At 43.4% G+C, this 69,106-nt stretch overlaps 1 protein-coding gene across 1 annotated transcript; it reads left to right on the top strand.

Moving 5' to 3' along the window:
• Nucleotides 1-11,064: 11,064 nt before the first annotated feature.
• On the top strand, nt 11,065-54,827 carry foxo6b (forkhead box O6 b). Its single transcript, XM_084919117.1, has 2 exons — nt 11,065-12,373; nt 50,726-54,827. The coding sequence occupies exons 1-2, from the start codon at nt 11,876-11,878 to the stop codon at nt 52,421-52,423; spliced, it is 2,196 nt and encodes a 731-aa protein (XP_084775243.1). The 5' UTR covers nt 11,065-11,875; the 3' UTR covers nt 52,424-54,827.
• Nucleotides 54,828-69,106: the final 14,279 nt, after the last annotated feature.

Genomic DNA, 69,106 nt, shown 5'->3' with positions numbered 1-69,106 from the left:
ATTGATATGACTGTTATTAAAATGCATCTGTGCTTGATATTTGTATAATAAACTATAATCCATACCTCTCACTTGGCTGTGTGTGAAATGATGTGGAGGAGGATTAGCGTGTCCCTGGAGAAATCTCCCACTGAGCTTACTTTACTTTCATGTATTTGCTTTTGTCTGCATGCTGGTGCCATCTATGGTGAGGGTGCTAATTAAGTTTTTATTTATTTATTTTTTAGCTAACTGATTTTGATAGCATGTCTCGTGCGTCATGTTGATGAAACTATGCTCTGAAGATCGTGAGCACCTATCTGTTCTCTGATTCATGCTCTGACTGATGACAGCTCCTGTCTTTGAAATTGGCTCAGCTCTCGTTTCGGATGCTCTTTGGGTTTATTGCTGCTGCATTCTGTTATCTTAACAGCCATTAGTAACTGTCCCCACTGCATAATGAAGCATCCCTGCGCCAGACTGCAAAGCAAGGCTGCAGACAGCTTTCAGTGCAAGGTGTGTGCTCAGTGTTGCTGTTCTCCACTAGAGGGCAACATGTGTACTAGAATACAACACACCCACACCAACGCACTTCTTTAGATGCAAAACGCATCTTTTCTTTACTCTTTTCTTCAACACTCCCGTCCGTCTGTGGAAATATCATTTATTCTTACTGGGAAACCTTTCTGCTCTCACTGGAACGAGACATTAGGAGCAAGTAAAGAAGTGCTGGCTGAAGTGTAGGATTCCAATGAGGCTGTGAATAAAGCACACGTTACATCTTCCACCTATAGGGGTCTCTCAAGCTCTTTGCAGGCCTCGCCGTCTAGCCAGTACGGATAAATGGCACCTCGTTAATCAAATCTGCATGAGTGCACGCAGGTTGCCATGGCAATAATTATCAGAGCTGCCTAATTAACTTTCTCAATTGCTTAATGATATACGACCCTCTGAACTCCCTCCTTTTTTTCTTCTCTAATCCAAGTTGTTGTATTTTTGTTCCTCTATTTTCAGTCCCCAGGCTTCACCAGTGACTGCCAAAATAATCGAAATGATGGAGAAATTAAACTGAGCAGCACATCACTTCCTGTCAGCCCACGCCTGTTCCCAGTTCCAGAGCTGCTGTCGAACTTCACATGCGGCGTGAGCGCGCACTGCTGAATGCCGACGCATGTAGCCCGCATGCGTCTGACCTGTACAGTGTGTGACTCGCATGCTCTGTCTTCTTCCGTGACCTCTTGTGACAGCTGACTGAAGGGTAGGAGCAGCATTCCTGTCGTCCCTGATCAGCCAGGCGAAACTCTTGAGATGCACCGAGACAGGGGGAATCGTACCTGGTGACACCCACCCTCCCATCCCTGTCACAGCCGGCCTCCCGCACTGTCTACTCCTCTCCTTTACAGCCTTGTTGTCAGCCTCCGACCTCCTCGTTGACTGCAGTCACTACAAAGTTACTCTCTCTCAGTCATATTCCTTAAATCTGTATAATGCAGAGGTAGATATGCTTAATAATATTCTTTGAAAAGATAATTGTTCAAGTGGAAGTTCATTGATCCAATAATGCTGGACCCTGCACACAGCAACCGGAGACAGTCTTTCATTAGTTCGATAGCAGTACCACAGCCAGCACGCTGTTAGAAACGAAACCTTTAGAGCTTTTGTCAAGATAACCCAGATGACTTTGCTACTATATCATCAGCCCAAATTGTCCAGTAATGGAAATTATGCAATGTGTGTTTTCGGCCTCTCATCTGCCAGGTTTGCAATAAGCTTCAACATCAGCCTCGCCTGCTTTAGTTGGAGGACCTGCTGGTTTTGTTACTGCAGCTCACGAACCCTCAGTCAGGACAGTCGTGCTGAATGAGCTCCGTCCAGACTCGTGCCTCAGCTCTGGGATCAGCGCTGGGTCAACAAGACCGCAACGCCTGGAAGAGTTTGTATGATTAACTTTCCGCAGCCAGCATCAGGAAGCTTTGGTGCAAATTAAGCTTTGGTTTAAAAACCAAGGAAACGGTGTCTGCCACATGTCTGGCACCGGCTGCCTCACAGTATGATAACATTCCCCTTTGATTTGCTGCATAGCCTAATTTCACAAGGAGCCCCCACCCCCCGTTTCTCACCCAGAAGACCTGCCCATGGTTTAATTGTATCTGCTCTTGTTCCTTTAAAGCCAGTGGAGAAAAGTGGCAGGGGAAAGATTATCTTTGTAACACCTCTGCACTGCATCGCTGTGTATTTTTTACCTCTTGTGAGTGGATTTCATGGTTGAGAGTGCAATTTGAAATAGGATTAACAGTAGGTGTCAGGTAGTGTTAGCTAAACCTCTTTATGTCAGGTATGGCAGAGAGAAGTCTGTCATTGCATCTGCATGAACCCTTTTACCACCGAACACTGCTGAAGGGGATTCTTTAAATATTACTGAAACTGTGTTTGTGTTCATCAAAGGATTGTGAGCCAGACGCGCCACAACGCCGCGGTTTCTATCGTTAAAGCGAAGAAGAAAGACTCAACGCGTGCAGTATTAGACGACCTCGGCGTGTACTCCCAACATGGGAGCAAAATGCTGCCTTTTGTTGTCCTACGATAAATAAAAACGCACTCAAAGTTCCTCTTTTTTCCTCTTTGTGTTTCAGTGACACTGGGAGGCCACACGGTTGGCTGTGGTCCAGACCTACTGTGGGGCTGCATTCCTGGGATGGCCGTTGGCAGTAAGATGCCCAGCCCTCTGCACCCACAGTTTCCACACACAACAACAGTTTCAGTTGCTTTACATAACTGAGGTTTAGTTGTAGAGAAACAGGAGGGCTGGAGGGAAGGATTATGAACCAACGTTGAGCAAAAAAAAGGAAAACAAAAAGAAGAGGTTGTTTAAAGTTGAGCTGAGTAACACAAATTTTATAGCCTCACCCAGAGATTCAAAACTAGTGCCACAGACGCTGCACAGTATCCTTCCTCCCTGTGGGTGAATAGTCCCTCATACTTGTTTTAACATTTGAGCTGCTATGAACTTTAAAATAAAAAGTAACATGTGTTTATCAGGTCTCAGTGTTGCATGCAGCTAAAATTCTGTCTTCAGATGCAAAGTATATGATAGTGGGAATGATGATATCCTACAGCCCAGGTGTTTTAGCTCAGTTTGAGATTTGGGGGTTTTACAGTTGCACTGTGACTGTCTTCAAGTCAGTTTTCGGGGAGCTGTTTTTACTAAAGAGGGCAACAGATAACAAATTTTAGAGAAAACAAATTTCACACATGAACTTTGAGCGGTGTTGGGAGAATCAAATTGTCATCTCTAGTTGCTCTTTCAGGCAGGAAGCTCCACATCCACAATCGTGCTCCAGACTCCAGATCGATCCAACATTTAGTTTCCACAGGAGGACTCAGGTTAGCTTTAGTCGACTCCTTTGAACGTCTCTTAGTTTGCTTATTGAAGTTAGTTCTTTAGTAAGAGCTTTACTTTGTTTTACTGATGTTCCACTTCTGGTGAGATATACCACGAGTTTAGGATCAAAATACTGCATAAATCCTAAAAGTAAAATAAGTAAATGTGTTGGCACAAATAAAAAATGTAGGCGTTTTAAGAATCTGGAACATTCATTTTTTATTTTGTTGTTTTGTTGCAAATGTTTTTAATGTCCGATTTACTGAGTTGGATATTAGTGTTCTCACAACAACAACAACAAGTCTGGTAACACAGAAATGTTCCAGGCTACGATGGCTGCTGATGTGTTCGGCCGCCACACACTGTTGCTTGAACAACTTCCCCTCCAAGTGTTCTTATTATAAAATGTCCTGTTGAGGATACAAAGGATGCAATGAGCGGGCCTCACCTGACTCCACTAACTGCCGTTCCTGTCTTTGTGATTCTGTTTAAACCAACCTGATGACTGATGTAGGTCAATGACACTGAAGAGGAGTTATCCTTCTGGGAGGGTAAAGAGAAGAAAGAAATGAGAAGAAGAGGGGGGGGTGACTGGAGCCTATCCGAGCTGTCTCAGGGTGAGAGGCGGGGGACACTGTGGACAGGTTGCCAGTCTGTCGCAGGGCTAACACGCTGAGACAGACGGATAGCTAACAGATGATAATGATTCAATATAATGCACTGACTTCATGCTGCCAGTGTAACATAACCAGTATCGGGCTTTTTCTTTTGTTTCCCAAAGCTTAGTTAGCTTAGTTAGCTTAGCGAGCAGAGCAGCGCGGTGTGTCCGTCTGTGCGACCACGATGGCGGATAGTAGTCAAAGTTGGCACACGGTCCATTTGTAAGCATAAGCCAGCAGGGGGACAGTCAGTCAGAGTGTTAGCACCTTAGAAAGAGTTTGATGTTTTACTTTGATGTTGGCATTGTTAGTGAAAAAAACACAGTCTGTGTCATTTCTGTTGAACTGATTATTTTGTTAATAATTTGGAGAGTGATATTACTTTTTTGTACTTGACCTATTTATGAGTTATGACACTTAACAGCAAAGAAATGCCGATGTGTATTCTACATTTGTCTCTCGCCCTTGTTCTCTGTGTGTTTTGGTTTTTGCCCCGTGGCCTTGGGCGAACCCGTCCCATGCCCCACGCTTGTTTGTGCTCCCCTCGTGAGGTCCCACCTGTAGCCGATCACCTGGCTGATGACGCTGCTATTTTAGGCCGTGGTGGAGATTCTGTCTTTGCTGGATCGCTGAACGTCTAAACGTCAGTGATGCCCCGCCCATTGTTTCTTCGTGCTTGCGTTTTGAGATCTCGCTGGTCGTTGTGGATTGCCTGACCTCCCCGTCTCCCTGTGCTCAGGCTCTGGACCCTGGTGAGCCTGACCCCGACCCTTTGCACCACCAATCCCTGCACGTTCCCACACTGCTGTACGTTATTGTGTCACTGTAAATAAATGAGCTGTCTTTCTGAGTCTGCGCTGAGTGCTGCACATTAACACTGCTAAACATTGTGCAGTGAACACTTTCTGCTAGTGGAATATTCAGAAGGATTTAGACTCATATAATGTAAAGGCTTCTGAATTTAATGTTATTACCATGTTACTGTTGTAATGCTGCTTTATTATCTTTTCTCAGAATCATTACTGGGTTTCTGGCACCAGCAGCACTAAAGGAGGAGGACAGGTGCTCCCTGTAAATGCTGCTAATGCTAAATATAAAGTCAGAATTCAATTGTGAGTCAGCTTCAGGGTCTCGGCATGTTTATCTTCTCTGTGAGGTTGGCATGAAGCCCAGGCTCAGGCTCTGCTTTATGTTCAAGTAAAACAGGTGAATCCAAAAAGGAAGCACAAACTCAGGTAGCAACCACTTCTTTTCCTTGTGTTTGTCCTTATCATGAGCACAGAGGGAAACATCCCAGCTTTCCTGATTGGAGCATCAGCAGCAGCCGCCGGTGTTACTCAACAGTTGAAAGCCTCGGGGTTTCCCAAGGCAGGGAGTGGCATCCCCTCTCCAGTGGTGAACACATCAATAATCCCTCAGGTTGACTGACTGGCATGAAAATAAAGCAGGAAGACCTGTGGAGAAGAGGCAATTAGTGTTCACTCTAAGGTGGATGGGTTTAAAAGGTGGGTGAATCATGAGGCCCGGTTGGCTGCAAGTTCGTGTTGCTCTCCAACGCATCCATGGGGATAAGAGCGAGTGTGAGTCTGACACAGATGAAGTGCTTTGAGTGTTGAGTTGAAACACTCTATAAGAATCAGTTCATTTACTGTTTATCTTTATGAACTAATTTGTCATTTTAATGCACTGGTTTCCAGTACACACATGGAACAATGCCAGCTGTCTTAAAGATAAGTATAAATGTAATGTAATTGGCCCATGGCATGAATTCCCCCTTAGAAGCATTTAATGCCCAACAGTTCAAAGTCAGAGGAGTCGTCCCGGCACCTCACTGACTTTCTTTGCCTCCCTCAGGAGCAGCACCTGATCAGATTTTATTAGCACACAGCTGGTTTCATATGTGCTACTGTTATCAAAATAAAACATGCCAGTCGAACATAAGCAGCCATCAGTTTGTAAAAAGAGAAGCTAGTTTGGTTTAAAATGTTCAAGAGAACAAAAAGAATTACACGATCATTTCATTTTATTTATACGGCGCCAAATCACAACAACAGTCGCCTCAGGGCGCTTTATAGTGTAAGGTCGACTCTACATATATATACATATAGAGTGAGTATAGTGTAACATGAGTATGGTTTTACTGTCAGCTAGTGAAGGTAAAAGTGCCAGTGCCAGTGCACGTTTTAGGTTTGCTTAACTTTAAAACTTAAACCTAAGTCATAAAAAAATGAGCAACAAGCTTTTTACAAACTGAGCTGATTAAATGTCACGATGAAAAATCCTGAATTCTGATCTTTGTTCACTCAACCTTTCCAACTCCAAAGAGCATTTTATAAAAAGTCACACCTGTTCATAGTCTGTCGTTACTTTGGCAACAAAAAGATGTTTCTTTTAAAACATCTGAAGAAACAAGTTTGGACATTTTCCTGCTGAAAAACACAAAACTGGTGTGTTTGAACTGGGATTTGGATACATGCTGGTGTCTGTGGTAGGTAAAGCATAAAGCTCCGTTCTGACTGGGCTCAGCGCCCACGTGGAGCACAACGTTTTAATGCACCAGATAATCTTCAGCGTCATTTTAAAGAAGCCAACATGAACTTTTATCCAAATGATGCTCGTTTCCTGAGTGTCATACATCACTCTTTCTGTACAGCCATCCAACAAATATGTGAAAATCAACAGGATCTCCGTCTCCTGGACTTCAACACCAGCACGGCCTTATCATGCACATTTTCACTGAGACAGCACAGCAGCACCTGACACCCTGGGAGAGAGCACACCTCATCGCTGACTGTGTTGGAGCGTTGCTTTAAATGAGAGCGACGTCTGCCATCCAAACGTTTGGTTTGGTAGGTCGTTTGCCTTTCATTCGTTTGGGGATCAGTGGACTTTGAGATCAATAAGAATGGGCAGTGTGAGGGAAGTGACACACACAGTCAATATGCATATCATGAATATTAGATGGTGAGAAAACAGAAGGATAATGGATAAAAATGAATCCACCGTGTACAATCGGTTAATCTGACAAATAACAGCTGAAACGAAACAATGACATAAAATGTGTTTGTTGGACGAGCTGAGTGTTTACCCTCTACTTATAGTCTCTTCGTGTTTCCCACAAGCTGCCACAGCGTCTTCAACAAATCCACTCCCCTGTCTGCCTTCACGTTGCGTCCGGCCATGTGACTCATGTTTCTCGTGTTTACGCTGCGGCAGTACATCACCTAGTCGTGATGACGAGGACTTTGCCATAAGCCACAGCAGACCACACTATATCCACCCTGCTGGCACCGCTTCAGTGTTTTCATTCCATGTGATAGGAGTCACACCGCATTCCTGTTACAACTTCTCTGTGGCACATAAAAATCTCCTCGGAAAACCGCAGAGCCATGTGTTTTGAATTTTCTCTTTGTTCCCATTTACAGCATCTCGCTCGCTCTCATTTTTCCTTTACTCTCTCACACACAAACGCTGATTGCTGGCTCTCTTTCTGTTGATAGGTCCATTTAGTTCTCGTGAAAGCATTCCATTTATGTGCATTTGAGGTTTATGGTTGTCACTGACAACCGGCTGACAGAGAGTGGCAGCCTCTATCAGCGTTGGGGGTTTCCAAAGGAGCTTACGAGACACAGAGCGGCCATTGATGGGGCGAGCTTTATGGACTCAGAGCCACCCAGAGACAGCAGTGTGTGAGAAACACATCGAGGAGACTTGGAAGCGTCCTCCTTTGGCCCTCACAAGCCTAAATTACAACACTGTGATCATCTGGACTTTGTCAACAAGAAGAATTTGCTCCTCTGTCGACTCTCTCATTGGATTTTCCGTCTACTTTTAGACGGATATATGAGGAGGAGGGTGGCTGTGATGAAACCGTTCCTTAGTTCTTCTTCTGCTCAGTCACTCACATGCACAGCGCTCTCCTGTGTTAAAATCCAGTGTTTCACCCACCTCGACCTTGCTTTACAGTAAAACTACACTCAGTGCTTTTCTTTTTTTTTCTTTCTTTTTTTTTAAGTAAATGTTCCAACTTTGTTTTATTGATTTCAACAATGACATACAAAGTTAGCAACAGTAAAGTCAATCTTGATTTCAGAACAGTGGTATGTCCATTATACCCTCCAACCCCCCAACCCGAATTCTCCCCCTACCAGGTCCACACTAGACAAGACACCGCAGAGAACCAGTCTCTGCCCACACACACAAAAAAACCCAAAAAAACCCACAACATCTCAGGACCCATACACATAACAAGCATAACCCCCAAAAAACAACCACAACCCCCCCGCCCCGCAAACAAACAAAAACAAACAAGGCAAAAACAGAGAAAACAAAAGCAGAGTAAGGACCAAACAAAACAAAAGGAAAAACAAATAGATAAGGTATAAATAAGATTAAAAAAAAACAAAAAAACAAAAAACATCATAATGTAGCTTCGCTCAGTTCACTTCAGACTCAGGAAGTAAAGTAATGGTGTCCACCAGCAAGAGAAATGATTTCCAGATTTTGTTAAATTCCCTAATAGAACCTTTTAGAGAGAATCTAAGTTTTTCCAACTTTAAGTTAAAGAGCACATCTCTCACCCAATGATCATAAGTTGGGGGGTGGGGAAGCTTCCACTTCAACAGAATAAGCCTCCGGGCCAGTAAAGTGGTAAAGGCTAGGGCCTGTTTGAGGGGGCCAGATAAGTTCAAGTCGGGAGGAATGCCAAAAATTGCGGAGAGGGGGTTAGGAGGGACAGTCTGGCCATATGCCTGGCTAAGTGTGTCGAATATATCCCTCCAAAATGCACTCAGTTTCGAACAAGACCAAAACATGTGGACATGGTTGGCAGGCGATAGTCCGCATCTGCTACAGGCATCACTAATGGTTGGATCGATTTGAGATAATTTTGCGTTTGTATAGTGTACTTTATAGACCACCTTGCACTGAATCAAAGCATGACAAGCACAAATTGAGGACGAGTGAATCAATTTCAAAGCAGAATCCCACTGTTGTTCTGGCAGGGTTGTCTGTAGCTCTTCCTCCCATCTCAGCTTAATATGAGAAATGGATTTGGGGACCAAAGCATCTAGTATTTTATACAAGGCTGATATCAGTCTGTTTTGATGAGGGTTCGTCTGCAGGATGATATCCAGATTTGTTTCTGGAGGCCGATTGGGAGACTCAGTGCTTTTCTTTATTTTAATCCTCTCGGGATAGAAATTGTGTCGCCTTTGCCACAATGAAAGATCTTCAGATTCCACCTTTCATTGAAGGAGATGAGGAGCACAGCACACTGTGAGGAAATGCAGGTGATGATCCTCACACAGTGAATCAGAACAGCTCTCACACTGTGTGTTTGAGGTTAACAGATAATAAAATAACCGCTCACAGTTACATCTTAAGATTCTTGCACTGTTGTATGTGATAAATGTAACGCAGTAGAAGATACAATGAAATTAAAATGCAAAGTGTCCCAGCATCCCACAGAGCAGTAGTCAGGGTTTTTTTGTGTACAGGCACTTGCAGTGCCAAAAATAAATAGACAGACCAAGAGTAACATGCTTGTTTATGTTGGTGCTAACGTTGGTCGTATAGACGGCATGAAAGTTTCCGGGTCTGAAACCTAAAGCCAGCTCCGGATCCAGAAAGACCCTCTGCCAGGACCTCTGGGAGTGGGTGGGCTCCTCTGTCGCTCATCATATTCTGGTCTCAAACCCTCCTGATCTCAAGCTTCAAGATGACAGCAAAATATCTACATCACCGTGATGCCGTCTGTGGTTGGTCTCAGCCGCTGCCGTGGAGAAGACTGAATAAATAAAGTCTTTGTAGTGACTTGAAAACAAGTGCAGCCACTGTGTGCTGTTGTTTTCTGATATTTTATGTTTCATCTGCTTCTTCCTCGCTGTGGTGATCTCCACTATCTGTTCAAATTAACTCCGCCCCCAGCCATGACTTTTTCAAATACCTGCACTTAGTGTCAGTATTGCTACTGGGCAGATGCTTTGACTTTTTGAGGACTGGCTGCGTGTACATGTCTGTAGGCTGTATTCCCACAGCCCCTCTGTGACCTGTGCAAACTGACGCCACGGCAAAGCCAAAAGTCCCAGACTGAGATACTGGGACAGATGCGTCTTTTCTTACGTTCACACTGGGAGGAGCTACGATGGGAGGAAAATATGCAAATAAAGAAGGCAAGCAGACACGTTAGCGTAATGACACGCACATACTACACAACCTTTGCTGCTCTTATAATTACTGCAGGGATTTAATTACCGAACACAAACCTTGGTGTTTAATCTTTTTCTGCATTATGTTCTATTATTCTATTAACAAGCAGACTGATAACAATCTTTTAACTATAACCAATCAACACTAATCACACAATAACAAGATGGCCACGATCGTTCTTAAAAAATGCAAAACAATATCAGGGTTGTGTGTTTTTGTCAGGAAAAGATGAACATCAGCTGCGTTTTACAAGGCGAACGCAGTATTTTATCTTCAGTTCAGACCGTGTTTAAACTGGACCAGTTCATAACATTTACACCCAGAAATGCATCCTTTGGATGGAGGTTTCATTCAGATACTTCACTGAATGAAACTACAAAAATAATAATGCAAAACAAATGGGAGAAAATATTAATTATACGTATGATTTCAGTTCTAGTTTGTGTTCTCGTGGTAAATTATTAGTTTTGCTTTCCTAATAAGAGGCAGTCAGACTTTCAAACATTAACCTGGCAGAAGTTTCTAGACAGGCTTGTTCTGATGGACGGACTTTGTAGTGGGATTAGAAAAAAGTCCGTCAGTTCAATTGTTTCTTTAATTAGAAAAAATGTGACTATTTTAAAATACAAGTCTATAAATGAATTTGTCTGCTGTATAGAAAGGGTTGCTTTTGGAGTATTGTCGGGAATTTCACCACACACGCACACACACACACACACACACACACACACACACACACACACACACACACACACACACACACACACTCCTCCCTCTCTGGAAACCTGTTCTAGAGGGAGTGACTTGATCCAGGCGGCGTCCAATTATATGGAAGCAGCACTTATTCCACTTTATTCCAGGCTACAGTTGAGTGGCTTGGAGCCTTCAGAGACACACAGACTTGTAGAATAAAGGCAGAGCAACAGACAGAGAGACGGTACCCATGTGACATGTGCACGGAAAGCTGAAGACAAAGGTAGAAATCTCTACCACACCGAGTCAGGTTGCGCGGAGAGGAGGCAGAGGATGCTCCCAAACAAACCCACGAGAGGCTTCTTTTTTTCTCTCATCTGGAAATTTACGGCTTCACATGAATGATTCATGAGAGCCTGTTTTGATTTCTAAAGGAGTAAATAGGCTCTGTTTCACTGGCCAATCTGCCAAAACGCGCCAGCAGAGCTGGGATCAGAGCCTGGAGAAAAATCTGAAGTCAATTAATTTGGGGGGAGTTTGATAAAAATTCTGGACCTCGTCTGTCAAGGATCAACTGTTGCTGCAGCCGGAGCGCGAACAGAGACATTCTCCAAGTGTGTCTGGCTTTTTTACTGGATGTTTGACCGTCACTCGGTTGTGCATGCAGCCACACAGCCAGTGTTGTGCAATTAACATGGAAGAGAGACTGATACTGCTTTTGATGCCTTGGATACACCTTCATCTGTCCTGATGTGATGCCACATTGTTGCGCTGAGGAGAATGATAATATGCCACACAGCTGCTGATAATCCCTGTGTGTGAAACTGTACAAATACATCTTTTCACCCCCGTTTGGACAGTTTGGGCATTTTCACTCACTGTCACGTCAACACTGACACGCGTTTTGTTACTGTGACCTTGCCCGGTTTTGACATCTATTCAGCGGGAGATCATGCTGATGATGATGGAGAACAGCGGCGTGGATGTGCATCAGGTTGACATCGATTCGGAATTTGAGCCTCACGCTCGGCCGCCGTCGTGCACCTGGCCGCTGCCGTGTCCGGAAGACTTCCCCGGGGGAGAGGAGGCGAGCCGAGGTCTGGCCCTGGCGGCAGTCAAAGTGGAGCAGTACAACGTGCCGGCGTGCCGGGGCGAGAGGAAAGGCGGCGCGCCGGCCGAGATCAAGCATCCGGCCGGCGCCCCGGCTCCGGTCGCGGCCGCTCCCGCCTGCATGTCCGGGGCTGCCCTCGACGTGGCCGGCCAGCTACGCAAAGCCAAGTCCTCCCGACGGAACGCGTGGGGAAACCTGTCGTATGCAGATCTCATCACCCGTGCCATCGAGAGCACCCCGGAGAAGAGGCTCACCCTGTCCCAGATATACGACTGGATGGTTCGCTTTGTTCCTTATTTTAAGGATAAAGGCGACAGCAACAGTTCAGCCGGGTGGAAGGTAGGCCACATGAAAGAATGTTCTGACACCACACAGCAAAGGTTTGAGTGCAATACTAGCCTACACTATGTTTAGCCTCAAGCTGTGTCTGCAGCACACCCCCTTTCCTGCATATCTCAAAGCCACATAATTGACCCTTGGTTCCAGCAATTTATGTCAGTGGCGTGTCCTCGTGTCACTCCACAGTACAGTGTGTGAGCAGGGGCAATGAGCGTGGCTGGATAAGGGTTCACTGGGTTCATTGCATTCAGGAATTCCAGCGTGTGCAAACAGGAGAAGCCACACGGAGCCCAAACTCCCCTCTTCACGGTTCCTCCTGGGTAGGCGAGCCGTGACGCATTTGCGCTCGTAAGCTTGTATTTCCCCACGGTCACATCGGGGACATAGTGAGCCTCCTGTCCGATTTCTGTCACCTATGCCGTCGGTTGCGTGACGGGGATAAACCCTTTGGAGCCGCCCCCTACTATCCATTGCGCGCACGCCGAGTTACGCACAGGCTGTGGGAAAGCATGGCACAAGGAGAGAGGCTTAAAGGGTAATAACAAGAGATGATGACAGTGGGTGTCACAGCAAACAGATGTAACTACAGATTATCATTCAAATTAATACCAGGGTAACCTCATAGACTGCTAGCTGTAATCTACTTAAGGTTATCACCTATTCTGTGTTAGGATTACTAGTCTTTTGTTTCCACGCCTCACATGTGGGTTTTTCCTTCGTAGCTACTGTTTGACAACGTTCTCGTTTACAAACCAACAGGAGACTGTCAATAAACCATCAAAGTGGGCTTCAAGTTACATTAAACACAAAAGTAACGGAACTGCATTTTATCGTAAATAACAAGAACATTTGCATCATTAGAGACCTGATTTGCTCAGTGGGATGCAAGGGTCAGTGCTGCAATTAATGAGCGTTTTAAAAAGTGAAACACACTGTTAAATGTAACAGAACACGGACGAGGCCTCAGGTTCTCCCATCTTGACTCAGGTTAACAGGCGCCGTGAAAACACACAATGTATTTATTAAACATGATGACAGTCTCCACAGAAAGAGTGGGGACTCACAGTAGATATACAGATATAGATAGAGAGAGCAAGAGAGAGCGTAAGTTTATTTTTTAAATCAAAGAGTTCATAATTAAAGCTACAGAGGATGAGACGTACAGACTTCATCGTTAAGGCTCTAACTGAAAACTCTCTACTGTGAACACGCTGACTTTACGGTTACAAAATTCTGATGACATCACTATGACATCATCAGAATGATTTCTTTATAAACTTTAAAGCCCCCTCAGAGCTGCATTAATAATATACAACTGAAAAAATTATCCCCATAACAGTCAATTGACAGTCTTGTTTGTAACCGGTGGAGGAGAAATTTGGATGCTTTTTAAAGCAGCGGTTTGTTGCCATGGTGTTTTTGCTTTAGTGGGTCACCCAGAGGATACTGTATCAGGCATGCAGAAGAAGAGGAAACAGGGTCATAGTGGGATTAATCTGTGTGTGACATTTTATCCTATTCTTACAATGTTTTTGTGAGCGTCTTTCTTCTTATTTGTCTAACTTTTTCCTTCAAGCTTCAACTCTATACCAGCTGAAAACTGAACATAACCGAGTTGCAGATTAATCCACGTAAAAATGTGAAAGAACAACAACAAAGAAACATAAACCAATGATAAACAAGACTGGATATGACAGGGTTTAATTCCCTGGGTCTTGTTTTTGTTGCTGACCGGGAGATGCTCAGCGTGACCTCCACTGAAGCTTTGTTTGGAGGTTTTGATTGGCCGGTGTGGCAAGATAGGTGATTGGTGCAGAGACGGACTCCAAGTCCTGCGTGAAAACAACAACTTGATTCAATCACAATAAGTCTCATCAACAAAAGAGAGTAAGAGAGAGACGTGCACACTGCTTCAATGAAATTTATAACGCAGTGTGTTTATAGGTATATAATACATAAAAACGTACGCAGGCACTGACATTTCAGTAGAATATGTGTACACCCTCACACTGAGGGGTTGGGGCTTGGGAGTGTATGACTGGCTGGATGAATGGGACGAGTGGGAAGGAAATAAGATCCAATCAAAGTCTTGCTGCTAAAAGAAGTCTTTAAGAGCTGTTGTGTAATCGCGTCTGAGAGCTGCTGCTCAGCCCTGCCACTGGGCTGTGTCTCCATATCTAGGCCAGCAGCTTCCCGTGCACCCTTCAGACAAACACTGTTGAGGTGTCACTCACTCGTTTAAGTGTGAAGTGCTAAGGCCACAGCAGCCAATCAGATGCTTTCACACACTGCTTGTCTCCAATGATACGTATGTGGATTTCTTTGATTGTTGTCACACACACACACACACACACACACACACACACACACACACACACACACACACACACACACACACACACACACACACACACACACACAGGCAGTGTGTGTGTGGCAGCAGGGTTGCACTGCTGACTATGTATGGATTTCTCTGACTGTGGCTCAGTAATTGTGGTCAAGTGTTTCAGCCATGTTTGTTATTGGCTCTGAGGTGGGAGGCTGTGTTTGGCTGTATGAAGTGAGTTCAGTTCTGTGGGTGGTTTCGGTGCTGCTGGTGGTGACGGGGGAGGGGGGGGGGTGCGTTCTCTCTGTCTCTCACACACACACACACACACACACACACACACACACACACACACACACACACACACTGTTATGTTCATTTCACAAGTGGCTCTGCGTGGGAATGGATGTGCTGAGCTGTGGCCTGTCTGCAGGCTGTACTGCACACAGATTGGGCAGCAGGCAGGCAGGTAGGCAGCAACGATCTGACTCCACCTGAAGGCTTTACGAAGAAGCATGTTAGAGGTTCATTGTGGGTGTATGCCTGTGGTAATCAGACTGCGATAAAATGACATGAACACAAGACAAGCAGCAATTTAATATGTATTCATTTTTGTTTTCTGTCTCTCATGAGAGACTGGTCATGAGAGACTATAGTGTTTCTTTCCGTTGGTATATTCAGCACCAGAACAACTGTAGAGTTTCATTAGTGAACTCAGTTTAGGGGAGGCATATTTTCCCAGCAATCTACACATGAACGCAGATCAAATACGTGTTTAGAACTGATCTGAACCTGATGAGACACATTTTTAAAAATCCTCACAAAGTTTCACTAAAGCCAAGCAGGTTGCACAGAATAACTAGGACTAGTTATTCGAAATGGAATGCAGTTATATTTATGCTTTTCATGTTAGAACAAGCTCCAGGTCTTCTGAATTTGGAGTAGCTCTGCTAAACACCTGACGTGATGTAGGGGAAGCATCAGGTTTGTTTACTATACCAGTGTGATTGAGCACAGGGTTGTGTTTCCAGTGTTATGGTCGGGTAAAACAGTACGATGCCGAGGACAGTAACTAATATGTAAATATTACATATATATTACATATATATTACATATATATTACAGCACAATTTGGATTCTGTTTCAGTTTAAGCTCCTCAGCTCGTATCTTTCAGTCTTTGATGAAAATTGGAGATAATGTATGGGAATTTCAGGAGCAGGGCCACGCCTCCAAACATGCTCCTTCCGGGTCTCATCTATATACGCTCCCCCAGTTCTGCAAGCTGTTCATTCTCGTTTACGTGCCCCTCCCCCTCTCCTTGTTTTCAATTCTTTAACTTCTTCTCTTCTATTTAGTACACGGGGATCTGCCAGCCCGGCAGCCGTCACCAGTCCCCTTCGAGGCCTTCCCCAAACCGCAGCTCAATTCATGTCCAAGCTTCACCTTTACCTACTAAAACGCTGTCAAACCTAAAATGAGGACGTGGGCCCAGCTAGTGAATATGAAGATATACGTATCTTAGATTTTTGTCACTGGGGACAATTGTAAAGGTGGAGTCGTATCGTTTGGCTCTTTTTATTTACATATGAACAGAATATATTTTTTAAAGAACAAATTCCAGCCCATGCCGTCAACACCAAAGCAAAATCTTTTCAGTAAAATCAACACAGTGTTTGATAAAATGAGGCAATGCTTTAGACTGTACAGGTGTAACTAATAAAGTAGCTCACGATCGTGTCATCCCTCCATATGCAGCATCCTGTCTGAAAGCACGTAGACACGAGGATCATTAGGCAAGGAGGAATTTTACAGCTTATTCGAGTGACCTTCCAGTAACACAGATTAAACTGAAAAACTTTAACACGGTGACTTATGAGAGAACTCACAACAAAAGTATTGATAATGATGTTTTAACTCCTGCAGACAAGAAAAGAAAACAAATTAATCGAATCTTTCCTCTGGGCTGCATTTTCACCTGCTGGAAATCAGTTTTAATCCAAAATGATGTCCACATTAAAACAGTCAAACTGACTTTAGATTAGCTTATCTTCTGTGTCCCTGATTACAGAGAGCAAAAGTGAATCTTTATCGCTAATCTGGATCATAAAGCACTTGCTGTATTACTGCCCGGGCTGAGGAACGTCACCGTGTTCTGGTGAGAATCCACTTGTGGGTGATAGAGAAGGACAACAAGGTGATGAGATGAGAAAGAGAAAGCAGAAAAGAGAGAAGAACAAGGTATTATTTGTCTTGCCAATAAAGCCTTTTTTGAACTGGATTCCATATTGAGTGGGAGAGGAAGAGAGAGGTGGAAAGAGAAGAGATAGAGCGAGTGCGTGAGTGGTGCTGATGGCCCCTGCTGCTGAGCACATTGATAGCAGCCTTAATGCCTGTGATGCTCCAGTGCCAGCCCAGACAGAGGGGAATTGGTTGGAGATGGTGAAACAAGCTTAGAGGGTTCCCCGTGCCAGCCGGCCTGGCGCTAGCTCAACAGAAAGCCCTCTGCACCACTACACAGTTATTGTTATTATCACAAAGGCACAGCAGAAGGAGAGGCAGCTCTGGAGTTGGCAGGCCTGGGGCTGGGTTAACTGGGGGCGTGGAACGAGAAAAGGAATTTGGAAGGCGAGGGGGGTTGGTGGTTGAGTCTCTGAGACTGTGGTAAACTCATCTGATCAGTCTTGTGAATGGAGAGAAAACAGTTGGGAAGAGCTGGTGAGGGCCTGAATGGGAAGGAGGCTGATTTTGGTCCAAAGGGATCAGTTGCCTTGTCAGTTTCTACAAAAGGCATTTGAGTAGATATCGCTTCAATCTGGAGAAGGACTGGGATGTAAACAAGGGATGCACCAGCAGTGGAGGCGGGGTGTTCACTGCCTAAATGAGTCATAGTGGTTGGAATAGCACATAATATTTTTGCTCTCAGCCCTCACACTTCAATCAGCTGGAATAAATTGTTAAGGAACTGTCTTCAGACAGAAATTCCAGAGAGAAAACAGAGTCCAGACACAGAACAGTCAGCGAGGCAGGCGGATCTTGGGAATCGTGCCTGGTGGTGTCGTAAAATGCCGACCCAGTACACATTCCCTGTGTTGTCTACCAGACCTTCAAAATGTTCCAGTTTCTGGCTCAGATGATGAGCAGAGGCCTCGCCAGACAACAGTCCGATAACAGCAGCGTGTAAAGTCGGGGCGTTACTAACAATACCTTAGAAGATTTCCCCAAGAGATTTTACTCACTTTAGCTACTTTCATCAATGCTGCTGCATTTTTGAAATGTGGTTATATATCATCATCTGCTGCTGTAGGCAGCCATTGTTTTCAGTTCACGTGTTGTTACGATTGTTCTGACCTTTTTCACCTTCCTGCTGGTTTCCGTTGGTTTAATGATATGAGACTCATTCATATAACTTACACATGTGCCTCATGCAAAGCTTCTCTTGCATGATAGCAGTAAGGTTTAGCTTTGTAAAGCCATTTGTTCCACTTGTTATCAAGTCTTGATGACACAGTTAATGCAGGACAGACATTTCAGGTCATCCCATAATTAAAAAACATAAAATAACAATAATAATGATGATGGTGACTTGAGTCAATAAAAAAGTTATATCTGTTCATTAACACATCTTCATTTAAATAGATGTAAATGTACCCTGAGTGTTACTAAGGAAAGTGAGTCCAGTGAAGATCATTCATCTTCACATTTATAATGTCTAGCACTCCAGACAGCCATTAATGTCTATGTATTATCATAAGGACAGCAGCCGTCTGGCTTGATGACCCAATGGGTGCTTGGAAAATAAAGCACTGGTTTTTCAATAGCAGAGCAATGGCTGCCTGGGTGGCAGGAAAATCAGAGGAAAATTAAGAACAGGAAAGTGTTTAACTGTTAACTGTTACTCTTTAACAGTTACTCTTTAAATGTTACTCTTTAACAGTTACTCTTTAAATGTTACTCTTTAACTGTTACTCTTTAAATGTTACTCTTTAAATGTTACTCTTTAACTGTTACTCTTTAAATGTTACTCTTTAACTGTTACTCTTTAAATGTTACTCTTTAACTGTTCCTCTTTAAATGTTACTCTTTAACTGTTACTCTTTAACAGTTACTCTTTAAATGTTACTCTTTAACTGTTACTCTTTAAATGTTACTCTTTAAATGTTACTCTTTAACTGTTACTCTTTAAATGTTACTCTTTAACTGTTACTCTTTAAATGTTACTCTTTAACTGTTACTCTTTAACTGTTACTCTTTAAATGTTACTCTTTAACAGTTACTCTTTAAATGTTACTCTTTAAATGTTACTCTTTAACTGTTACTCTTTAAATGTTACTCTTTAACAGTTACTCTTTAAATGTTACTCTTTAAATGTTACTCCTCCTGCACGAATCAAATGTTCAGATACAGAAGGAGATCTGGAGCTGGATCAGTTTGTGACATTTTCTTGCAAACATCTAGACAATGTGGCTGATTTACTAACACATGTGTGGGGAAAAAAATAGTTCCCACGCAGAATCACTGTCAGATTTATCAGATGCTGAATAATTTTGTTCTTTTGCGGTTGATGATAATTTAAGAGAGAAGGCTACACCACTAAAGCAAAAACACTGAAAATATCACACTGGAGAAACTTAAATAACAGTGTTGGAGGTCTACGGAGGAAACCAGGAGAGGGGCCACTTTCCAAAATATTTGATTGATCATTTTAAATAAAAAAATAAAAAATCACCATGGCTCAAGGAAAAAAAAAATCTGAATCACAGTATGAAAAATGACAAAGAGACTACAAGAAAAGAAGAAAACAAAGAAACCGTCCTCATCCTCCAGCATCTGTGGGACAGTGGAGACAACACGCAGGATTTTTAATAAAAGATCAAATAATTCAAGATAACACAAGAAATACTGGAATATATTTAGTATTAAATATAATATTTGTTTTTATATTTTTACATGTTATTTAATCATTTTGGTTTTTAAATTGTTTTACGGTTCTGATTCCAGACACATGTCTCACGATGCTTAGACAGCTGTAAACAATCAGCAAAAAGCAATAATAAGTATAATTAGTAGTAGTAATATTCATATTAAAGATGTATTTCAATTTTCAGCCAGGGCTTCATTTGGTCATCAGGACTTCAAATGTTTGGAATTTCTAATTTTCATACAAACCAATTAAGGTAAGAAAATGTTGGCAAACCGCTGATGTGTGATCTATTCACAGATCTGTGTATATGCACTGCGACCAATGTTCCTCCGTTTATTACAAAATGACATTTTTCTTTTTTGAAATGTGACATGAAGAGCTCTGTATTAAGACACTAAAACACCCACAGCTGTATGAAAACGGCAGGAAATTTCCAGCCAGTCGGTGAATTATCCCATAATGACGTTAAAAACTAAAACCAGTTTTAGGTTTACCATCATAGCGAAACATAATACAGGGTGCTAGTGTGCAGTCAGTCCATCAGTTCACAGCAGCATCAAACTGATTACGATCCCACTGGAATCACAGAGAAAACGTTCTAATGTAATCATGCATCTGAAATTGAACTAAATTTTAATGTGATTAATGAGAGAGTTGCCTCATAAAGTATTCACCCCAACTTTCTGCATATTGTACTCATTATACTATGCATCAATTTTAATAAATCATTATGCACTCAGTTTATAAGAGCTTTTGATGCCTCATAATGCCTTACGAGGACCACTCCAAGTAATGTGTTGCCCTTATTTTCTTTGCAAATGGGATTAGTTTGGAGTTCCTGCACATGCCGAAATGGATTTAATAGAGGTTTGTATGGATCTGAAGATTCTGTGTGTGTACATGTGTGCATCTGCTGTTGTTGTGGTGTGGCTGGGGCTGATGGGAGTCCAGGTCCAGGGGGTACAGCTCTAGTTAATAATTCAGATGAGGCTCATTATCAAGGCAGCACAGATCTCTCTCTGATTCCACCTTAATTGCAGGCAGGATGTGCCTCTCAGACACTCTCAAAGTCACTCCCCCTCCTGTCTGCAGTACCACACACAGATGCACGCACGCCGACAAACCTCCACTGGTTCTCTTCCAGACCTCCCAGTTGCAGCAGGTCTCCTCAGTGGGATCAGACCTGGATCTCTGCATAATCACATGAACGTACATTTGGAGATGAGCAGATAAGTTGTGCTCTCGCCTTTGTTCTGTCACAGAGCATCGACTCAGAGACCGGTCGTGCGCTCCTATTATGAGTCAGTTACATTTTTAATCAGATCTTCGTGAAGGCTTTCTCCTGTTCGAGGGCTCGGCAAACTGAGATTGATGGGAGGTAATCAGTCGGGGGACAGCGGGCTTGTGATTAATGCTTCTGGAGAGTGGAGCTCTCAGCACCACACTGGAGAACTTGGATCACAGCGTCTCCACCACAAATTTCCAGAAGCGCTGAAGAATTTCTGTTCTACCTGCATGTCAGTCCAGTCCCACAGAGCACATTTGGACTGGTTCTTATATACTCTACCTCAGAGTGCCTCGTTCACCCATACAAGCGCTTTCTATCTACATTCATACATCAATGGATGCAACCGAGAGCAACTTGGGGTCAATATCTTGCCCAATGATATTTGGCATGTAGACCAGAGCAGCTGGGGATCCAACCAGCAACCTTCCCATTAGTAGATGGCTTGCTACAGCCACAGTGAGAAGTTGGGTATTGGGTTAGGGCAGGGGTGTCCAACTCCAGGCCTTGAGGGCTGATGTCAACCACCCCTGGGTTAGGGTAAGAGAATATGTATGTGACAATTTCCTAACATATGTATTTGTGATTGTTTCTCATTTAACTATTATCATAGATTTCTCCTTTCCCTAACTGCACAAAGAAAGGAGGAAAAAACCTTTTTCCACATGTAAACTGAGTATCTTGTATGGACTGGGCAGCAGAAGGCCCTTGTCTTGGCTTCTGTAACTGAACCTGGAGCATGAGGGCACTGCGCCCGTTTGCTGGCGTGGAAGGAGCAAGTCAGGAGGACTTATGGGAAATCAGAAAACTGCCAATTGAAAAATGGCTGAAAATTCAACAAGTTATAATAATTACATTTAGGACAGAGCTCTCAGGTCTGAAACATAGCTGCACTGAAACACAACATTTTATGTAGATGTTCTGAAAACAAGCTAAAAAACCAAAATCCGCACTCGTTACCTGTTTATCGTTGGACACAGAAACTATAGACTGGCCTTTAAATTCAAAAATGTAGCGAAACATATGCCCTTCTTAATAGGTGTACTGACAGAAATAGGCTAAAACGCAGGCTGAATTAGAGAACGTATGCTGTGTGAAAATACTGAAATTATTGCAGTGACTTTTATAAAAGCTTGCAATAGTTAGCAGAATTATGAAAAGCATCTTGGCTAAGTTTAAACATGCCTACTATCCTCCTAAAGAACTGCACTCACTATTAGTTCGGTCTGAACGTACAATCAACACAATACAGTGATGACATGTCGCTTACATGTAGTCGTTTTGACGTTTTGATGTCCTCAGAGTTGCTTTGACAAAGGAGGGCGATCGTGGCTCAAGAGTTGGGAGTTTGCCTTGTAATCGGAAGGTTGCTGGTTCGAGCCCCGGCTTGGACAGTCTCGGTCGTTGTGTCCTTGGGCAAGACACTTTACCCGTTGCCTACTGGTGGTGGTCAGAGGGCCCGGTGGCGCCAGTGTCGGCTCTGTCAGTGCGCCCCAGGGTGGCTGTGGCTACAATGTAGCTGCCATCACCAATGGGTGGATGACTGGTTGTGTAAAGCGCTTTTATTAATGCAACTCAAATCCAGAACATTTGCTGAGTGTGGCGTCTTTTTGTCTTTGTTGACTAAACCAGAAGAAGTCGTTTCCCACACGTGTGTTTCATGTTCTTAAAGTAGGGACAAACTGGCCGTGCAGCTTTTCAGGCTGGAGAAACTGGTGGACCAATCAAACAAAGTCCCCCATCAAACCCATCAGAGGTGAACAACCATTGGCTGTGAGTCATTTCTGGACTTGGTTGTAAAAGAATTCCAAAATGAAAGTCGTGCCGTCATCGGAGTAGTTCCCTACTACTACATACTTCTTGAATGTTGCATGAATGCCATTTTAGACTTTTGAACAAGACGTGATAGACCTGAAAATAGTAACAATTTTGAAATCATTAAGGATCATCAGAGCCGTTTGTAACCATCCTCAGGTGTTGAAGGCTGTTTAGTTCAAAGATATATATTTAACTCTGACCTAAAGTAGGTGAGAGACCACTATGGCAATTCATCCAGCCATGTTTCTATCACGATTAAATAAAAGACTATAAGATGAATACTATTGTTTAAAAAAAAATCTAAACTGCTTTGTTCAGAAAGCCTAAAAAAGTCTCTCCAAAATGCCACGGCCGATGGTGTAACGTGGTCTCTGCACTGTAGGAACTCGGTTTAGGAAGAAGAAACACATTTGTACTGACGGATGATGAAAAGTCTGACATTTGTGAGGCAGATTCACGCCTGCCATAGTTACAGAACAGCAGAGTAAAAAGCTCCACTCTGTCATTTTACTGTACTATCACTCACCCGTGATAATTATTGTTCTCAGTGTAGTTTAGTCACAGCGAGGTGATGTTCACCATCAATCAACTCACTTTCATTTGCAGGCAATTGAATCCATTTTCATTAAAGATGTCTGTTATTGCACTTTGCTCATAGCTGATAAAAGCCTGTTGAAAATTAAAGCCATTAGTGTCTTAAGAGCAGGATCATTTGCTGTGTTTTAACCAGAATTAATTGGCCATTGTCTTTGCAAAATGTCTGTTAGAACAGTTTCTGCTCTGGGGAAGGTGTCTGTGAACAATGTCAGGCGGAGCCGAGGTGGAGAAAGAGCTAAATACCTGCTGTCAGCACAAAGATGGGTCAAAACGAGGACGGTTTCACTGCTGAATATTCATCAGTCCAATGACATATTTGGTCAAATTGCAATAAAGGCCTTTCAATACTTGAGGCGACTGCTGTTGTTATTTAGTGCCATATAAATAAAACTGAAGTGAACTGAAAAAATCTGGGATGAGTGAGAAAAATCTTGTCAATTTGTAAAATATTCTTCAAATATCATTAAACTGCTTAAAATGAAGGCTAAGCAGATTTACATTATGCTATGTGCAAAGTGTGTGTGACGGCATGCTGGAGGTGGTCCAGGAGGCAGGCAGAGGTTAGCAGCGTAACACAGCCTCTCGGTGGATTTCTGTGTCAGTTTGATGAAAATAGGTCAGGTTTCCGAGCTCTGCATTTAGCATTCTGGTCATGTGATGGCTGACGCTGCACGTGATGACAGCTAGCCTCAGATGAACCCCGCACCCTTTCTGGCTCTCTGTTTTTCCCTCCTGGTTCCTGTCTAATCCAGACGCTCTCCCGTCTTTCTCTGTCTCTGCTGTGCCTGCTGTCGCTTCAAGCTCATGTAAAGAAATTCAGATCTGCTGGCCAAAGATTAAAAGCCTGCTCTTTCAAAGAAGCTGCACTCAAATCCACAGCAGACTCTGATACAATTGACCTGTTTAGGACGTAGTTTTGAGTATTTTTCTCTGCTTTCAACAGAAAAAACTGCTCTGCAAAGTTTCATGAACTGAGCCATGGCTGCAATAACAGGGTCTGCAGAATGTTTTGTCATCTTTATGTATGATCATCTCTCACTACTGCCATCTCATAAGTGAAGCAAATGTAAAGCTAACAGCAAAATAAAAAGACACCTATAAGTTAGATCTGATAGATGTACACTTTGAAAAAGTTACTTAAAGGCCATTAAATTAATTTCTTGTTACCAGAGAAGAGCTGTACTCTAGCCTTTAGCTCAAAGCTAATACCAGCTTCTGAACATGCTTCTGTGTGTTGCTAACACTAGTTTTTCTCTGCAAGCATCACAGCCATCTTTAAAGCTGAGAAAAACCACGTGTGCAAACTGGCTTTTTTATTTATTCTAGCTATCTGGTCTTTAAGTGATGACGTATGAATCCTGCTTCTGGGTCCAAACTGCTCTTTGTTTATTAAGGCTCTTCTGTTTTTAACATACTTTGTATCGTGCTCTATTTATTCTGAACAAGCCCCTAAAAACAGTCAGTGATCACTGTCGGCCTCTCGGGTTTTTATTACCGCTATTCATTTTAAAGCTCAGTTTTTAAACCTTACGGTGTAGCTACAGCCCATGCAGCAGTATATTAATGACTAACCTCGTATTGTGGATGGATTATCTCAGTTGTTCTCCTGACTGAAGTTTGGTCCGTTTACAGCATCCTGCCATGCGATTGCATTTGTCCTTAACCATCGGGAACCCTCACGTTAACTTTTATCGAGTGGAAAAAAGTTAGCGCCCATCCTCCGGCTTCACTGTGTTTGTTATGCTAACATAGCTGTGTAGCTAGCAATCACGTGGCACATCATTATATACCAGCTAGCCCAACTTCAGTAACCCTGCAAACGTCACTGCTGTTTATTTTTCTGTCTTCATTTATGTTGGAAGTGATAGCAGAGCTGTACGTTTGAATGTTTCAGAAATCTCTCAGTCAGAACATGCTATATCATGTTTAGGTGGAAGCTAGCGAGCTAACTTCCTGCTAACTTCTAACTCTGCTCTACTTTCGAGTAGAAGGTGGTCACCACAAGATGTAACGCTAAAGTTTGAGTTATGGGTCCAGCCAGCGAACAATAAAAGGACAAAATGCAAAACTGGTGATATGTAGGATAGCAGGGGATTAAACAAGGTTTTCCTTTGAATTCAATTCAATTCAATTCAATTTTATTTATATAGCGCCAAATCACAACAAAAGTCGCCTCAAGGCGCTTCATAGATACAGAGAAAAACCCAACAATCATATGACCCCCTATGAGCAAGCACTTTGGCGACAGTGGGAAGGAAAAACTCCCTTTTAACAGGAAGAAACCTCCGGCAGAACCAGGCTCAGGGAGGGGCGGCCATCTGCTGCGACCGGTTGGGGTGAGAGAAGGAAGACAGGATAAAGACATGCTGTGGAAGAGAGACAGAGGTTAATAACAGATATGATTCAATGCAGAGAGGTCTATTAATACATAGTGAGTGAGAAAGGTGACTGGAAAGGAAAAACTCAATGCATCATGGGAATCCCCCGGCAGCCTACGTCTATTGCAGCATAACTAAGGGAGGATTCAGGGTCACCTGGTCCAGCCCTAACTATATGCTTTAGCAAAAAGGAAAGTTTGAAGCCTAATCTTAAAAGTAGAGATAGTTTCTGTCTCCCGAATCCAAACTGGAAGCTGGTTCCACAGAAGAGGGGCCTGAAAACTGAAGGCTCTGCCTCCCATTCTACTTTTAAATACTCTAGGAACAACAAGTAGGCCTGCAGAGCGAGAGCGAAGTGCTCTAATAGGGTGATATGGTACTACAAGGTCATTAAGATAAGATGGGGCCTGATTATTTAAGACCTTGTATGTGAGGAGCAGGATTTTGAATTCAATTCTGGACTTAACAGGAAGCCAATGAAGGGAAGCCAAAACAGGAGAAATATGCTCTCTCTTTCTAGTCCCTGTCAGTACTCTTGCTGCAGCATTTTGGATTAGCTGAAGGCTTTTCAGTGAGTTTTTTGGACATCCTGATAATAATGAATTACAGTAGTCCAGCCTGGAAGTAATAAATGCATGAACTAGTTTTTCAGCGTCACTCTGAGACAGGATATTTCTAATTTTAGAGATGTTGCGCAAATGGAAGAAAGCAGTCTTACATATTTGTTTAATATGTGCGTTGAAGGACATGTCCTGGTCAAAAATGACTCCAAGGTTCCTCACAGCGTTACTGGAGGCCAAGGTAATGCCATCCAGAGTATGAATCTGGTTAGATACCATATTTCTAAGATTTTCAGGGCCGAGTACAATAACCTCAGTTTTATCTGAATTAAGAAGCAGAAAGTTAGCGGCCATCCAGGTCTTTATGTCTTTAAGACATTCCTGCAGTTTAACTAATTGGTGTGTGTTATCTGGCTTCATGGACAGATAGAGCTGGGTGTCATCTGCATAGCAGTGAAAATGTATGCTATGTCTTCTAATGATGCTGCCTAAGGGAAGCATGTATAATGTAAACAGAATTGGTCCTAGCACTGAACCCTGTGGAACTCCATAATTAACCTCAGTGTGTGAAGAGGACTCTCCATTTACATGCACAAATTGGAGTCTATTAGATAGATATGATACAAACCACTGCAGTGCAGTACCTGTAATACCTACAGCATGTTCTAATCGCTCTAATAGGATATTATGGTCAACAGTATCGAACGCTGCACTGAGGTCTAGCAGGACAAGCACAGAGATGAGTCCACTGTCAGAGGCCATAAGAAGATCATTTGTAACCTTCACTAAAGCTGTTTCTGTGCTGTGATGAGCTCTGAAACCTGACTGAAACTCTTCAAATAAACCATTCCTCTGCAGATGATCTGTTAGCTGTTTGACAACTACTCTTTCAAGGATGTTTGATATGAAAGGAAGGTTGGAGATTGGCCTATAATTAGCTAAGACTGCTGGGTCTAGAGATGGCTTTTTGAGTAAAGGTTTAACTACAGCCAGCTTGAAGGCCTGTGGTACATAGCCGATTATTAGAGATAGGTTGATCATATTTAAGATCGAAGAATTAATCAATGGCAGGACTTCTTTGAGCAGTTTTGTAGGAATGGGGTCTAAAAGACACGTTGATGGTTTGGAGGAAGTAATTATTGAAGTTAACTCAGAAAGATCAATTGGAGAAAAAGAGTCTAACTTAACATCAATGGTACTAAGAGTAGCTGTAGATAATATTACATCTGTGGGATGATTACTGGTAATTTTTTCTCTAATGATAAAAATTTTATTTGTGAAGAAGTTCATGAAGTCATTACTAGTTAACGTTAAAGGGATGGTTGGCTCAACAGAGCTCTGACTCTTTGTCAGCCTGGCTACAGAGCTGAAGAGAAACCTGGGGTTGTTCTTATTTTCTTCAATCAGTGATGAATAGTAAGATGTTCTGGCTTTGCGGAGGGCTTTCTTATAAAGCAGCAAACTATTTCTCCAGGCTAAACGATGATCCTCTAAATTTGTGACACGCCATTTCCTCTCCAGATTACGAGTCATCTGCGGGATGATTACTGGTAATTTTTTCTCTAATGATAAAAATTTTATTTGTGAAGAAGTTCATGAAGTCATTACTAGTTAACGTTAAAGGGATGGTTGGCTCAACAGAGCTCTGACTCTTTGTCAGCCTGGCTACAGAGCTGAAGAGAAACCTGGGGTTGTTCTTATTTTCTTCAATCAGTGATGAATAGTAAGATGTTCTGGCTTTGCGGAGGGCTTTCTTATAAAGCAGCAAACTATTTCTCCAGGCTAAACGATGATCCTCTAAATTTGTGACACGCCATTTCCTCTCCAGATTACGAGTCATCTGCTTTAGGGTACGTGTTTGAGAATTATACCACGGAGTCAGGTACTTCTGATTAGAGACCTTAGTTTTCACTGGAGCTACAGTATCCAGAGTCGTACGTAGTGAGGAGGTGAAATTATTAACAAGATAATCGACCTCTGTTGGGGTAGCGTTCAGATAGCTGCTCTGCTCTGTGTTGGTACAGGGCATTGAAGATGATAACAGTGGGTGGATTATATTCTTAAACTTAGTTACAGCGCTTTCAGAAAGACATCTACTTTGATAAAATCTACTCTCCACCGCTGTGTAATCAATTATTGTAAATGTTATCAGGAAATGATCAGACAGGAGAGGGTTTTCAGGAAACACTGTTAAATGTTCAGTTTCTATGCCATATGTTAAAACAAGATCTAGAGTGTGATTAAAGTGGTGGGTGGGTTCTTTTACATTTTGAGAGAAGCCAATTGAGTCTAATAACAGACTAAATGCCATGTTGAGGCTGTCATTTTTAGCATCTACATGGATGTTAAAATCACCCACAATAATTATTTTATTTGAGCTCAGAACTAAATTAGATATAAAGTCTGAGAAATCAGACAGAAACTCTGTGTAAGGCCCAGGTGGACGATAGATGATAACAAGTAAGACTGGTTTCTGAGTTTCACAGCTGGGGTGGACAATGTTAAGCATCAGGCTTTCAAATGAATTAAAAGTCTGTCTTGGTCTTTCATTAATTAATAGGCTGGTGTGAAAAATTGCTGCCACACCGCCCCCTCGGCCTGTGCTTCGAGGTTTCTGGTAGTTAGAATGACTCGGGGGTGTTGATTCATTTAAACTAACATAATCATCCTGCTGCAACCAGGTTTCTGTAAGGCAGAGTAAATCAATTTGTTGATCAATTATTAAGTCATGTACTAACAGAGACTTGGAGGAGAGAGACCTAATATTTAATAATCCACATTTCACTGTTTTACTCTTTGGTTCAGATGTGGATACTGTATTGTTCTTTCTTTTTGATTGTTTATGTTTAAGTTGTTTGTTGCTGGTTTTTAGTTTGTTTTTTTGTCTTTTTGGAAGCTGACACAGTCTCTATGGAGATGGGTTTTTGGGGGGGTAGCAGGAGGAGAGAAGCTGCAGAGAGGCGTGTAAGACTGCAACTCTGCTTCCTGGTCCCAACTCTGGATAGTCATATTTTGGGGGGTTTAATAAATTTGTCCATATTTCTAGAAATGAGAGCTGCTCCATCCAAAGTGGGATGGATGCCGTCTCTCCTAACAAGACCAGGTTTCCTCCAGAAGGTTTGCCAATTATCTATGAAGCCCACATCGTTTCTGGGACACCACTCAGACAGCCAGCAATTTAAGGAGAACATGCGGCTAAACATGTCACTCCTGGTCTGATTGGGGAGGGGACCAGAGAAAACTACAGAGTCCGACATTGTTTTAGCAAAGTTGCACATCGATTCAATATTGATTTTAGTGACCTCCGATTGGCGTAACCGGGTGTCATTACTGCCGACGTGAATTATGATTTTACTGAATTTACGTTTACCCTTAGCCAGCAGTTTTAAACAGCACTTAACAGCAGAGGATAAATAATTACTGGTTAGATAAGATGATGGGAAATACAAACATTTAGACTTGCGCTGTCAGAGTTAGCAACAGGGTGTCACCAGGATGCTAGGTGTGGGTTAACACATCCCCGAGGTGATAGTGTGTTTGTTAGCACCCTTCTTTTTTTCCTTTTTGATTAAGGATGTATCATAACGGATTCTCATTTTACATTGATGAGATCACACCAGCAGCTTTCATTTCCCATCTCTTTAGGATGCTGTTAATGGATAGCTAATGAGTCTGCTGAAATATGTCTGCACTAAACATCATACGTGTTTTTTCCAGGTGTCTTTAAAGCAGTCACTTTGTGGCAGGTTGTTTTATAGCATCACAGACGACTTTGTGCTGTGTTGTTAATTGGCTGTGGTGTTGAATAAGGTTACATTAAAATGAGAGCATGATGATAATACATTTACTATACTGCTAAAAAAGCATCAAGCGTCACTGCTTGCTTATTACATAGAATTAAATCTGTTTCAGGGAAGTTAAGGCTTCACACAACACAATGGGTTGGATTATTGAGATTATTGGGTCAAATTTTACAAAATGCTCACAATAGCTTGCAAGAAAACGTATCGTTATGGATTGATTAGCATCGTCTTAAATGCTGTCAATTTGCAGCTTCGCCCCGGAGATATTGACAGATGTGATGTCAGTTTAAGCTTTGAGTACTGGAGCTGATAGGCGGGCAGTTAGGGGATGGCGGTGTACTGATGCGGTTGCGTGACTGAGCAGTGCTCAGGTCTGTTTGTGTAATTCTGGCACGATGGATATTGAAGACGTAACACTGAGGCCTTCCCTCCCTGCGCTCTCTCTTCTCCATTTTCCTTTTCCTTCACATTCCCCTCTCTGTCTCTGCTAATGATCTGCTCCGCCTGTCGCTGCCTAGCTGACTGATGCCTACTGACAGCCCCACTCATGTGGAAATCTGCTCGTCTTGCTCCCCTTCTCACACACACACACACACACACACACACACACACACACACACACACACACACACACGCACACACACACGCACACACACACACACAAAACGAGAAATGAACTCCTGCACATCACAATGCTGCATATGTGCTGTGCATGTGTGACACACGTGCATATGCACGGCAACATGAATAAGTGCTCACGGTGAGATCGATGGAGCTACATTAACTAATCAAGCCCATTTGTTCAGTTACATGCCAGCAGATATACATGTAGAGCAGATGACAACACACAGACCATAGAGCATGTGTATGTTATCCACACACATACACAATGCTCATTGTGCAGCTGACTTGCCATCCACGCATTTTTACATGATCTTATCCTCTTATTGGACATCACAGTGGATCATCTGCCTACACCCTATCCCAGCATCGTGTCCCGTCACACCAACCCTCTGCATGTATTCCTTCACCACATCCTCTGAGGTCTTCCTCTGTTCCTCCTGCCTGCCAGTCTCATATTCAACATGCTTTGTCCATTGTATCCTTTGTCCCTCCTCTGGAAATGTCCAGATCATCTCGACCTTGCAGACAGAGGTTAGCAGCGTAAGACAGGTTCAGCTTTCCAAAAAGCCCAACCTGAGCTTTTCCTTTGATTTCTCATTCCATCCTCATGGATCCCACAGCAGTGGCGAGTAGACTTCGTCACAGTAGATGTCTTTCTGAAAGTGCTGTGGTTGACCTTAAAGGATATAATTCACCCATTGTTGTCTTCTTCACTGCCTTGTGCCAACACAGAGCAGAGCAGCTACCTGAACTCTACTCCCACAGAGGTCCTATGTGTTATTGTAGGGTCAACCTTACAGTATAAAGCAGTTTGAGGTGGCTGTTGTTGTGATTTGGCTCTGTATGAATAACAGATCTCATTACCATCTTGTAAACTCTTCTTCTATCACACATTACCCCAATATTCCCCAACCACTCTCCATCACCTCTCTTGTGCACTTTCCATTGTTTTGCATGGTGACCCTACAGATTTTAACTCATGTACCTTCACTCTCTCTTCTCAGTCCAGTTAAATTCAGTTTTAATAATAATAATGATAATAATATTTTATAATATTATTATTAAATAATATTATTTATTAATAATATTATTTAATAATACTTTATTATTATTTGGGGCTAAATAAATCGTTTTATTTCTTTAGCCCCAAATCAGTTTCCTCAAGGTGCTGCAGTAATTCAATAATACTTTTCGTGTCACGTTCACCTTTCCACCCGACCTCACTGACGATCTTCCCTTCTTGGATGCTTCATGGAGACTACGTCATCTGTCTACCCTTCCATCACCGTAGCCAACCAGAAGCAGCTTGCTGATCCTTGATGTAATGGCACCCCCGCCTTCAACTGATCTGTCACTCCTACCGTGCACATCACCACTGTCAGTTCAATTCAATGAAACTTATATTAAATATTTTTGATTTTAATTTATTTTTATTAATTACATTGTATTTTAAAGCTCCAAATCACAACAACAGTCAGTTCAAGGCACTTTATATTGTATGGCAAAGACCCCACAATAATACAGAGAAACCCCAACAATGAGCTGAGGCCCTGTGAGCAAGCATTTGTCAACTGTGGGGAGAAAGACCTCCCTTTTAACAGGAAGGAACCGCCAGCAGAGTCAGGCTCAGCGAGGGGCGGCCATCTGCCACGACCAGTTAACTCTTGACTATCACACTTTTTCTTTTAACTTCTTCCTTTGAGCACTTCCTTGTATTTCCTCATTCCACGACCAGGTCTCCCTGTCTGCTTTCCTTCCCTCCGGACGATACACCAAAAACTTCTTGGCAGTTTCTACAGGTGTCCTTTCCCAGTCATCTAGTAACTCTTCCCTGCCACCTACAGCCTGTTTTCCCCTTTTCCTCCTCCTGACGTCTAAAAGTCAGACGACTATCTGACAGCTAGATGTACCACGCCTAGCTACATTCCCTGTCCCCACCTTTCAGTCTCCTCTTCCAGATCAGACCTTCTGCCAAAGATGTAGTGAAACTATGTGCAACTTCCTCCACTCTTATATGTTACCCTATGTTCCTCCATCCTATGTATGCAGCGCAGCCATTTTTCATCACCTGCACAATATTACTTGACATGGTAAGATTAGTAATTCCTTCAAGCTTACACTTCCCAGTTTCTCCTCCTGTCTGCACCGTGGGAGAACAGCTTGACTCCACCCTTCATGCTCCCGGTCTTGCTTCCATTCCATCTGGTCTCCCCCTCACACGATACATCTACCTCCCTTACTCACATCTCCACAAGCCTTCCTTCCTTCTCTCTTATCGCCTCGTCACTCTCCTCTTCCATTGTCTTTGGCCAGCAGTAGCACAGTTTCCACTGGTAAAGGCGGCTGTTGTTAACCCTGACTGATCTCATTCTTTATCCTCCGCATGTTTGGCTTGGCCAGAATGTTATGTCAGACAGCCTCTGTGATGCAGTCCTTCCCATTTACCCAGTCTTGGACTGGCACTGGTAGTACAGTGGGTTCTCGCCTCCCTTTGGCTGTTTTCATGTAGTTTTGATGTTTTTTATTTTGTATTTTGATGTGACTTGAATTCTACTGAAGCCATCTGCCACGACCGACTGACTGAAGTATACTGAATAGAAAGCAGCACATTTCAGTGGAATTCCCACACTTTTATCTCACCTGGGGACAAAAGATTATAAAATAATATAAATAATGTGATATAAGTAGAGATGGGAATACTTCTGTTACGTTAGAAACATGGTGAGGGTTTGACATGATTAGCCTTTCAGCAGCTGCGTTAGTCGTGGTTCAAGAGTTCATGTTTAGCACGAGAGGAGCTGTGCTTGTATTGGTGCTGAAATAGTTCATGGATCAGAAAATGACTCTAGCTTCTCAGATATGGAGGAGCAACCCCAGAGCCACATACAGGCTGCTCACCCCAGTCCTGCTCTCAGCAGCAGCTTCTTGTTGACCAAAACTACAGCAAGTCCTGTACAAGCTCAGTCAGTAGGCCCAACACAAAGAGACAACAACACACACTCACAGCCTGTGCACTGATTCAGCACAAACATGCAAACCTGATACAGAAAGGCTCCGGCTGAACAGCAGCTTTAAAACCTTCTGTTCAGACAGCGATATGAAGAAGCTGGTTAATATACTAAATGTGTAACTTTTCATTTTGTCAATTTTAATAATCGATTATAATTAATTTATCAATTAAATCAAAATCAGCTTTTTCCGACTTAATACTTAAAAAACAGGAGAGGTGAAGACGTCACAACGAGTGCTGATGGTGAAGTTTTCATTTTCAGGATGTCGTATTATAGGAGCATTTATTTCAGTCATGCACTGTCATGTGTGGACAATCAAACGTAACACACTATGTTTAAATGACACGTTTTAATGTTTAATGTGTGAATCATCATTCTGGTTATCCTAGCACATAAACACTACTGCTAATAATAAAATGTAGAACAGTTCTGTCAGGCTGACAAAAAGCAGCTGAAATTGATTTATTGGATTTATTTGACACACGTGAACACATGTTCATGTACAAAAACATGTAACACACAGCTCCTCATTGTGTTTGAAACCTGATCTGTTTATAGTCTGTTATAGTTATAGTTGTTTAGATTGACCAACAGTTGAACCAGACTTTATGCTACCTAATGTTAAATATGGAGAGCTCAGCTGTTATCAGTCTGACAGACATAGTGATTCAAATCTAAGGTGAATGACACTGAATTTACTGATAATGTAAAGTAATCTTAGCACTAATATAACCTTCAGATTTTTTTAAATGTCTGCTTTTACTCAGGCGAGTCTTACGTTCTCATTCCAGCCTCAGGTTTGAAACCTTCGTTATGACTTAAAAGCCTGTTGCCTGGTGGATCCCAGCATTACATATATTATTATTCACATATTAACTAACCTGCAAAAACACTTCAGTGGTGCTCACAAATAAATTGTTGCCACTTCACAGATTTTGCGACACCTCCAAAGTGAAGCTTGGTGAAGTAGCCTAGTTTCTCAGTAAGATAATAACTGAATATCTTTGTGTTCTTTCATCAGTGTGTGCTCCAGCACTGACTCCGTATTCTCCTGCTGCTCTTACTCCTAATTTCTAATTGGCTCTTACTAATAATAAACAGTCATGCATATGGAAATCTGTTCAGAATAGCTCATTTGAATCAATTCAGTATAATTCACTCCCACAGACTCCCAGTGTGGCATCGATCAGCTCTGCAGCCAGTCCAGTGTATACATCACTGACTGGTTCATATTTGATTTTTAATAATCTAAGCATGCTTGGCTCTCTACAGCAGCGCCCTGCCGAGGGAGTTTCAGTAAGGTGAGGAATGAGGTCAGTGAGCAAACCTGCGATGCCGTGTAACACCCGTGGGCTCCCCCTGGACCCGGCATGCACACAGCCCACAGTCCCCCAGCTGATGGCTCAGGCTTGCCATCGTGCTCAGCCAGGGCGGGGGGCGGGGGGTGGGGTTACACAAGGCTCCGCTAGGCCTGCCAGCTCTGGCACAGATTAGAGAGGGAGACTCGGCCGGGTATTTCACCGCTTTACTGAATATCTGTGCGAGAAAGGAACATGAGGCAGTTTCTCAGGTAGAGCAGAGACTTCAGTGACCTTTCACCATGTTGTGTTTTAGCAGAATCAGCCTCCTTCTTTTATAACACATTTTAAAGTGTATAATTCTGTAGCTAATGGCATTTAATAATAATAAAAACATATAAATCAGCAATAAGCCCTGAATACAGTCTTTAGTCTTTTAATAAGCCGATATATGAATCCACCAAAGTGACAGCGACGGACTTTACTTCAGTAAAAGATAAATCAAGTAGAATCCACATCGACACCACCCACAGTTTTACAAGGTGCTCCCCCCAAATATTGTAGGGGTGTAGAGTGGGGTCAGGTTGGAGCACATCCACCAAAGCTTCAAGCACAGCAGAATGATTTATTGTTATAATTATGATGTGCATTCTTGACGTATAGAAAATACAATACAAAAGATTTAAAATGTCATGTCACCTTTGACCTCTGACCTCTCCCTTCAGGTCAAACAGGTGCTGTATAGAGCTGTTGAAAATGAAAATAGATTTTCAGACCGACTGAATGTAAGTGTGGGATACGTGCTGAGCATAGCTGATTAATTTTATATGACTTTTGTTTTGTACATCACAGGAACAGGTTACGTAACTTTAAATAAATGTACCCGTTTGAACACTTAACATCAAAACGAATGTTACACCTGTACTATAACATGTAAATAAACACTCAGAATTATGCTGTTAAAACCTGTTTAACCAAAGCCTGCACGCTGGTTTTACTGCTCTACAAAAGAGTTTTAAAGTAACAAAAATTTACCCAACATGAATATGTACAAAACACAGAACTGTTACAGCAACTAATGCCCAGAGAAGGCTTTTTAGTTTCTACTGATTTATAACAGATTAATAATCTAAGGAGCTTGGAAAGACCGACTGAGAACCTTCACAGACATAACAGATGAATAACTTTTGGCTAAAATCATTTCTTTGTGTTACACCCAAAATGTTGCATTTTTATTAAACAGATCACACACAAACACACAAACACACAAACACTACGGTTGGAAAAAAATCCAGTTCAACTCTTGAACCTATTTTCTTTTGTCCTTCAGACGTACATCCAACTCCAGCCATGAATAAAAGGAAGCCTGGCTACAAACACCCCAGTCTGGTTTTGTTTGAATTAGCAGGATGGTTTGAAACTTTGTTAGCTGTGGTGGGAGCGCTGAGAACAGCGAAGCCAAATATCAGAGAAAACACTTGGATGTGCAGCAGGAAAAACTTCAAGCCTCTAATGAAGTTTCTCGTCTGCACTTTGAAAGACTGAAAGCTCCGCTTTACTCCACCCCTCAGTTACCAACTTGACCCCCCTCCTCCCTTCACTCACACACACACACGTGCACATTCTCAAAGACACACAAAAAACACACATTGCAGCATCCCCATTAGCAATTCATGAGCGGCGTCTCATTAGACTTTAAGTTTTACCATAGGCCTCTGAAGTATATGGCTGGAGCAGTTATTAATATTTCATAGTCTCCCATGGAGGAACTAAAAACAAAGTCGACCCGCTTCCGCTACAAAGTGACTCGCGCGCCTCGTTTCTTCCTTTCTTTCCACTTCTCTTTCACCCCCTCTTTTCCCTGTTTGTTAGACCGTCTCTCTCTTCCCCTCTGCTTGCCGTTCGCTCCTCCGCCGTCGCTTTCTACCTTGCTCGCTTCCGATCCTTCTCTGCCACACAGACCTTAACTCAAACTGACTTAATTGGGCTGTCTTTGTTCTGGGAAATGTGGGCATACCTTCCCCTTCTCCCCAGCAGAGAGAGAAAAGAGAAGTCGAAAGTGAAGAGGAGGTGGAGAACGACAGACGAAGGGAGGGGAAACGATGTAGGATAAACCTGGGTCGCTCTACAAATAACCCATGTGCCCTGCTCGGGGTGAGGGGGACTCGGGGGTCGGGAGGTGGGGTGGGTAGGGGTGTGACAGAGATGTGTGTGTGTGTGTGTGTGTAGACAAAGATGGGGAGGGGAGTCTCAAGGGTTCACGGGTTGTCTGTCAGACTGGCAGACAGGAGTTCTGCCCCCGAAACTAACCCATGCATGAATAAGTCAATAAAACTGTGTGTGTGCGCGCGCGTGTGTGTCTGTGTGTGTGTGTGTGTGTGTATTGGTGAGAGTCAGTAAAGAGAGGGAAGAGAAGAGAATCAGATGAGGGTGATGAGGCTTCTGGTTTCCCAGCATCTGTGACAAAGAGACAGACGCCGCACTGCCAATGAGAAACAGGCTGAGAGAGGCTCACACACTCAGAGAGAGGAGCACGTCGCTGGGACAGTTACAGCATGTCTGTATGTTGTGTGGAAGTTTGTGGGAATATGTTGCACATGTGTAGGGATTCTGCAGCGCTCTCAAACTGAGACCAGAAATCAACCACTTACATGTTTTAATGCTTCTTTTTCCAAGACAAAATAAATCAAATGAGTTGATTTTGCTCATAAAAATCAGTCAAAAGTACATTTATTTGTATTTATTTGCATTTGTATTTCCAAATGCGATTGTTGAACAAACCTCTTGCTAAGGTTTGCTCACAGTTAGTGTTCGGTCTCTACAGGTACAGCTATTTCTTTAGAAGCTGACTTTGTCCCCTTACTTTTTGTCAGATTACACATATATAGCTATAATTTGTTACATTTAAAAATGTAAACATGTCTCTTGGGCATTTTTGTTGTTGCAGGTAGTTTCATGGAGTCCATCCTGGTAGGTTTGGTGTAATCTTGATGACAAACAAACCTGTTCAGGTTCTGAAGCTTCACACAGAAACGTCTCTTCCCTGATCTAAACCAAACTAACATGCAGGACTGGTAGCAGCACTCCAGCGTGTGGAGCGTGTAAGGCTTTGGGTGTTAATATATGGTGGCTCCTGCAGTTCTCGTTCCCCTGGCACACATGTATTCCTCAAAGTGACAAACCAGTCCTGCGCAATGACAAGAATGATTTAATAAGAAAAAGAAAAGAGATGTGCTGGTGGGAGAGGGAGGAGGGGGAGAGAGAAACAGAGGATGGAAACAATTCACTGTCCTTGAAAACCAATAAGGCTAATTTGAATTTGAGACTGAGGACTTCTTCTCTTGTCTTTGACCTCGTACGACCTCCTCGTCGCCCTTTTCCTGCACTCCCCAATCAGTTTAATCTCGCTCTGCTCATCCCTCACACATGCTCTCCCTCTCCCTTTCTCCATCCGTCGTTCGTTACAGCACACTCTCACTAAAGCAGATTTTTCCATGATGGATGGGCTCTGTGGAAAAGCTCTGTCAGATCTTCACGCCGGGAGGCGGGCAGTTCACCTGGGGACACGTGTGACATTAAGAGGTGGAAGCTGAAGGAGGGGCTGCAAAGTGTCATTTTGTCATCGTTCTCAATGCTTAGAGCGAGGTGTGTTTTAGCCACGCAGCGACCTGTTAGCCATGGGAGCACTGCTGCATCCACATGCCCCCCCAGGCTCTCCCTCCTTCTCTTTTCCCTCTGCATTAATGCAACGGTCTCTTTGGTTCTCCAACATGTGTGCAGCCTCACAGGCATCTTTGCAAGCTCTCTCACATCGTCAACATAACCCCCTCCAGCCTTTCTCTTCACTCCATTCTGCCCTCACTTTTTCTTCCCCGTCTCTCTTTCTCTCTCTGTCTACGCTGGTCAAGTCTCCTGGGTAGAAGACAGTTGGCAGGATGCGAGCTTGCTACCATGGAAACAGGAACCCTCCCTCTCCCTCAGGTCTCCTTAGCAACTAGTAGCTTGGCATTGTAGTAATGAGCCGTCCCAGCATGCCATGCTTGCGGAGCGCGAGATGTGTGTGCCTTTGTGTGTGTGCGTGTTGGTGTGGCTTTGTATTTGCAAGGGTGAGATTCACGCAGTCAGAGTGCTGTGATGTCAACTGATAAAGCAGAATGACAACTTTTGTAAAGTCTGACGATACGTTCATGGTCTTTCCCCGCGTCTCTTCAATTTCCTGCCACGAAGGAGAAATGGATAACCTGGTTATTCTTTCAGTCAACATGTCCCACATATTTTAGTGTGATTTTTCCCCCTTTAAAATTGAAATATTTCCACAGAGTGTCTGACAGGAGACGTGCTCACTGGAGAGTGTGACAGTGTGAACTGGAAAATGGTTATCTGGGAAAAAATGATCAAGTCTTATCTGGTGGGTTTGAATCTGAATTTAAGGACTAATTGAATCAAATTCTACTGTCAGGTACTTATTATATATAGTTATTTTATTATTATTTATTGTTATTATATAGAATTATGGAGTTATTACAATTCATGCAAATTTACTCACTAAGTAATCAGCATGTACACGTCTACATGATCATATTGGCTGTTTGCTGATGTGAAAAGAAAAAAAATAATACTGAACACATGCACGACTAAAATCTTTTCATTGTTTCATTCTTCTGTTCTCACAAACTGTTCGCTTAGCTTTAAGCTACTGAAAGGTTTAAAAAACAACAAACAAACTGCATTTTTAGGTCAGCAGACAAGCATCATAGAAGCAACTAACCGCTAACTTATGGCGAAGGGGCGGGATTAAATATATGTAGCTGAATCAGAACAGGTGCAGCCAGATTGAAATGTCCTTTGCTAATTGAACCTTGTGTATTGTTTACATCAGCAGTCTCCAACCTTTTTTGCGCCACGGACCGGTTTGTGCCCGACAATATTTTCACGGACCGGCCTTTAAGGTGTCGCGGATAAATACAACAAAATAAAACTAGTACCGGTACCGAAAAAAGAAGATTTATTCATAACACTCGTGAAAAGACCCAGGAAAACCGAGTTAACGTTAAAAAACGATAACAAAATAACGCTAAAAACCGATAAAAAACCCTGAAAACCATACATTTCACACCCGAGTCTCAGTCTCGCGGCCCGGTACCAAATGACTCATGGACCGGTACCGGTCCGTGGCCCGGGGGTTGGGGACCGCTGGTTTACATGATTGAAATAAATTAACAACCAAACAACAAGCATGTTGTGCGTCACAGGACGCTGTATAAATGTAACTATGGGCCATAATGAGTGCATGAGTTTCCCTGTGGCTGGGCCGGAGGAGAGTGTCAGAATAACTCCACTGCTGTCATTGATCCATCCTGTATCAAAGCATGAACATCGGCCTGTTTACTGGTGATGCCGTGTAGCACTGCTGGGACTGAGATGAGTGTGTGATTTCAGGTGATTTGGTCTCGTAGATGAAAACTTTTAGAGCAGGTTTGGTGTCATCGCTCTTACAAAGCTGTTATTTACTGTCTAATGCTCATTTATTTGTTGATCAGGTACACGTAACAGTTTTTCTTTGCTATTTTCTCTCTCTCCTTGCCTGCTGATGTGGACAGGCCTCTGCACAGAAAGCCCAGACTGCACATAAAGGATGGTTATAGATATAATGCCCGGGGCTTACGGGGTGAAGTTCATCTTAATGCACAGCCTCTGTGTTTGCTGAACGAGGGTTTAGTCCACCTACAGGACAGTCAGCAGAGTTTCTTACGCCATCTCGTACCAGAGTACTACATTTATTTGTTAGACTTGTTGTTTTATATAAAGAGATATCTTTATACAGCACAACTGCTTCTGGATGCACTAACACTGTTAGCAGGACTCGTACGTCATTGTCAGGTGTAATATAATAAAGCTAACATCAGCGCACATCTGACTGAATAGGAAGAAGTGCAACAAAATGGCAACTGGCCGTTATTGTGGTGATGTTGGTGAAGCAGTTAATGTTGTGTGATGCTTTATTCAAGCAGCAGTTTGGGAGCAAAGCTTGTTGGGCTCTGAATATTCAACGACACCTTCGTTTGTTCAAAGAAATAATGAATATTCGGTATAAAGTATGTAATACTCATGGTCACGATTAAGTGGCTTTTCAGTGGCACTTTGGATTGAATCAGACTAACCTGTGAGTGAACTATACGTCTCCAAAGCTCATCACCTCTTCCATACGAGTTTGTTATTCAAGGCTACAATATTGTGTTTTTCACACTAGTTCTGGATGAAAGGCGGTGAAAGCGTGTGGCGGGGTCCTCCATCTTTGTTTCTTCAAGTCGATCTTTTTTTCCCGTTAGCCTGTATCAGCTCTTCACTGTGGATCAGCACACGTGCTGGGAGGAGGTGCTCTCCTGAGACCTGACTGCAGGTGTGATCAGTCCTGTTTATCAGCTCCTCCTTTGGCTGTCATAGGTGTCACGATGTTACACCTGGTGCGTGAAACTCTCCGGGGGGGAGGAGTCAGCTGTGGAGGTGATGTGCTCTTGTTACTATCATGTGGGGCATTTTCATTGTTTGTATCATTTTTTCCTCATTTTTGTCACAAGCAAAACTCCATGAAATCTGTAATGATAATGTAACTGTAGGATAATGAAACCAGAAAAGGATTCAATCATATGTGTTTGAAGTGATTCCCCCAAAATACAAACATTTAAAAAGTGATCAGTATAAAAATGTATACGCTGCAGAGGTGAGATACACTGTACATAAAAAGTATTTAAAAAGTATTTTGCTGTGTATTTTACAGTTTTGTTCTGTTCTTCTAGAATATCATCAAATTCACATAAATAGACTGATTTCACATTTCAAATGTAAATTAACGTAAATGTAATAAAACATAATTTTCTTGTTTTTTAAACGTATCTGTCTGTACATGTGCATATGTAGATTGTTAAAATACATTCACTAATGTATCATGATTTCACAAATATCTGTCCGTTATTTGAAAGATCGAACTGTTAAATTCAAATGTAATGCTATGGAAAAATATATAAACTTTTTTTTACATCAAATAATAATTATTATTATTACTGTTATTTAGGGCGATCGTGGCTCAAGAGTTGGCAGTTCACCTTGTAATCAGAAGGTTGCCGGTTTGAGCCCCGGCTCCGACAGTCTCGGTCGTTGTGTCCTTGGGCAAGACACTTCACCTACCGCCTACTGGTGGTGGTCAGAGGGGAATTATAAAGTGGAATTGTAAAGCGCTTTGAGGGTCTCATAAAGCGCGATATGAATGCAATCCATTATTATTTAAACCAACTGTTAACTGTATATTTCTGTACATTTAAGTATTATTATTCATATTGCTGCATTCATTGACCTTGTTTATAGGTAATTTCATTGTTTAATCACATTAAATTGTTCTTAATTTAATGTTTAAAAGCACATGAAAAAGGCAAAATCCCATGTAAAAGTAGGGCAACAAACTGTATTGTCGTTACTGAAAATAACCGTATTTTCATGAGAGAGTTATTTTCTGGTATTATTTTGGCGCCCCAGCTGCCGGGATATTACTGTTTTTTTTAAGGATTTTTCTTTTACGGTGTAGCTTTCCTTATATGATATCTAAACTATCAAAATAAGAGCGTTTTAGAGCAGAAAGATGACTCCTACAGTGCTTTATTTAAATGTAAGTAGCAGAACACGCTGGTTTTGCGCTCTGTGATGTAAGGACGGCCAACAGGAAGGAAGCGCCACTATGGCTGCATCAGTCTTTACAGAGCTGTCTCTGGCACATGAACTGGGCATCTCTGGCACGCAGGGAGGATTTTCTGATCCCCTGCCCTGCTTTCAGATGCTCGTTAATCTGCCCGCTCTATTTTTATCTGCCCTCTCCTCTCGCCCCCGGGCTCTCCGCCTTCACTTGGCTCCTTATGTCCTTCTGCAGAGGGAGAGCCTCAGCAGGCCGGCAGCTCCAATTAGAGGCCTCTTCGCTGGGAATTGGGCTTGCTGTCCGCCCCCAGTCCCTCAGGCTCTTTTCTTGTCTACCTTTTCTCAGGTTAGTCCCTTCTCTCCCAGTGTACCCCACCCCCTACCAGACCCCTCTAGAGCTTGTGGAGCTCCACAGGGAGTGAGGGGGAGTGAAAGGCCTTCTGTCGCCCGAGGACTGGCTCTAGTCCCTCGGCTGCACTTTCAGAAGAAGCTAACTGGTGCACCTTTCAGGAGGCAGTCTCAGCACAACTGCAGGAGACACTAACTCTGATCCAATTGTCACAGCCACAACAGGAACATCGGAAACTGCTGCTAGCAGTGTAAACACTGTAATGCATCCTGAGCACAGAAAGAGATTCTTGTTTGATGGGCTGCTCACATCATGACCCAAAGAACATGCCAGATGAGACAGACGTGTATAAATGAAGCCAAAGCTTGCTTTGTTTCCAGCTCCTGTATTAAAACCTTTCTTAACTGTTGTTTGCACCAAAAATGTCTTCTACGTTCAACGAGGTGCTTCTTTATGCTACACTTCAGTGATCTCCTATGTGATGCCATGTTTCTCATGCACTAATCTGCATTCTAGCTCACTGCTCTGTGCTGCTTGTTCACAACCACGCATCGTCTTAAACGTTAAAGTTACACTGGTTTCTCTGACCTGTTATTTTCCCGCAGTCAAGAAAAGAGAGAGAAGAATGGCATCTCTTTTCCCAGCTTAGCTCCCACCCAAACTCAGCTTGCTCACACCTTCTCCAACCCCATTAATCCCTCAGCCTCCCACTTCTTTATTTCCCTTCAAAGAGACAAGCACAGCCCGTGACATCAGTCACAGGAAGTGAATCTTTAGCGTTGACTAATTTCCATCGATTGCCTCCAGACAGGCTTAGCACACAAGACCCATTCCTACACAGAGCCTGGCTGCTCTCATTTAAGTCTCCCCGCCTGCAGAAAACGCTTCACAATGAACGCAGTCTGTGCTTTTATCTTTTTCCCCACTCCTGCTTATTATCAAATAAATGCGCGGCATAGAGAGATACCCATTGACAGGACCGTGCATAATGACTCCTGGCTGTGTGAAATGGATTAATAAATAATGGTTGAGCAAACGGCTTTGCCTAGTCCTGCTACTTTTCAACACGGCGCGTAGAACAATCCACTGCTGGACCACATCTAATGGGACACTGCATGAAATGTAAAATGCAACAGTCTGCATGAATGCGCTGTGGAATGCATTATAAATTAGAGGTGGGCTTCTTAAAATGTGTGGACTATCAAATCCACTGCATGACGTTCTGTTGAATCCTCTTCAAGAGGCGTTCTGGCCTGCGAGGACGGCGAGGTAAAAGCAAAAACGTCCAGAAGCTGGACTCGTCTGTGTTCCCTCGTCTCGCCGCAGCTGAAGGTAAATCAGTTTCCTCTTTGCTGTCACGCGCATACCCACGGTTCACATCCTGCACACGGTCGAGCCTGCAAACAGCAAAGGCCTCCTTGTTTTTAACAAAGCATCCATCCCCTGTCACCGACACATTGCTTCATTAACACTCTTGGCTTTGGGAATATTGACAGCTTTTCAAAGTGGCAGAGAGTAAAAGTGCTCGCACTGCCTACGCTGCACCAACGGGGCTTAAAAGAGACCAACCCGAGGCTGCCACTGTACCCGTGCGCCAGAGTAATAAGTCTGTCTGAGACACGGGGTGAAAAGGTCTCAATCTCCTTAACGCTAGATTAAGGAGCAGCTTGATCAAGGCGTCTTAAGTGCTTCATTATGGAATCAGGATCAATAGCCACTAAGAAGAATTGAGCTAGGAGCTTCGGTAGGTAGACCTGATTGAATAGAGGCTAATGACTTCTCAGAAGCCTTTTATAGCAGAGGAATGGCTCATACTGTATGTGCTGCCTGTGGTACTTGTGTTAAATCACACACGGCTCACGTTTCAGTAGCAGGCGAATAACCAGCACAGACTTTTATTAGCAGGGAGACGCTAACGTGGGCTCTGGAGAAAAACATGTTTTCTACCAGGAGCAGCGACAAATAGCACGGGGTCAATCCGGATGTGTTTGGAAGACCCGCGAAAACCTGTGCTTGTTTTTCTCGACTCCCAATAACCGTCTGACCAATTATGTCTATCAATGGTGCGCCCACCCTCAGTCGCCATGATCCGACCAATCCCCACCCTGTCTCTGTGGTTTCAGGGTGAAACCCAGCTGAGGAGTGCCCAGAATTAACCAGGATTAGCCCTGGATTGTTAGGGATTACTCAGGCTGGTGAGGGATTAAGTATGATTGCCAGTTTAGAGTGGGGTGGGGGCGCCTTGTGCAAGTCTGTGCCCACGCACGGCGAGGCGAACGAGTTGTGAAACACCGTACGTATGGTGGTGTTTACATGTGTGGCATCTAATGTTGTTGTTGATTCGGCCGAGCTCAATTTATAGCACCTTTACAAAACGCAGCAGCGCTTCACGAGGAGGACGACCGAACAAAAGGACGACACAAGAGAGGAAAACGAGAAGAGGAAAAATGAAGAAATTATAGTAGATTGAAGATAATAATAACAATTGTAGCCAGATAATGAAATAACAGGCCCTGGGGAGCAGACATGTAAAAGGTTTCCCTCGCTCCAACTTATGAGCAAGACCGAGTGAGAAAAGAGACACAAATCGCCTGCGTGTCTTACAGATGTATTGCATCACTTTGCTTCTCATTTTGCTCTCTTCTGTTCTTCTGGCGTCTTTTCCTGACTTTCTCGGACCATATTAACACTTTTTTTCATATTAAGTTTGATTTAAAACAATGAGAACAACATCAAAAATATATATATAAAATATAAAGGTGCAAAAGCAAAGTGGAGAGTCCACATCACCAGCTTTTCTACTTTACAAATCAGAACTGTAAATTAGGGACAGCTTTGTCTGTGACGCCTGTTCATCATCAAAAACAATGCAGTTTAATGAAGGAGTCAGCATCCATTTGAATGACAGTAATGCTGAGAGGCCTCGTTTAATGTGCCACACTTGCAAACCACAAATGCTGGTGGGTTGGCTTTTAATAACAGATCTAAAGCACGGACAGAGTTAAAGTGCAAAGAGATGTTTAAATATCTGGAAACCGTGTTTGTTCTTTGTGTGCTGCTACTTTCTGTTCCACAGAGCTAACATACAAGACTTTTCTCTATACGCACGTATAGCTTCATTGATAGAAATATTAGAAAGGCAACAAGAGGGAAAAGAGCAGAATGGGTTGAGTCATTTGCGTTGCTACGCAACACAAACTGGATAATTTGCAATACATGTAATTAGTGTTAGCTAGCTCACCCAGAATGAAAAAGGACAAGGGGGTTGAAAATAATAATAATCAAGAAAATTAGCCATTGCTCTGTTATTGCTTTTCTGAAAGGGAGTATGTCGGCATGCAGCTGAAGAGGACGCATGCTTTCTGAGCTTTCAAAATGCTATTTGCAGGAAAAAATGTAGATGCGTAGCAGACAAAACAGCAGCAGCATGACATGACCTACTGCAGTCTGAGAGCATCATCTGATCTATTGCACTAGACTTAAACAGACTGCAGGGATGACATCGTCCGCATGCTCACTGTGGAAGCCAAGCAATAGTTCCAGTTTGATTTGTTCAGAATGGGATGCACTGATCAGCCTGTTTAAACAGATGTATAATGTCCTCTGTAGGTCAGCTTTTGATTTTGATGCTACTGTTGCATCATGGGAAATGCACTGTTAAAGCTTGGTTTGCACTGTGAAGCAAAGGTAGGCCATATCAGTTTCTTCTGCTTCAGTTCTGTCTGTTGTCGTTCCATCTTAAATACAACAGTCACAGAAATCGTAGGCGAGACTTTTCAAAACATTAATGGACAAAACAAGTCTGATCCAAAGTCACTGACTAACATGTCTCTGATCTGTAGCACATGTTCCCCTCATGTTAATGTTTTCATGCTGTATGTGAAGTTTGAACTAAGATTTTTTCCGATTCTATTTGAGATCTTTTCTGCAATTTAATCTCACGGAGAGAAATATGAAGTACTTGTTTGGAACTGTAGCCCGGTGTGTTTTTAACGGGGAAACAACAGGACATCTGTGTACGCACAGATTTGTGTGTCTATGGACCATTAGCTAAAAACTGGACTGACTATTCCCTGACTCAGTGAAAGAAGTGCCAGGATCAGACTCACTCAGTATTTAGGTAGAACATACAGCTGTGCTACAGTGCAGTGCATTCCCTGTAGAGGAGCAGGGTGGATATGAGGACAGATTCAGTTATTGTTCTCTCTGCAGCAGTCCATCTCCGTCAGCATTAGCAGAAAGGCAGAGACATAGAGCAAAGGGAGCGGGCTCCTCCACGTCAGATCAGTCTTATTGGCAGCTTAATATAAACACAGCTATGGCCTACATAAGCCTGGGAATCTATTTTTACTTGTTTTTTATTCTAGCCAAAGGCTACACTTGAGGATTTCACTCCAGCTCTGAGATGTGATTACCATTATAACCTGCAGACTGTCCAAAGTCCCAGTGTAGTGTGGTCAAAGACATTTCTGACATTAAACACATTGGACAGCCAGTCCCACAGAGACAGAAGCCTTTGGTGTCAAGTAGTTTCAGTACTTTTTTTTGCTAAAGGAGAGGTGTTAAAGTCTCTTGGACCCAAAATGCTTGTTGGGCTTGTCTCTATTATCGTAGGGTCTACTTACAATATAAAGGGCTTTGAGGAGATTTGGTGCTGTATAGATAAAGTGAAATTAAATTGACACCATGCTAAAAACATATCTCAAATTGTTCTAATTTGTGGGATGAGACCACCCGTTTATGATGAGAGTTTCTGTTAAACTTTATAAAGATTAAAGGGAAATGCTGCTGAGAAAAGTCCTTCAGTTATTTAGCTCACACTCATTTAAACATAAATACCAATAAATAAATCAGTGCTGCACGTTTCAACAGCATAACAAACAGCAGACTCCAGAGTGATCGTACGGCTGAATTATCACCATTAGACCACCGCTGCACATTCGGGGAAATAATTTACAGGACAGCCTTAGTTTCAGCTCTGTGCAACTAATAAAATGATGATTGAATATAAAAAAATTACTTTTGTTTCAAAAGATCAACGTGATACTTTATTATCTATTATGCTGTGTGCAATTATTGATGAACTGAACATACACACTTCTTTATTTGAGGTTTCATTTGATGAATTACACAAAAAAGTCTCCTCAAGTCTAAACTTGAAAATGCAGGCAGCGTGGTGCAGTGCAAGAAGCTGAAGTAAGTTTACATAACTGTTAATTCCAGGATTTAACTCTTTGTGCTGTTATTGTTTCAGAATGGCTGACGATCAGGAATCATTATATGTAAGCAGCCACATGAACGTACACATTATAAAAGCAGGGACGGGAACAGCAGTCTGCTGTTGTGGCATAATTGTTGCTCTTGTAGGTGTACAGAAGCCCCTCCCCCACCGCGCACACACACACACACACACACACACACACACACACACGCTAATCACAGCTTGGTACAGGTAGTGAGGCTTTGGGACTACTGGTGATTGAGCCTCCCTGGTGGATTGGAGCAGGAATCTGACAGACTCAGATAAAAGGCTGTTTGGAGTTGCCTGCAGCATCAAACAGCATCAGCCTCCTCCCCCCACTTCTCCTCCTTACCATCACCTCCCCTCTCTTCACTACGCCTCTTTTGGTTTACTCTGTTGCCATGGCTACGCTCAGCCGGAGCCGTCATGTTGCGGAGGAACCTGTCAGGGTGCCACTCTCAGATCACCTGATGCGGGTCGCCTCCACTGGTGGCCTCTTTCACATGGTGTCATCGTTCAATTTGGCTTTGATTAAGTCTGCTCTCCATAGCGAGCTGCAGCGCAGGAGTGCAGTCGCTCTATTTCTTTGGTAAATGTTGAGCTTGTGCAATTTTGTTGACCTGGTGTTTTGGAGAGAACACTTTGAAACAGCAGGAAAAAACCATAAATACAGCTCTCGTAGCCAATTTCCACATCTGTGAAGAGAGTCTAGTCAAAGCAGCGTGATGTGAGTGGAGGACAGGTAAACATTACCTGTTAGGAGTCACGCCGTGGGGATGGGTGGGCTCTTCTGCATGAATGAAAACAGTAGTAGGTGGGATACAAGACTGATCCCAAACTCACATAAACCTGAATTCTTCCTGTGAGAAACCCATTACCTGCCATTCTGGATGCTGTGTTTTTCATAATGTGCTGTCCAATTTGCAGCCAGTTAACTCTGTGTGTGTGTGTGTGTGTGTGTGTGTGTGTGTGTGTGTGTGTGTGTGTGTGTGTGTGTGTGTGTGTGTGTGTGAGGGGCTATACATATGCTGAATCTATAGACAGCACTGAAATATTTAGCCTTAGGTTTGTTTCTGGTTGATATTTGCTTTTACATGCGAATATATGCATGTATGAATAAATGAGTGAGTGAATGATAGAGGAGAGGTGGTAGCCGAAGTTTTGCGAGATGATGGGAGGATAGATAGAGAGAGAATAAGAGAGAGAGAGAAAATGAGCAATGTCAGGATGTAGAGAGGCTGGGACACAGATAGGGAGATGAATGGGGCTGAGAGCAGGAAAATTGGACAGGGGACGGGGAGTGAATGAAGATAGAGAATGGCTCGAGATATCAGGAGACAGAGATTGTGAGCTATGTGCAGGTAATAAACAAGGCAGAAATAGATAGATATCTCCTGAGAGGAAAAAGAAAAGTGTGTGATTGCGGGCATTGGGGTAGATGTTTGGAGGAATTGTTGCTCCCAAAAGACCAAAAAACCAAAGGGAAGAAAGAGAGGGCAGAATGGCGAGGAAAACTGGAAAGAGTGTGAATAATGACACAAGCCGGAAAGATTTGGATGAACATGCTGTACTTAGTCTTACTTGGCCAGCTGAGATGATGTGTATCCCTGCTAAGCTCTCCTTTAGGCAGGCTTAGATCTCATCAACTCACTCCAGGTTGGCACCAGTTTCAAATGCTGCTGCAGAGCTCTGGATTAACTATACAGCCGTCACTCAGACACTTAAACAGGGGTCTGGAGAGGCTTATTGCATACTCCCCCCCACCACCCCACAGCGCTCCACACCCACCCACAGTCACTACATCCGTCTCCATTTCAAGCGACTTGCAGAAGGACTTCATTATAAAGCTGTCTGCCGTGGTCACCTACGGTCGTGCTAATTGTGCCATGATTTTTAAAAGAGGTCAGATGAGCAGGTCCCTCCCGTCCTCCCACTTACTTCCACTGTAACTTATTCCAGGCCTCTGTAGTGTTTCTTTTTTTATTCTGGTGCTCTTCCACAGCTTCTCGTGCCAAATCCCCCGCCTCCCCCCTCTTCTTCTCTGGCTGGATCTTAGGCTTTCATATTTGGAGGCCCTGCAATCGATACGGGCTGTCTGTGATTGGGTTGCCTTGTGTGATTCATTTCTGTAACCTTGGTGATGGTTTGATGTAGAGGCTGCACCCATGTCCATATTATGACTCACTGAGCGCGTGTGGAGAGGAGAGGCAGGTCAAAGGAGATATTGATTGGCCCTTCACTTTCCCTGCCCTCTTTGCTCACCCCTCCATCTGCTTTTTCTTTATCCATCTTTTTTCTCACTTGCAGTGCTGCCTCGATAGTTTAGCCATAATTCGAAATGACTTTGTTTTCTCAAGAAATTATTATTTAACCCTAAATGTTCCCTTGGGTGTTAACATTTATCAATTTTCTTCTCTCTCTCTCTTCCTTTCTCCTATTTTTCTTTCTTGTTGCAGAATTCTATCAGGCACAATCTGTCGCTGCACAGTCGCTTCATCCGGGTGCAAAATGAAGGGACGGGGAAGAGTTCCTGGTGGATGCTCAACCCAGAAGGCGGGAAGATGGGAAAAGGACCGAGGCGACGTGCATCTATAGACAATGGCACCCGCTACCTGAAGACGAAGGGTCGCATCAGTCGGAAGAGAGCAGGGGCCATGGGGCTCCAACGAGGACAAGGTCAGGGAGCTGGACCAGCGATGCAAGGCTCCCCAGAGCACGGCAGTCCAGCGGCGAAAGGAGGTGTGGGCATAGGTGGAGAGGAGTATGATACTTGGACAGACCTCCATTCCCGCACGTCATCTTCTGGCTCCACGTTGAGCGGCTGCCTATCTCCAATCCTAGCTGAGGCCGAGGCTGATGAACCAGAGGAGGGTGGGCTTTCCAATTCAGCTTCCCCAAGAATATACCCAAGCCCCACTAGCACGCGTTCCCCAGCCTTGGGCACTGGAGGCCACTGTCCCACGGTGGAGTTGCCTCAGCTGACTGACCTGACTGGGGCTATCAGTCTAGATGAGAGTGGCTACCCCCAGCCACCACAAATTAAATGCAATGGTTATCCCTATGTGCCTGGACCCAAGGCAGAGGGCTCCTACTGTGCACCAATGTACGGACAGCCTTCTATGGGCATGCTGCGCCACCACACTCCCATGGAGACCATCCAGGAGAACAAGCCAGTCAGCTTCCAGCGCCCAGTGAGGGGCTATTCAGAGAATAATGCCCTGCAGAGTTTGCTCACTGGAGGTCCTCGATATTGCAACAAGGACACAGTCCTGAGCCAAGGACGGGAACCACACACATTAATGACACAGGGAACCAATGGCATTCACAGCCAGCACAACCACAATCAGAATCGCAGCCACAATCAGAACCACAGCCAAGAGCATGCTCGCAATGCAAGTCTACACAATGACCATGACCAGAACACAACTCACCATCAGAACCACAATCAGGGTCACAAACACCAAGCCTGCCTCGACTACGCACACAGTCACAAGCCCCACCCGGCTCACGACTACGGTTCGAGTCATGATCACAATCACAGTAAAGTAAATCCTAGCCATGATCACAACCCTCACTCCACGCAGAGTCACATGCACAACCACAATCCCCACAACCCTCATAACCCTATGCATAGCGGGCCTCACCATCAGGCTCTTTCCCCGAGAGTGAGCACTGACATCCTGCAGCCCTACAGTCTCAAGACCTCTAACCACTATGGACCCCGTCCCCACCTCCCAACATCCCCTTCTCTTCCCCCGAACCCTGCCGGCGTCATGGGTGTTCCCCAGGACCCCTGCCGCCTGGCATCTGCACCTCACCCTCGTCATCAGCCTTACCCTGGAGCTCACCATCAGGGTATGACTGACTCCTGGCATGTGTTCTACCCCAACAATCACCAGTCAGGGAATGCTGGTTTCCAACCTCAAAACTCCCAGAGTAGAATGGCTGCTGACCTGGAGATGGAGAATGTCCCTAATAGTCTAGACTGTGATGTGGACTCTATCCTGCTCAGTGATTTTATGAATACAGAAAACATGGACTTCAACTTTGACGGTTCTCTGTCCCAGGGAGTGGGGATGGGGATGGGCATGAGTCTAGGGGCTTTTGCATGCCCCCCACCTTCACACAGCAACCAGAGCTGGGTGCCAGGGTGAACTTACGCCCAGGGATACATACAGACTCGTGACCAGAAAGCTCATTCCCTGGGCTGGGCTGCTGTTTGGCTGTAGCCTTGGACTGACTGACTGACTGTGATTCTGTATCATCATTTTGTTTTCTGGGGACTCCCCACACTCCGATGTTGTGCTCTTTCTCTTTCTTAAAAGCCTTCTGTCTCCATATTGAACCTGCCCCCAGTTAGCACCGTGCTAAAGCAACCCCCCCCCCCCCCCCCCCCCCTTTCATTTTTTATATTTTTATTCTCTATTCCCAAGCTCATTCTGCCTGTCCCTAAGCTTCCAAGCACTTTATATCCATCTTTTCATACAACTGCAGTAACACAGAGACCAGGCAAAGTCATGTTGTGTGTTGGCTTAACTTTAATGTATGCAATCCACTTTACAGTATTAAAGGAGGCGTTGTTCTTGAATTGAGAACATGATCAAACAGCTGCATAAATGTCTTCAGTGTGGAGGTGCTCTCAGATTGGGGGTTAAAAGTCAAGGGAAGTTTAAAGAAAAAAGGTTTTTAGAAGAAGAGGGAATTTGCAGGTATAGAAAAGGGGAACTCCAGGGTGATTGCGACTCGCCTTCTCCAGGTGGACAACGGTGTTTCGTTTCAGGCTCGGCACAGGAGGACAGGCGTCCATTAGGCAACGCTCAGCACTGAAATGCAACGTCCCTTCTTTAATCTCCAAAGTAATGCCAGAGTGATGCATCACTATTGCAAATCTAATGCGCCACTCTGTAGGTTTTCAACCTCCCCCTTTCTCTTCAACTCTGGACACATTGGCTTAATGTGTTTTGGCAAAAGTGATGATTAAACTCACTCTGCACTAAATGGGGGAGGGATTGAAATGGGTGATTTTTGAGGGCGGGGGTGGGGTGGCATTGAGGGGGGATGATAGGAGAGAAGACATGCAAATATTCCCTCTGTGTCTCTTCTTCTCCATTTAGTGGATTTATGTAGCTTTCCCCATAATGAAATAAGCAACGATCACGGCCTGCTGTACATCCTGAGGGGCTCTCTGATTGGCCTGTGCCTCATCGCCTCGGCGTGGCACCTTCACCGACTGACCCGAGAATAGCTTAGTGAGCAAGTGTGGTCAGGCCAGCATGTTGATGGAGCTGCTGTCCTCAGACCCCAGGTAGCCTTGTGTAATTCACTAACACCCAGGTTCAAGCCCACTATGTGCTTTTACTCCTGTGAATTGCTCACTGATGAACACCGTCAGCAGATTACTATTTGGTGCTATCTCTTCTTCCCAGGCTCCCTCCTATCGTGCCGCCCCATCCCGAGGTTACTCGGAGGGTAAACAAGAGTAATTAACCGCCAAACAAGATGGATGATTTATGCAAGTGTGTGTATTCGCTCATTGGCACAAAGTCATAATTCTCTGCACCTCCCACAAAGCACAAGCAGGGCGTATTTTGAGAGGTGGTACCCAGCGACGAGGTAGAGCGGCTGGCAAACGGTATGCTCGCAATGTCCTTCAAGAATCCTCTTTACAAGACTCCCATCCCGGCCATAGCTTTACTTTGCTGTTGTCTTTTCTTGTGCTTGTTCTGTGATCGTGCAGTTGTCTGTCCTGTTTCGGTACAGCGTGGATAGGAGCTTTTGTGTGCATTTTATTTTCTTTGTTCGCAGTGGGGAAAACAGGCAAAGGGTGGCAATTGCCAGCCCTCGTGCTGGCAACTGTCCCCTTCAAGATAGAGAGAATAGGGACAAGAGAGGGAAGGAAGGTAGATGGATATCAAGAGATACTAAGAGGGAGGAAAAGAGCTGAATGAGTAGGTAGGATCTCTAAGACCGTAAGAGATTTTCTAGCTTGGAATTGGCTGTTTCAATCAGGCCAAATGTCAAGTGCTACTCAGCTAGCTGCAGCGAGCTTTGACCAGAAAGCCACTTCTCCCTGGTGATCAAGGACAATGACGGGTATTTCCATGCACATTTCTTTTGATTTTTTCATTCCTTTTCAGGAGTTAAGATAGCCCATTGTTGTAATTCAACTGTAATTTGTTCTCTGGCCTGTGTGCAATTGTGTCAAGCTTGTCGTGGGTGTGCGAGCGTGTATCACAGTGATGTACAAGAACTGATTAAGGGAATATTATTGAGAAATAACTTGCCCTGGTATTGTCTATGCCTGGCTGAGTGCACCAGATAATATATACAGTTTATATTTATTGGTTAGGGAGCTGGGTCTATGGAGGACCAGACCCCTCACTTCTCTGTTTCCTTGATGACGAAGAAGTAGAAAGCTATTTCAGTTTGACGACATTTCGTTATGTACATAATCTATATTGACAAAATTGTATTATAATTTTTTTGCAAATATCAATTTCTTTTCTAAAATTATGTATCTGCTCTTCTGGTGACTGTAAAATAAAAAATACAACCCTTTTTGTTTTGTGTCTCTGTGATTCGATTGGACTGTAGTTTTACATATTTAGTTCTAGTTTGTGTTCATGCTTTTCCAAGATTAAAAAAGTAAAATATAAAGTCATATAAGATCAAGAGTAATTCACTGGCTGGAGATTTTTGATGATGCCAACAGAACTCATATAGGAAATTCAAATTTCAGTGACTAACTGTGAATATTAACACTGTTAACACTAGTAATGCAATATTAATATTATCAAGTCAACAAATAATTATGCAAAGATAACAGAAATTATAATGCTATAAATAATACAGTATTTTTGAGGTATTTCTAGGTGATTATTTTGTTTTCAATAAAACAAGCTGACAAAAATAAAGAACCTCTTTTTACTCTGATTGATCCAAATAGTCAAAAATGTTATAGTGAAAGTGTATAAATGAAGGTGAATGTATAAATGGTAACTGTGATGACTCCCACTTTGGATTCCTTTGAAGTTACACAATTAGCATTTTGGGTTTTTTGGAGCCAGAAATGACCTTAGAGTGATGAAAGACAGTTTAAATTTATTAGCTAGCATGGTCAGCAAGTTCCCTTTAAAAACTGTATCGGTGAAATGCACAGACAACAATGTGACAGACCTGAAGCACAAATTCTTCATTTCATTTCAATTCAATTTTATTTATTTAGCGCCATACACAACAGTTTTCTCAAGGCACAAATATAATATGAAAACATGTTACTACAAAAGATGTTCACGTGATATTAAAATATGACAAATTAACGTCAATAAAACAACGCAACTAAAAAGTGTGTTGCATCGTGCCGTGCATTATTAATGATGCACGCTGTTTGAAAATTAATGACAAAAACTTATCTGAAGACGGGTGACCTCCACAAGCTTATCTGAGAAACATTGGGCGTTTCCCAGGCCAGCTGATGATCAGGTCTACGGGCTTCCTCCCAGAAGGACATGGCTGGAACACCCACGAGGTGACTGCCTCCAGTGTTACTGGAATACAGAATAACTGTCTAGTCGTACACCATGTTTCTACGCTTTCTAGGTCAGAGCACAAAAACCTTGGTTTTACCACATAATACAGCCTTAACATTAGTCAGGTAATCTGTTAAAATAGTCCAAAAGGCAATGCACACGCTCACAACATCCAGATGTTTTTCTTTCCAAGCTCCTGATGACCTGGATGATTGAGAACCTTTGCAGACAATCCTTGGACCCATTGTCAGACCATACTGACCTCTGGGAATTGCTTGAATGAAAGTTCAGTAAAATTGACTAATCTGCCACATCATTTTTTCAGTTTGATTTTTGGGGTATCTAAGAATTCAGCCCTCTGTAGGATAATAACCTTTGATTCTAGTGTTGAAGCCAACAAGTGGCAAAAACTGCAGTTCTGCTTTTTGCCACTTGGCAGACTCCAAAAAGACGTTAATCCTCATACTGTAGACTCTTATCTTAAAATCTCTAAATTTAAAGGACTGAAAAATATAGTTACAGGCTGATATACAGTAAAATGTGTTTTTTGCTTGTGTTGGTATTTTCCTTTCCAAGGTTTCCAAAGTTTCAAGTTTTCAGGTGAACCCATTGTGAGATGTCTTGATGCTCAATCATCCAGGTAAGTAAATCTCAAAAAGCTGGTTTTGGTCATCTGGATGTTTTCAGTTGGAGACGTCTTCAGTCTCAGCTGACTGCAGGTTTCCAACCTTCCATCAGTTCGTTTACACAATGACTGAAGCTAGCACCACTGAATGAACACCCAGCCCCATCCCTATCATGTGACTTACTGAGAACAGGTGGCCCAGGATGTGAGTAGACGTTAAGGAAGGGATCTGAAAACTGGATTATAGATGACAGACAGTTGGTGTCGTAAGCCACCGCCTCTGTTCAAAGATGGTCGATAGGGTGGGGCAAAGTCTCCAAACGGGTTCACCTGAAGCCTTGGCTGATTGTGACCCACACTGTGATTAGGCAGAGGATCAATAGAGGGTCCAGGACCTCTTAGGTCAACTCCAATTGGGCTTAAAATCTGGGGCTCTTCACCAATCGCTCCTAAAACTGAAGAAGCCAGTCCAGACACTTTTCTTTCCAAGCTCAGGTCCAAGGATTTCATCCTAATACCCAATTGGCAGTCATTTGGCGGTTGCCTAGACTGTAGAGGTCTATTTATCTCTCCATGGATGTGTCTCTGTAGACATCACTGACCCACCAACAGACAGGGCATGTTGAAAAATGTTATGGGCAGCATAATGTTCTCCGCAGCTTCTCCACACACTTTTACATCTGTGACATGTGGTCAAGGTGAGCCCACTCTCATATGTGAAAAGCCAGGTGGGGGGTTCCAGTGGTAGACCTGACAATTCAGGTGTACTACAGCAAATGCTAATGGGGCTCCATGGTACTAGGCAGTGAGCACAGGGTCCACTAGAGGGCGTCTGACCCTCAGGACACCCTCATGGTGTTTATTTCTGATTGGTCAGAGACATTAACACCAGTGCCTGCTGGAGGTCACTTTGCAGGTCTCTGGTAGTGTCTGTTCATCCTTTCACAAAGGAGCAGATACCAGTCCTGTCCAGCTCTCCCACAGTAAATGACTGTCTCCTGAAATCTCCACCATGACGTAGATACTGTGCTTGGCACCAAAAAACAGGTGGCTCTAAACTTTTTTTTCACGAGCTCAGTACCTTGGGTGGGTAGGGTAGGTATGGGTGGCTGTAGCTCAGGCAGTAGAGCAGGTCATCTACTGATCGGAAGGGGGGCTTCCCCTAGTCTGCATGCCAAATATCCTTGGCCAAGATACTAACCAAGTTGCTCTCAGATGCATCCATTGGAGTATGAATGTGTGTGTGAATGTTAGAAAGTTAGAAAGCACTAAGAAAAATGTGCCTGAGTGAATGGGTGAATGCACAAGTTGTGTAAAGCGCTTTGAGTGCTCAAGATTGAGCAGAGCACTATATAAGAACCAGTCCATTTACCCTCAACAGTTTCTAATGGAGAGAAGGAGAAGATGGAGCTGAGGCAAGAATGGAGCAAGTACAAAAACCTCCTGAGAAAAGAGTGGGAGGTTACATTCAACTGTAGTTACAGACAGACTGGAAGAAGCCCAGGAACAAGAAACAAAAGCCACGTTATTCAGAGAGGTTTGGGGGCATCTGACTGTTTGGGTTTTCTCTGTGTTACTGTAGGATCTTTAACTTGGCCAGATGGTGGATACAAACCCAGGATCTTCTCGCTATGAGGCAGTGGTGCTAACCACCACACCAGCATCCTATTGAGCTAGTTTTATATTTGTTTTTGTCCTTTTTGCCCTCAGTTTTAGCTGTGATAAGAGTTGCACTATAAATACAAGCCATTGTTTCCAGATTTGGAAACAGGCAAAGGGTGACAATTGCTCTCACTTGTCACCTTTTGCAATTGAATAATCTGAACACTCATTAGACATGAGTGTTCAGATTATTGGCGAATTTTTAAATGAGCCGAGAGTTCACTGCTTCGACAAAGTTAGAAACTAAAAATGACTGAACCTAATACACCGGGGGGAAAATCTCTTTATCCTTGAAGAATTTACAATTTGCACAAAGAAGTCAGTCTATGAACTATGATAATAGCAGTAAGATAATAATTTTAATATTCACTTGTTTCTTACTTCATCTCACTCAGTGTTGATGTTTTGTTTCCACAGATTAGCCATTAGCTTTGTGAATGCAAGGACTCATATATAACTGAAAGGACAATAAAAATAATTTATTGAAGTTGCAGATGCAATCATATAGTGAAAGAACAATGGAGGAAATATTTGCATTTATTTCTTAGAGTGGGACACTTTAAAACCTCTGACCTCGGTTTTGTGACTAAAAGGGAATTTGTGCATGACTCCCTCTATGCATGTGTATGCACATGTGTGTGTGTGTGTGTGTGTGTGTGTGTGCATAGTCTAGGGCCTGTGCGATAAGGCTCGTTAGCAACCTGATGCCGTGCCACAGCTGTGTGTGTCCCAGCGGAAGCTTTCCCACCGAGGGACTGACTGCATCTGCATCTCCATACTGCGCAGCACACACAGACGTACACATGACTATATCCAGGTTTGAGCCTGCAGAGAAAAATGCAAAGCAAGACATAGTTAGTGGCAACTCACCTGACTAGGTGGCTAATCTTTATACACCTGGGAAGATGGTGGCACCTGGCACCGAGACACAGACGGACAGATAGGTATACACACACACACACACACACACACACACGCGCACACACACACACACACGCGCACACACACACACACACACACACACACACACACACACACACACACACACACACACACACACACACACACACACACAGTCAGATGCCAATAACAGCTCTCCATCATTTCCAGCTCATGCCATTCTATAAAATATGCCTCTCTCGCTGCTAGTTAGCTCATCTGGTAGAGGAAGGTTAGTGTGAGACAGAATGCATAATAAGGACACGCTCCTGCTGCACTCCATGCAAATGTGAAACCTGACGTGTCAGAGCCTTGATGGATCTGTTCTGACAGACACGGTGACAGTGTGGTGACAGCAACTTAAAAACCTACCCTCCTCCCTCTCCCTCTCTCCATCCTCATATATATTTACAACCAGAGCATCCTAATGCACTTTCCACCCTAATCTCCCAGTTTCCTTTGCAGCTAGTTTAGATATGTCCTCATATTTCACAGAATATGGAATTTTGTGATCTGACAAAGGTTGTAGGCTGATATGCGAGCTCTGTACTAGCGTTTGATATCAACATAAAGTGTATGGTGCTGGAAAATATGCAAAGACTGTCACTAAAAACTGCAGACTAAAATTCTTCATTCACCCTGAGGAAGTACTTTGAAAATGATCACACAGTCCAGTGATGTAGTTTGTAGTTTGATGTAGTCAACTGCAAGTAAATTATGATAGAAAATAATGTTCTATTGTAATTACACTACAGCGTGTGCATTCAGTATATGCAAAAAAACAACAACAACAAAAGAACAAGACGGTTTTGTTTCATGAGAAAATATTTCCAAATAGATGAAAATATAAATACCACCAACATCAAAAAGCAAACACACATTTTTTCTCAGATTATTATGACTACCTCTAGATCTGCACAGCTTTAAAAAGATCCACCAATCAAATGTTACCATCTTGAAATTGACGAAAGTTGTGCCTGAAACCTGTATTCTGCAACAGCATGGTTGCAAGTATTTTCATGCTACAGATATATCAATGGACCTCCAGAGGACTTCAAGAGTTCAGGTATTTGTCGAGCTTTTTCAGTATTGTGATCAGTGTTGAGGTAGTCACTCAATACCCGTGTATTAAACATTACTCGTAACTTAAAAGTGATGCAGTATGGCTGGTGCAACTTTCAGTGATCATCTAATCATACTGTCAGAAGGAACGTGGCTACTGAGGCCCGAAAACTAACTAAAAATGTAAATAAAAGTAAAACGTGCAACCAACCATAACCTGTGTCTGTTGTGCTGGGACCTGTAGTAATATTGGCTAATGTTACTGTGATGCCCAAACTTCCTTTGCGACACGCTGGACCTGCAGCCAATGTAGCTGTTGTGTTGGAGCACATGGTGGCAGAGCTGGTATGTGAGGTAGGCAACCATCAGGAGCAGGCGACCACCTACCAGCAATCACTTGAGAAGCTAGAGACACAGGCTGAGTGCCAGATGCAAGTTTTGGAGACCCTGGTTGCTCAGTCTGGGTCCTCTCCTGCACCATCTCTCTCTCTGGCCCTAGCAGTTACACTGCGTGGGATCGGGGAAGGGGATGAGTCTAAGTGTTGTACAGGAAAAGAGCTCACCAAGTTGCTGGTGCCAAAAAGCCATCAGGAATTACATTTCCAGGCAGCTCATTGTAACATGACGGCTGGTCCCACGATATATAATAAAACTCTGGAGCAAATTATGGCTCAATTCTGTTGGCCCAGAATGGCCCATTCCAAGATAGCCTTTGGATCCATCGCCATTACTGAAGGTCCTGTTTGAATGTGATGGCATAGACCTTACCGAGCAATTTCACCAGAGTGCATGTGGACATCACTTTCAATTAGTTTGAGTGGATTATGCAATGCAATATCGAAAACTGTGCCACTGAGCAGCATTTCTGCAAAGAGTGTGGCAAGGATGTTGTTTTGGATCAATTCCTGACTTGGCGTCCCAAAAAAAGATAGTAACCAGGGGACTTTGTTTATGTTTTGCACTTTAAAAGGACCAGTGTCTATCACACAGACTAAAAGGTTAGTGAAGCAACTGAGTAAATCTCTAAAGTTTTTAATTTGCAAGTTCATTCACAAGGATGAATGCAACTGGGATTAGTGGTTAGACCCTTGTCTAACTCACCCTGGTTCAGTAACTCGAACATAAGAGACAGTTAGTTAAGAAGGAATTGGCTGGTATGCTGGAGATGGTCTAATACACTCCCAAGACTAAAATGGAGGTGAGGCAGTTCATGGGGCTGGCTTGTTATTCCCACAGGTTTCTCCCCAACGTTCCCGTCCCAAACTAACTGCAGCTGAGCAATCTCTTAACCGACCTCCTGAAAGGGAGCTCCAGATCTGGTCCAGTGGATGGAGCAGTGCCAGGCGGTGTTTGCCTGACTTCTCCCTCATTTTTGTCCTCTGCCTGAATCACCCACTGGAATCTGGCTCTCCAGCCATTTAGGTTCAAGGTGATCCATAGGGTGGGGGCACAGATGGTCATTGCCGAGTTCTTCTCCCAACCACAACCTGAGTCATGCTGGAACCTGCAGTAACCTTAGCTAGTGTTACAGAACACAAAGAAAGAACAAGGATGAAAACCAGTCCAAAGAGACCTTAAAGTGATGTCCAGCGTAATTAAACCTATACTGACATTATTCTCTCCCATCTCCCTTTTTTCCTTCCCACTGTTGCTCGGTTAGAGGGGATTGTCTAATTGCTGGGGTTTTACACTTTCAGGGGTTAACCTTACAATATAAAGCACCTTGAGGCAACTCCTGGTATGACTTGGCACTGTATAAATAAAACTCAATTGAATTTAATTGAACAGTCAAACTGTGATTCATGTCTCTGTTCGATGTGTGCCGTGGGAGCAGACACCTGCAAGACAATGGCAAGCCTGATACTTTTGTGCCAGTGAGTGATACTGCTGTCCCAAATAAGGAGACTACTCTCTAAAACCAGGGGTGGCCATTCAATTTTCCCAAGGGGCCACATGACAAACTGGCACTACTGAGGTGAACTAAATTCTCCTTAAAATGATTTTTATTATTTCTCTTTATAAGCCATTACTAGTACGAGCAGACATTGAGTTAGGCAATGAGAATATACGGTAAAAATGCCAGGATTCAATCACGATTTCATTGACTTCCCTGAAAATACAAACTCTGAATCATCTAGTATTGCTATTCTGCTTGTAGTACTTGATCTACTGCTTTTCCAGTTTGTTTTTTCTTATTCAGTAAAAGGAATCCAGCTTGTTTTGGTCTTAAACAAGTGAATTAAAGTCAGGTTCAGTGTCACAGTTTCTCCCACTGAAAAATTTATGTCCAAATTAACAGAATCTACTTTTTGGGGTCTGAGGTGGAAACAGCAAAAGCTCTGTTTTCCATTCTCCGTGTATGAGCTCTGGTATGTCCGTGTCCTTTTCACAAACCTTTAACCTTTTGAATTTCCCTTCGACCTCATGCAGGCTGGTTGGCGATGATCACATGGGGCTGTACAAAAAAAACCTTTTATCACAGTATCTTATCATCAAGTTTTGCTTCATATACAGGAGATAAAATTTAACACTGGTGGTCAGCAGAGGACAACGAGTACAATAACCTGACATGATCCATTCTCACTGGCCTCCTGACCTCATGCAGCTCCCAGAGAGCCATGGGGAAGGGCTGATGGGTCTTCCTGCTGGTGAGTGTGTTGAAATGTGCTCACTGCTGTGGTTTATTACAGCAGAGCTTCCCCTGGGATCCAGCTGATGGCCAACATCAAAGCTGCGCCTGGCATATTAGAACAGCGAGAATGTGGGTGGAGGTCATCTCCAATGAATTCTGCCTCATATATGGGACAAACGCCTACAGCACGTTGCAAAAATGCTCATTATCAATTCATGGAGCCACTGAACACTCCCGTCTCTCTTCAAATTCTCTTTTTTTCCATCTCTTTAAAGAGAACTGAGGGTTTTTTTTTTCTTCTTTTTTGAGCATGAATTTCAACAATTCAAACTTCCGCTCAATGACAAGCTACGAGTCCCACGCTGGAAAAAGGTCCCATGTGTTTGAAGCATCTAGGCTGCTCCATCTTTTTGATCAGCAGCTCGGCTGTGCATTCTGCAGATCAGAAAGTGGATCAGAGGCTCCCCGGGGACCGCCATTTACGCCTGCCACCAGCAGAGGATAGAGAATGTAATTAAGAGTTTGTTAAGATGCCCAAATTCCTTCTCATTTCCACCCACCTCCCTCTATCCACCTCCCATCCCTCCTTCCCCTGCTCCCAGTAGCTCTGATCTCGCCACAGATTAAACCTCTCATTCCCTGAGAAGACGGAGCCGTGGAAAGGAGCTGCATCTCCAGCCACACGGGCTGATTATCTTTAAGAGTAATTAGTGAGTGTGACAGTTCCAGAGACGGAGCCCTGTATCGACTTAATGGAGATGGATTATTGTGAATGTGGTGTAAACAGGCCCTCTGGAAGGCATAGGAAAGAAGAGTGCATGTGTGTTAATTGTCAGTGTCACTTATTCTTTATGTGTCTTTATGTGGTTGTTAGTAATTACTGTTCATGTATGTTTATGTATAAGTGTCAGTCAGTCGACAGGCGACTTTAAAGCACCGCAAGGCAATAATTATCCCCTCAATAATCTGCGGCTCAAGCTCAGAGCGCACTGTGAGATTTGATTCTGAATGCTAATTGATGTTGAAGTTGATTGTTACTTGTGTGGGGGAGGCAGACAACTTGAAAGCTCATTTTTCATTCACAGAAATGTGTCTGGGTCGGTCAGTATAAGAATATAATTCATATTTTATTAAGTTTGCTGATGATATTACAGGAAAATAAAAGACACATTTAGGTAAAGTGAGTTTTACATACATGTTGTTAACAAGCAATGCCATTTGTTAGTGCTCCTTTTCTTCTTCCTGTCATCTCATATAGTAAAGGTAAAACAGTTTCACAGTCTGAGGAGGAGTAATAGAAAAACCTAACAGAAGAGATGTTGCTGTGTGAGCCAGCAGAGAGGAAAGAGACTGGGTCCAGTCTTGAGGTGGTGGTTTGCTATTGGGGTTCCTTGTAGCTGACATTAAGTTGGTAGTAAGTGATGAGAATGCAGTATATTGTACTGGTTTCCTCCTGTGGATGTAACCTGCAGATTTCATAGTGAGATGATTGTTTTTAGTGAAACATTTTAACAGCTTCTTACTCCTGTTATTTCCTGCCTGCCTCACTCCTTCTATTCAGCAGATGCTCTTGAACGTTGTCCTGTACTCTATCCCCCCCCCCCCCCCCCCCCCCGGCAGTAACCTCTGATCTGTGGCTTAGCTCCACCCTGTTAATTTCTTTTTTTTTTTTTCTTTTTTTGTGTCCCGTTTGGATCTTTAGCCGTCAGAATTGTTGTCTTAAGGCCAAGAAAGATGCCAAGCGGATTTATTTTACCAAGTGGATCATCATGGCCTTGCCATATTGGTCCATTTGATTGACCTTTATTATAATTATGAATTTATTTTATTTTCGGTTGCTACAAACGGGACAGACATGACTGGGGGATAGGACAGGGAGAAAGAATGAAAGAAAGAGAGGGAGAGAAAGAAAACCAAAGGGGAGAAGAGACGGTGAGAAGGGGGCAAGAAAGAAAGAAAAACAAACAAAACACCTGGATCACCTGTATGGAGAAAAAAAACAGAAGAGAAAGCAAACAACAAAGAGCAACATAATAAAAAAAAAAAACAGCACCATCACAATAAACTAGCTAGCAGTAGATAACAGTAGATACTAAATAATAAACGATATTGTGCAGCACGCAAGATAGACAGCGCACAATGTGCTTTGAGGCAGCAGCCAAGAAAGGTGTAGTCCGCGTCTGTGAACACCCGTGTGTACACCTGTGTGCACACCTGTGTGGATCAGCATGCTTGTATTCCAAAGGTTTCTCCATGTAACGATCTGCTAGGGAGTGTGGGGAGCCATAGCCCCGTCCACCAGGGTATGAAGCAGATATGGAGGAGATCCAGGCCCCAGATATCCAGAGGCCCCAGAGTACAAGGACCCGAGGAGGACCACCAAAGGGGGGGAACCGTGCCACCCTCCTGGGAAGAGCCGGGTAGAGACCCAAACGAGAGGTCACCCCGCAGCTACGGAGCAGAGGCCAGAGGGGGTTGCAGTGGCGTGCCCGCGGGCTCTGCCGGCAGCCAGCTGTGCCAGAGAGGACCGAGCTTCAGGCCCAGAGGCCTGAGGGCATCCCACTCCCCGGAAGGAGCCCAGCCGGGCCACAGGCGCCCGGCCCCGCCAATCGGCCACCAGGAGTGAGCCGGTACATGCATGAGCGCCCAGCCCCAGACGACAAGGACCACCAACACACCAACGTCTGAGGGCATCAGCCACCGGCAGGGAGTGTGGTGAGGGGAGATAGGCCTCCGTACTTTGGAGGGCCTGAGATGTACCCAGAGAGGTTGAGTCTAAGACCCAACCTGACATATAGACACAGACGAACAGGCACACGCAGACACAGACGTGCATTCCCACCCCCATATGCACAACCAAATACTCGGCACTCACCCAACGTGTAGACAGACACAAATAGACACTGCACAGACAGTCGCACTCCCCAAACATACTCTATATCCCAGGTCCAGGTACCCCCGCCCTCAGAGGGGCAAGCCGCACCTAGACCCAGGAGATGTAACCCTTCTCTCTGGGGTGGAGGCAAGCGGACCACCTCCTTATCTGCAGTAGCAGGGAGGCCCCGCATCCCAGACCCCAGTCTGACGGCCAGCACCTCCTCCCAGCCCCCCAACCCTGACGGCTAACTCCTGTTATTTCCTGCCTGACTCACTCCTTCTATTCAGCAGATGCTCTTGAACGTTGTCCTGTACTCTATCACCCCCCTCCGCAGTAACCTCTGATCTGTGGATTAGCTCCACCCTGTTAATTTCTATTTAAATGGTGCCACATTTGTAAAGGAAATGCATTTGTGGGTTGAGCAGCAGAGCTGAGTATGTTGGGTGCGAGTATTAAAAACTTCCACTTAATAAAAAATATCTAACAAACAAAGACCAGTATGTGTGTGTGTTATCTGGCTTCATGGGCAGATAGAGCTGGGTGTCATCAGCATAGCAGTGTAAATGTATGCTATGTCTTCTAATGATGCTGCCTAAGGGAAGCATGTATAATGTAAACAGAATTGGTCCTAGCACTGAACCCTGTGGAACTCCATAATTAACCTCAGTGTGTGAAGAGGACTCTCCATTTACATGCACAAATTGGAGTCTATTAGATAGATATGATACAAACCACTGCAGTGCAGTACCTGTAATACCTACAGCATGTTCTAATCGCTCTAATAGGATATTATGGTTGACAGTATCGAACGCTGCACTGAGGTCTAGCAGGACAAGCACAGAGATGAGTCCACTGTCAGAGGCCATAAGAAGATCATTTGTAACCTTCACTAAAGCTGTTTCTGTGCTGTGATGGTCAATTCAGATCAATTGGAGAAAAATCTAAATAAATATCAATAGTATTAAAAGTAGCTGTACATACTATTATGTCTGTGAGGTTCTGAATCATTTGTTTCTCTAATGGTTAAAATTTTGTTAAGTCATTACTAGTTAAGGTTAAAGGATTTGATGGCCTGACTGCAGTGCTGAAGCGAGTGGCTCCAGCTGAGTGTCGCCTGTAAGTGTAACAACAGAAATTAACTAAGGTTTCTACGATGAGAAAAAACAGACACAAAAATAATGAAATAAGCTCAGGTTTTTCTTAAACTTGAATGTGTTATGTTATACAGACACACATATTTTCATGGCTTGTAATGCTCAGTGCAGTTCTGTCTGTAGCCACACTCCACTGCTGGCTGTTTTCATGTTGAGTCCATGTTGAGATGGTTAAACAAGAAGGAGAGAAAACAGATCGATGAAAACTACATCAGATGATGGAAAAGCTTTGAGTGAAAGTGTTGGTGTTGGTGGAGTGAAGATCAAACTGGGCAAACACGAGTGATGTCATAACTGCTCACAAAATACCACAAAAGTGCAGATTTTTAAAGTGATTCACTGAGATTGATATTGTAAGCACATCTCCAGCTGTGAGCCAAACCAGAGAAAAATACCGCTGTGTGATATCAAGACTGTAATCAGAATACATATTAGTTACAGGGGCTGGATATTTTTCACATTTTTAAGATTTGCTGTGCTGTGATGGTCACCCAGACATCATAGTTTGAAATAATAACTAGCAAATGAAGTCATAATCACAAGTAACACACATGTAGTTGTATTATGAGTGTGTGCTCTGGCTGGTTTATCCAATTGGCATTACCCGTTTTTGAGAAGAAGTCTCTACTTGACTCTAAAAGGAGTCCATTCTTTATTCTTTATTACATATTACTTTTAATATTCGAGTTTCTAAAAGGATTACCAGAAATAAAAACAGGCAGCATTGGTACAGATGAGCTGATATGAGAGTGAAGCAATAAACTCTTACTAACATTAGCATTTATAGCCAATTTACCTGACAAATGTATTAGTCACATATTAAACTAATAACCATACACTTAGTATATACAGATGTCCCTACATGTTCCTGCCTAGGATAAAGGAAACGCTGTGCCGAGTACAGCCTGGAAGTCCGGAGATCAAAATGGAATTGGCCTCCCAGGGTGGTGTTTGTTTTTAATTTGCAGCATCATAGTCTATAAATCACATGTTTGTGGTGGCTGTAATGTGAGGACCACATATCTCTGAAAAAAACAGACCTACGTCGTCTTGAGTTTTCAAAAAAGCATATTAAGATGTTAACAAACAAATCAGCTGATATAAAAAGCTTGATCAGCGTGCATCATGGTTAACTGTCAATATCTACAGAGAAAATGGAAATAGAAGTGAAAAATAAAGATTTAGTGTTGACAAAGCAGCTGCTTAAACGTATCACATTCAGACTTAGATGCTAAGACTGAGATGTTAGATGCTAATCTGAAGGTGGGGTCTAACTAGCACCTGGTCAATGTTCACGTTTTATTACACTGGCCATGGTCAGAGCTGCTGGCCCCTCTCCACCACAGGTACTGCTTTCCTTGCTAGTGTATCATTGGAGTTACTTCTTCACGCTCCATCTCTGCCACATCACACATGTTGGCCACGGTAGTTAGCAAGAGGAAACCCCTCTGTTATGATTCCAAGTCATTAAAGTTTGTTTACTTGCTAATGCTAGCTGTGTTTCATATGAAGTGCAGATCATGCAGTGCTTGCAGAGCAGCTTGCCTCGCACGCTGCTCTGCAAGCACTGCTTGCCTTGCTTGCCCTAATGGAATGCAACTGATGTACAACTACTTTCAGTGCAATTGATATTTATTTAGTTTTTATCTCTGACTGATCTTTCTGGGTTTATTTCAGTAATCACTTCCTCCAAACCATCAGCATAAATAGTAGAGCCCTTTCCTAGTCCTACTGTTAATGCTTCCATTTTAAATATATTAAATGGTAAATGGTCTGTATTTGTATAGCACTTTACTTGGTCCTAAGGACCCCAAAGCACTTTACACTACATCCAGTCATCCACCCAGTCATCCACACATTCACACACTGGTGATGGCAGCTACATTGTAGCCACAGCCACCCTGGGGCGCACTGACAGAGGCGAGGCTGCCGGACACTGGCGCCACCGGGCCCTCTAACCACCACCAGTAGGCAACGGGTGTCTTGCCCAAGGACACAACGACCGAGACTGTCGGAGCCGGGGCTCAAACCAGCAACCTTCCGATTACAAGATGAACGCCCAACTCTTGAGCCACGAGCCATTAATAGCATATTAATGCTATTTGTATGAATGGTTTACATACCACATGATTTTAATGCAGCAGTATTAAACAGTTAAACATTAATTAATTATTATTATTATTAATTAATTAATTAAACAGGTTTATTTGAAGAGTTTCTGTCAGCTTTCACAACTCATTCCATTACAGAGCCGATTAGTGAAGGTTACCAATGATCTTCCTATGCCTTCTGACTGTGCACTCATCTCTGTGCTTGTCTCTCTCAGCTCAACTCAGTGTTTGATACGGTTGAACAC

Source organism: Perissodus microlepis, chromosome 22 (genome assembly GCF_051167445.1).
Source record: "Perissodus microlepis isolate ML-2025 ecotype Zambia chromosome 22, ASM5116744v1, whole genome shotgun sequence".
Taxonomy (NCBI): domain Eukaryota; kingdom Metazoa; phylum Chordata; class Actinopteri; order Cichliformes; family Cichlidae; genus Perissodus; species Perissodus microlepis.
The sequence above is the reverse complement of the archived record's forward strand: the minus strand, read 5'-3'. Positions and strand labels throughout refer to the sequence as shown.

Coding starts and splice junctions, on each gene's coding strand:
- foxo6b (XM_084919117.1), top strand. CDS start 11,876: ATGCTGATGATGATGGAGAACAGCGGCGTGGATGTGCATCAGGTTGAC. Junction 12,374..50,725: donor ACAGTTCAGCCGGGTGGAAG/GTAGGCCACATG, acceptor TTCTTGTTGCAG/AATTCTATCAGGCACAATCT.